The sequence below is a fragment of the Primulina eburnea genome, chromosome 7, assembly GCF_022965805.1.
Source record: "Primulina eburnea isolate SZY01 chromosome 7, ASM2296580v1, whole genome shotgun sequence".
NCBI lineage: Eukaryota > Viridiplantae > Streptophyta > Magnoliopsida > Lamiales > Gesneriaceae > Primulina > Primulina eburnea.
The window spans coordinates 23,083,732-23,155,820 of record NC_133107.1 but is presented as its reverse complement, the minus strand read 5'-3'; the positions used below and the strand labels follow the sequence as shown (position 1 = coordinate 23,155,820).

At 36.7% G+C, this 72,089-nt stretch overlaps 1 protein-coding gene across 7 annotated transcripts; it reads right to left on the bottom strand.

The window, feature by feature from the left end:
- Window positions 1–16,242: 16,242 nt before the first annotated feature.
- Window positions 16,243–42,759, bottom strand: LOC140837313 (protein LIKE COV 2-like). 7 transcript variants are annotated; one of them, XR_012119298.1, is made up of 6 exons: window positions 42,732–42,754; window positions 27,469–27,521; window positions 27,268–27,377; window positions 17,290–17,386; window positions 17,064–17,190; window positions 16,243–16,633 (listed from the first exon to the last, which is right to left on the bottom strand). XR_012119298.1 is itself a non-coding variant. In XM_073203441.1 (4 exons), exons 1-4 carry the CDS (start codon window positions 17,795–17,797, stop codon window positions 16,533–16,535), a joined length of 390 nt encoding a protein of 129 aa, XP_073059542.1. In that variant the 5' UTR covers window positions 17,798–18,494; the 3' UTR covers window positions 16,243–16,532. The 7 variants fall into 7 exon arrangements, 1 of the variants encoding a protein (XP_073059542.1); XR_012119295.1 differs by having other exon boundaries at window positions 27,268–27,521; window positions 42,732–42,759; XR_012119296.1 differs by lacking the exon at window positions 42,732–42,754 and having other exon boundaries at window positions 27,469–27,776.
- Window positions 42,760–72,089: the final 29,330 nt, after the last annotated feature.

The window sequence follows — 72,089 nt, the reverse complement described above, 5'->3', positions numbered from 1 at the left end:
GCCTAATCATATCCACGATCGAAAGCTATGTTCCTCGCTTCGATTGCACTAGAAATCCCAGACGATTTGTGCGTTGAGACTGTAGTCTGCGGATTTCCAAAATCTGGAGACGAAGTGGCATGGCGGTAGAACATAAAAAGTGGCCGAAATTTTCACCAAAATTTCTTTCTTGGCCGAGAGCTCTTTGAGGTGGGAGAAATTAATTGATTCATAATCAGTTATTACACAAGCTAATCAAAATCATTAACCAAAAATAATTTCATGATTTTGATTTTCTTTTCTCAATATGGCCGTGGATTTGCTTCAAAGAAAGGTAAGGAATTTTGTTTTTATGAAAAAAAATCTCTTCTGGAATTATGCCCTCTTATGGTGTATTTATAAAGTGAGACGCCTAACATAATAGGAGTCTCTCTCCAACAAGGACTCTATATTTTCATTATAATTAAATTCTCATATGATTAATATATACTGTATTTATTAACTTTTAATAATACAAGATATAATAATATCGTATACACTTATTTTATATCACTATATAAAATATATACATGTATATGTATATTAAATTAAATAACCATTATTTAATTTATTAACTAACTCCTTGGTAAATTTAATTCTATACTCCTCTAGAATATTTATGGAAATTGGTGCATGTTAGTAGTCACCACTACTAGCACAATCATTTAATTAGTAAATTTTAAATTCACTAAAAAATGATTTCGAACTCATTATAACCCCGATTGACGTTTCGAGAGCGCCGATGTATCAAGGATATAAGTCTTTTTCATATAATGAATCGAAAATTTCGAAGATCAAAATTTTCATTTACCATATTAGACATCTGCCAGTTTTAGTGAACTCTTTCACAAAATAGGCAGCTTCACTCTCCTTCCTTATTTAAAAAGCATGCTAATTTTCATTTTTTTCCATCCTATGGAATCAGCTCATAAAGTCCTTTATAAGTTTCCTGTTTAATCTCCATCAAAACTATAGTCGCCAAATTCCAACACCTCAAAATTTGACTATCTCAACGAGAACACAGAATCCAATGCTTGTGTGACCCTCAATGGTTTAGGGATACAGCTAGCTGTGGGTTCACATCTCCATGTGATTCAGAATAACATTTATTTTTATTCGGGTTTACCCTAGTTAACCTCATTCTTTTCATCAAAACCTTGATCAAGAATGTCAGAACTCATTCCTGATTGCACCCATCGGATCATGGTAAGAGTGTCTAGTAGCATCGCCCCATGATCTCCTAGGTATCACTGATAGTGCCTGCAATAATCACTCGATTATGATTAACGTACAGTACGGTCCCTTCATCTCATATATCCCGATCGAATCTGCAACCATTGGTTCATCGAGGGTTGCATATTAATTCGATAACTATGTGATATATATAATAGTGGCATCGCATGTACGATTGGAGAACTCCTTCTCCAACGTACATCTCATATTCTGGTCAGAGATTCCACGAACTATTATTTCATCAGATCACATAGGATATCCACACCCGTAGGTGAGCGGTGAATCACCGACTACAATGCACTGGCTCCTACATGTGTCGCAATTGTACCCAATCTCGCCACCTGATGACCCTCCTGGGATCGGTAAACAAGTCGAAACACAACCCTAGCATATAGAGCCTCGGTTTTGTCCCGGGTCGTAAGGACTAATGGTATACAATCACAACCACAGACTTATCCTCTCGATGAATGATAACCACTTGGAAAGTTCGAGGGAGGGTAGTTCGGTATAATTATCATATGCCTACTCATCTGCATGTTTTGGAAATCTCTATGCCTTTACCAAGAAACGCGGTACACAATATCACAGATGCTAGTCTCGAGCTCAAGCGACCTTTATCCATGTTTTAGGCGGCTGAATCGACTAGGAACAAATTTAGATTATACAATGTTTACAAATGAGTTTCAACACTGACTCGTACATGAATCGACTATGAATATATCTACGATTACCCATATCCGGTTGAAGGAGGAGTTTAAACAATAGCCGGTGAAGCATCAACACTAGTGGCATGATTACTCACGCTGTTCAATGACCGTAACACGGGTAAAATAAAAAAGGGAATTACCTAGAGCAGCGAAGAGAAAAGAATACAATTAAGACAAGAAACATGTGCTTAGTCGTAATTTAAACAAAAGAAAGTATAAGAGATGAATAGCGAACAAGATGGGGTAACGCTAGCCACACGTACGTAAGTCAAAAAAAAAAAGGTCTAAGTTAGCGTAATATGTGAAAGAGATGGATGAACAGATCGCTGAAGTTGCGGCATTCGAGAATATCGGGTGAAAGGTTGGCTGAGCAAAGGGCAATCCGGCTATAGCAATAGTGAGAATTCATGGGCAAATGGTAGTAGGGTCGATCCTAACAATATTTGGGTCTGAGTCTAACTTTTAAAAAGAGGCCTCCGAATCATAATGTGTGTTCATATTTTTTTTCGTTCCATAGCAATTTTTCAAATTAAATCAACACGTCAAAGACAATATAAAAAATTAAAGGAATAAAAATATCAAACATCTCCAAAAGGATGACTAAAAAACAACCCGTCTAAAAGTTAGAGCTAAAAATATTAATCAAGTCTGTATAATTAAGTTGTTCAGTAATTTATTTCTCAATCGATAACATAGTCAATCCATTCCATCTTTCTCGTGACATGGTTGATCGGAGAAAAGTTTTGATGAGTTTTATCTTTGAGAAACTTCACTTTGCACTTGCTATTATGACCAAGACAGTCGACAAGATTTTATAAGCAATATGAGCATTTGAAAGCCGGATAAGTATTATATCCACCAAAATTTCAGTCAAAAAGCGTAGATTATAGATACCACATAAAGCCCCGAAGAAAGTGAAAAAACTACAATAAAAAATTAGAAGCCCCAACAAAGCAAATACAAGAAAATAGACTTACAGCTCCTCACGGGTCTTTCAATCAAACATAGAGACGACGCAACGACTGGAGTCGATTAAGGCTTGTCTGTAGATGAATATTGAGGAAGATTGAGGAATAAATCGATGACATGCTAAGCAAGTTCCATTTAATAAATACTTGGTTTTGGGCTATCTAATAACTACTAGTATTATATATAATAATTTTTTAGAAAAATTTTTGGGCCTCAAAAAAAATATGGACCTAAATCATTGGACTCATTTGTCTCTTAATAGTCACGGCCCTGAATTGTAGAGATGATACACAACACATATGGGTCAAAAGTAAAAGACACAACAGATATCGGTCAAAAGCACAATTCTCTGCAGAATTTCATCCTTTCAAATTTCCAGAAAACTTATAATTCCAGATTTTTTTCTCTTGTGATTTTCATTTTTTGTTTAGTATTTTTTATATTCTTAGACTCTTCTTGGTTTTATCTTGTGTACAAACTGTGTAAATGATCATTTGCAAAGTTTAAGCTTATTCATTCAATTATTTATTAATATTTCGTTGTTTTTAGTGCATATTAGCTTTGGTGTGTTGGTACATCGTATTCTCGCACCCAAGACGCAGCGGAAGTTTAAAAAATTTTGTTTGGGCGTCGTGTGTTTAAAACATGCATAGGACGTTTAGAATTATACCTTTGCGTTCTTAACGCTTGGACTCCAAACTATTCCGGTGTTTAAGCGGAGATAGCCCTTCTTGTAAATCCCTACGAACGGCTCTTCAAATATTATCGCCTAATTAGGTCCACGATCAGAAACTTTGTTCCTCGCTTGGATTGCACTAGAAATCACAAACGATTTGTGCGTTGAGACTGCAGCTCCGAATTTCCAAAATACGGAGATGAAACGGCGCGGCGGTGGAAGGACAAAGTAGCCAAAACTTTAACAAAATTAATTGCAAAGTGGCCGTGGGTTCCTTGAAGCATAAACATGAATTTTGCTTAATTGATTCACAATCATTCATTAAGAAAATATTATATATTCTTAATCCATAATTAAGCAAATCTAATTTGGTTTTTGTGTTGCAAAATTTCTTCAAATCTTCAAGTTGTTGGCCGAGAGTTGGCTTGGGATTGGAGAGAATTTTCCTTTTGTTTTGTGTGCCAAAATTCATCTCCAACTATGAGCCCTAATTGGTCTATTTATAGAGTGAGACTCCTAATCTAATTAGGAGTCCATCTCCCACAAAGACTCTTATAATTTCATTATATTAAAACTCTCATATAATTATTATATAATGTATTTATTAACTTTTAATAATACATGATATAATAATATCATATACATATATTTTATATCACCATATAAAATATATACATGTATATGTATATTAAATTAAATAACTATTATTTAATTTATAAACTAACTCCTTAGTAAATTTATTTCTAGACTCCTCTAGAATATTTATGAGAATTTATTCATGTTAGTAGTCACCACTACTAGCACAATAATTTAATTAGTAAATTCCAAATTCACTAAAAAAAAATGATTCTGAACTCATAATAACCCCGATCGACGATCCGAGAGCGCCGATGTACCAAGGATACAAATCTTGTTCATATAATGAAAATTGAAAATTTCGAAGATCAAAATTTTCATTTGCCAAATTTAGAACTTACTATATATGGCAGTTACCATATTTGGCAGCTACCAGTTTTAGTGAACTCCTTCACAAAATAGACAGTTCCACTCTCCTTCCTTATTTAGCAATCATGCTAACTTCCACTTCTTCCATCCTACGGAATCAGCTCATAAACTCCTTTATAAGCTTCTTGTTTGATCTCCATCAAACTATAATCGTCAAATTTCAACTCCTTGAAATTTGACTATCTCAACAGGAACACAGAATCCGATACTTGTGTGACCCTCAATGGTTCAGAGATACAGCTAGCCGTGGGTTCACATCTCCATGTGATTCAGAATAACATTTATTCTTATTCGGACTTACCCTAGTTAGCCCCATTCTTTTCATCAACACCTTGATCAAGAATGTCAGAACTCATTTCTGATTGCACCCATCGGATCATGGTAAGAGCGTCTAGTAGCATCGTCCCATGATCCCCTAGGTATAACTGATAGTGCCTGCAAGAACCTTTAGTCATGGTTAGCGTACAGTACGGTCCCTTCAACACATATATCCCGATCGAATCTGCAACCATTGGTACATCGAGAGTTGCATATGAATTCGATAACGATGCGATTTATCTTTGAGTATTAATAGTGGCATGGTATGTGCAACTAGGAAAACACCTTTCCCTAAAGCGCATTTCTTGCTCTGGCCAGAGACTCCTTGCACTATTAACTCATCAGATCACATAGGATATCTTCCCCCGTAGGCGAACGGTGAATCCCCGACTACAATGCATTTGCTCCTACGTATTTCGAAACTACACCCAACCTCGCCACCTGATGACCCTCGATGGAGTCGGTAAACGGATCAAAGTGCATGCTATACGTATAGCCTCTACATTGTCTCGGGTCAAAGGACTAATGGTGTACAACCATAACTTCGGACTATTCCACTCGATAAGTGAGAACCACTTGGACAGTCCGAGGGAGGGTTGTTCAGTGCATCGTCATATGATCACCCATCTGTGTGAATGGACATCTCCATGCCCTTACCAATGAAACATGGTGTTTACTCCACAGATGCTAGTCTCGAGCTCGAGCGACCTTTATCCTTGTTTTAGGCGGCTGAATCGACTAGGAACCTGTTTAGAATATACGGTACACTTCCTAATGAGTTTCATGATCTTACGTTGAGTCGCAGACCTCATGGTACCTATTGTATATTCAAGGACTTTATCTATGCAGCTTGCATGGGTATACAGATAAAGTATAATGCCATAATCGAATAAAATCGTAAAATAATATTAAAATAAAGATTGTTTTACATTAGAGTCAATAAAGCCCAAGCCATAAGTTGGCTTGCCGGGCACCTACTCTAACAATCTCCCACTTGCCCTATAGCCAACTACCCATAGATCTTAGACTCATTGCTTCGCGATGCTACTCAAACAATGGTCCTGGCAGGGGCTTCGTTAGTGGATCAGGAACGTTATTTGCGGAGGATACTCTCTCTACCGATATGTCTCATCTTCCCACAATCTCCCGGATTATGTGGAACTTCCTCAGTATATGTTTTGATCACTGATGAGACCTCGGTTCCTTCGCTTGCGCTACGGAACCAGTGTTGTCACAGTAGACAGGGACTGGATCAACTGTTTGAGGAACGACACCCAACTCTTGGATGAAATTCCTCATCCAAACACCCTCCTTTGCCACATCCGATGTAGCTATGTATTCGGCCTCAGTGGTTGAATCCGCTGTGGTGTCTTGCTTGGAACTCTTCCAAGAGACAGCACCACCATTGAGCTTGAATACAAATCCAGAGGTCAATTTCGAATCATCCACATTTGATTGAAAGCTAGAATCAGTGTAGCCTTCCAATTTTAGTTATCCACTCCCGTATACCAAGAACAAATTCTTAGGTCTTCTCAAGTACTTAAGAATGTCCTTCACTGCTTTCCAATGCAGTGGACCAGGATTCGACTGATATCGGCTTGCAATACTCAGTGCATATGCCACATCAGGTCGAGTAGATATCATACCATACATAATACTGCCTATGGCAGACGCATATGGAATGCGGCTCATGGTTTCTATCTCTTCATTAGTCTTAGGGCACATAGACTTTGATAGATTCACACCATGAGTCATTGGGAGATATCCTCTCATGGACTCCTCCATTGAGAATCTCCTCAGTATGGTATCGATATATGTGGATTGGGTGAGCCCTAGCATTCTCTTTGATCTATCCCTATAGATCTGTATTCCTAATACATATGATGCTTCACCCATATCCTTCATGGAGAACTTAGCAACTAACCATACTTTAGTTGAATGCAACATCCCTACATCATTCCCAATGATTAGTATGTTATCAACATAAAGCACTAGGAATGTCACTGTACTCCCACTAACCTTCTTTCATACACAAGGTTCCTCAGGATTTTTGGAAAAATCAAACTCTTTGATAGTGTTGTCAAATCTGAGGTTCCAACTCTTTGATGTCTGTTTGATTCCATAAATGGATTTCTGAAGTTTGCATACATTATGCTCACTTCCTTCTGATGTGAATCCTTCAGGTTGAGACATGTAAATCTCTTCCTTAATATCCCCATTAAGGAACGCTGTTTTCACATCCATCTGCCATATTTCATAGTCATACTATGCTGTTATGGCTAGCAGTATCCTAATGGACTTGAACATCGAGATTGGAGAAAAGGTTTCCTCATAGTCAACACATTGTCTTTGAGTATATCTTTTTGCTACCAATCTAGCTTTGAAGGTCACCACCTTCTCATCCGTTCCAAGTTTCCTGTTGTAAATCCATTTGCATCCTATGGGAACAATTTCCTCAGGTGGATCTACTAAGGACCATACTTGGTTCGAATACATGGAGTCCATCTCGGACTGCATGGCTTCAAGCCATCTAGATGAATCGGCATCAGACAATGCTTCCTTGAAATTTCTTGGATCACATCTAAGAATGGGCTCACCTTGGCCCTCTTGAAGAAGCAGGCTCAACCTTTTAGGCGGCCTTTGAGATCCTTTCGGATCTTCTAAGAGCTTATGTTTCTTTTTTTGGCTGTTGGGGTGTGGGTTATGCTATTTGTGTCACGGGTGGTTCTCGAATCTGATCGAGTTCTATCATCATGCCTTTTCTATCTAATAGAAACTCCTTCTCTAAGAAGGTGACATTCCTTGAAACAAACCACTTTGTTTCACTAGGATAAATAGAAGTACTATCCAACAGAGTTCTTTGGATATTCCACAAAGTAGCACAAATTGGCTCTACTATCCAATTTATCTCCCACTGCCTGCTTCACGTAAGCAGGGCATCCCCATATTATTAAGAAAGAATATTTCCCATCCATATCTCATATGGAGTTTTATTCACTGCCTTTGTATGGACTTGATTCAACAACCTTGCCGCTGTTTCAAGCGCATATCCCTTAAGGGATGACGGCAACTCACTGAATCCCATCATAGATCGGACCATGTCCATCAATGTCTGGTTACGACTTTTTGACACACCACTCAACTGGGGTGTGGCAGGCGGAGTTCACTGTGAGAGAATCTTATTCTCGTTAAGGTAGTCTTGAAACTCAGTACTCAAGTACTCTCCACCTCGATCTAATCGTAGTGTTTTAATACTCTTTCCTAATTGTTTCTCTACTTCTGATCTGTATTCTTTGAATTTTTCAAAGGTTTCAGACTTGTATTTAATCAAATACACATACCCAAACCTCGAATGGTCATCGGTAAAGGTAACGAAGTAGGAATGGCCAAATCTTGTGCTAACACTTAGCGGGCCACACACATCTGTATGGATCAAATCCAATAGATCATGTGCACGTTCTACTTTCCCTAGGAAATGGGCTTTGGTCATTTTTCCTTTAAGACAGGACTCACATGTCTCTTAGAGAGTTTATGTCTGACGAGTCAAACATGTCCTCTCCCACTAGCTTGTGGATCCTGCTTTGAGAAATATGTCCTAGCCTAACGTGTCACAAATGTGCTTGGTTTAGACTATCTTGTTTTCTTTTGTTTATCGTTGTTGAAAATCGTGTTTACTTGGACATTCACTTATCATTGCCAAAACATTTCTGGCCTAGATAATTTCTTATGTCTTTGCTTCAAGCAGTGAAATATAAATGTTCTAAATTATTAGGCCATGTCAAATTCCAGGCCCACCACCTTCTCAATAGGCCCAATCATACTTACACCATGCTCATGGGCAAGAGCCCCATCTTGCATACGTGTGGTCATGAGCTCTTTGAAAGTAGTGTGCATCATTATGCGAGTTTCATGCACCATGCAACTCTTGCATGTGTTATTCGAATGTCAGCAGCATTCAATATTTCCTCAAACTGTCTCTACAGTTCATTTGACATCGGCGCGAGCATATAACACTTTAGCTTGCATACTATGGTCCTACCATCTTGCATGCTATGTCATATCAACAAGACTGACATTAGTGTGTATGATATTCTCTCCGAATTTAGAACAATTTTCTCAGCCAATCTTGAAAATTAGTGTTCGGTTAGCTTGTTTTAATGATAGAAATGGATTACATGACGAAATCGTAAATATACTGATATGGAAATAGAATAAACGTTACCGACTATTTTAAAATATTTTGTAAGACGTAAAATATGGACTTTTGTTTTTACGAATCGCCTCCCACTATTTTGACATTTTCACCAACCTCTGATGACAAACGGGAAATCCAATTTCCTTAGTGAGTACGCAAGGCCCAATTGCGAAATTATGATCCCGAATAATATCAGCCAATCATAACTTCCAAAAGGTAGAGCCCAATTGCAACTCCTTGCAACCCTTACGTAATTTTGTCTCACGTTTGAGGAGGGTCCAATAATATGATCCCCTTTCTCTTCACGTGTCGAGCTCGGCCCATCAATGTTGAACTTTAGTGGACGGTCGCCATGAGATCCCCAAATAATATGAGCCGAAGTCATGGGAGTTCCACGTAGTTCACATCAAATATGTCAGTGGAAGTCACAGCTTTCCGGCGTCCAGGCCTCCCCAATAATATGAGCCAGACACTGACCGCGGGTAGCGTTCATCAATCAACCACCGTTGATGGAAGGCAAGGAATTATTAAACTTTCTTTTAATTATCCTTTTAATGGGCTTGATTTAAATTTTGGATCTCATTCAAAATGAGGGATTTTAATTTTAAAAATTTGTCTCATCATTAATTTTAAAACATGTGTCATGATTGTTTGTATGATTGTCAGATTCATGCAACTCTTGTCATTATGTAAATAATAACGCACATACTGATTATTTATAATATATCACATACATCACAAATAATAATAAAGGATGATCGATAACCGAGAGCTAATTGATCCGTACGAGCCACATACGGATCCATGTCCATAGCCTAGGGAAATGCAGGGATGCAAATGCAACTATTACATAAGCTTCCAAAATTTACATGTCCTCGTTCTTCAAAACTCTTTTCGAGGATCTCGGGCCCACCATCTTCAAATCTTGATCTCCCACTAAATCTAATATTTACATTAAATTTCAATGGCACATTGGGATACAAATTTCAGGGGTGGGAACGGGCCATAAACCAAGCCCACTTTATAATTATCAAATAATTAAAATTTACAACATGTAAAAACCTAACATACACCTAGAAAATTGGTCATGGCTCTCGATCATCCTTTTAAAATATAATATCATATATTATATAAATCCGATAATATCACATATTATCAATAAATTGTGTATCTCGTAAATTATCACTAACCGCCATAATTATCAAATTAAATAAACACTTTTATTTAATTTCAAATAATTAAATTTCTTGTAAAACTCCTTTTACCATAAATAATTAAAATCATATTTCAATTATTTATTTCGTAAGAAATCGATTTTATAAAAATTATTGTAGGGGTAAAATCGTCCGTATAATCATAAAATATCAAATTAACCTAAAATTTAAAAAAATCAGAAAATCGCCCCGGACCCGAAACTGGGCTGCCCGTGGTACTGTTCACGATGCCCGTGAACAGTACCGCTGCCCGTGAACAGTACTTTTCGGATACTGTTCACGCTGCCCGCGGGCACTGTTCGCGCTGCCCGCGGGTACTGTTCACCGTGAACAGAAATTTTTTTTTTTTTTTCAAAAATAGTTTCAGGGGTGTTTTTCATAAAAATTCTTACGCGGTTAGAAATAATAAACTCAACACAATTTAATTAAAACACACGATTGAAAATAACCTGGCTCTGATACCACTGTTGGTACATCGTATTCTCGCACCCAAGACGTAGCGGAAGTTTAAAAAATTTTGTTTGGGCGTCGTGTGTTTAAAACATGCATAGGGCGTTTAGAATTATACCTTTGCGTTCTTAACGCTTGGACTCCAAACTATTCCGGTGTTTAAGCGGAGATAGCCCTTCTTGTAAATCCCTACGAACGGCTCTTCAAATATTATCGCCTAATTAGGTCCACGATCAGAAACTTTGTTCCTCGCTTGGATTGCACTAGAAATCACAAACGATTTGTGCGTTGAGACTGCAGCTCCGAATTTCCAAAATCCGGAGATGAAACGGCGCGGCGGTGGAAGGACAAAGTAGCCAAAACTTTAACAAAATTAATTGCAAAGTGGCCGTGGGTTCCTTGAAGCATAAACATGAATTTTGCTTAATTGATTCACAATCATTCATTAAGAAAATATTATATATTCTTAATCCATAATTAAGCAAATCTAATTTGCTTTTTGTGTTGCAAAATTTCTTCAAATCTTCAAGTTGTTGGCTGAGAGTTGGCTTGGGATTGGAGAGAATTTTCCTTTTGTTTTGTGTGCCAAAATTCATCTCCAACTATGAGCCCTAATTGGTCTATTTATAGAGTGAGACTCCTAATCTAATTAGGAGTCCCTCTCCTACAAAGACTCTTATAATTTCATTATATTAAAACTCTCATATAATTATTATATAATGTATTTATTAACTTTTAATAATACATGATATAATAATATCATATACATATATTTTATATCACCATATAAAATATATACATGTATATGTATATTAAATTAAATAACTATTATTTAATTTATAAACTAACTCCTTAGTAAATTTATTTCTAGACTCCTCTAGAATATTTATGAGAATTTATTCATGTTAGTAGTCACCACTACTAGCACAATAATTTAATTAGTAAATTCCAAATTCACTAAAAAAAAATGATTCTGAACTCATTATAACCCCGATCGACGATCCGAGAGCGCCGATGTACCAAGGATACAAATCTTGTTCATATAATGAAAATTGAAAATTTCGAAGATCAAAATTTTCATTTGCCAAATTTAGAACTTACTATATATGGCAGTTACCATATTTGGCAGCTGCCAGTTTTAGTGAACTCCTTCACAAAATAGGCAGTTCCACTCTCCTTCCTTATTTAGCAATCATGCTAACTTCCACTTCTTCCATCCTATGGAATCAGCTCATAAACTCCTTTATAAGCTTCTTGTTTGATCTCCATCAAACTATAATCGTCAAATTTCAACTCCTTGAAATTTGACTATCTCAACAGGAACACAGAATCCGATACTTGTGTGACCCTCAATGGTTCAGGGATACAGCTAGCCGTGGGTTCACATCTCCATGTGATTCAGAATAACATTTATTCTTATTCGGACTTACCCTAGTTAGCCCCATTCTTTTCATCAACACCTTGATCAAGAATGTCAGAACTCATTTCTGATTGCACCCATCGGATCATGGTAAGAGCGTCTAGTAGCATCGCCCCATGATCCCCTAGGTATAACTGATAGTGCCTGCAAGAACCTTTAGTCATGGTTAGCGTACAGTACGGTCCCTTCAACACATATATCCCGATCGAATCTGCAACCATTGGTACATCGAGAGTTGCATATGAATTCGATAACAATGCGATTTATCTTTGAGTATTAATAGTGGCATGGTATGTGCAACTAGGAAAACACCTTTCCCTAAAGCACATTTCTTGCTTTGGCCAGAGACTCCTTGCACTATTAACTCATCAGATCACATAGGGTAACTTCCCCCGTAGGCGAACGGTGAATCCCCGACTACAATGCATTTGCTCCTACGTATTTCGAAACTACACCCAACCTCGCCACCTGATGACCCTCGATGGAGTCGGTAAACGGATCAAAGTGCATGCTAGTACGTATAGCCTCTACATTGTCTCGGGTCAAAGGACTAATGGTGTACAACCATAACTTCGGACTATTCCACTCGATAAGTGAGAACCACTTGGACAGTCCGAGGGAGGGTTGTTCAGTGCATCGTCATATGATCACCCATCTGTGTGAATGGACATCTCCATGCCCTAACCAATGAAACATGGTGTTTACTCCACAGATGCTAGTCTCGAGCTCGAGCGACCTTTATCCTTGTTTTAGGCGGCTGAATCGACTAGGAACCTGTTTAGAATATACGGTACACTTCCTAATGAGTTTCATGATCTTACGTTGAGTCGCAGACCTCATGGTACCTATTGTATATTCAAGGACTTTATCTATGCAGCTTGCATGGGTATACAGATAAAGTATAATGCCATAATCGAATAAAATCGTAAAATAATATTAAAATAAAGATTGTTTTACATTAGAGTCAATAAAGCCCAAACCATAAGTTGGCTTGCCGGACACCTACTCTAACATGGTGATCATAACTAGCGATCAAGTTTGGGATTCACAATTATGGTTATTCTAGAAGTCAGGTTTTTTTGCACTTTTTCACAACAGCATTCAAAAAAAATTCTCAGTTCCAGGTGCAAGGACACAAATTTGAGTGAAAAATAATGAAAATAAACTTCTAAAAATTTAAAGGATGTAGGAACCAAATTTGATTATAAATTCTAATCTCTTAAGAAAATAACATGCTAAAAACAAAAGAAATAGTATGAAAATTGAAAAAACAAACTCCCAACATAATTTTGTTTCTAGAACAATTTGTAGGAATTTAAAAAGAGTAACAAATATATTAAAGTTGATGAAAATGCTACAAAGTGAAATAAAATTGAAGAAAATATCTGGAATCTTGAATGAAAAAGCGAAATTTGATTGAGACTAATATTATAGAATTTTTGCGGAGTGTTTGCATGGTTTCGAGTTGTCTCCATCTCTTCTACCGATTCTCTTTTGTTTACTAAGACAATTTCTCCAACGCCCCACTTTCCCTTTTCACGATCTTTTTACTCATTCAAAATACTCTGAATAACTGATGAGCTTCTTTGTCTCACTTTTTCACTCGATTATTTTCTAGAACATTTGCTTTTCAAATATCAGACCTAATTTTATTTTTGATGCAAACAAATTCATACATATCAGACAGTTCATAAATTTTCAAATTACGAGTTTTATAGTTGTTGTAATTGTTTTGTTGTGGTGCAATATTTCCCCCGTCAAGAAAGCGTTCGACGGATGGATCTTGAGTTGTTGTATGATTTAAAATATTGAAATTTTAACTATTACCACTCACTTCATATATATGTGTCTATACATGAGTATATATGTTCTTAGAATAAGTAATAGTAAATTCGCGACAAAGCAACTCATGCGGCATCAATCACTTGTGTTAATGAAGCCATTGATGCAAAAAAAAAAAAAAGGAAGAGACATTGCTTCTCTTTCACAGAATATATACAAGATTTTTATGGAAATGTGTGTGTTGATGAAGCCATTGATGGATAATCAATCATATGACCAAAGCAATACATTGAATTCAAAGGCAGTATGCCTGCAACAAACGCATCCTTTTGTGGGGCTGTGACAAGAAACATGACTGCCCTTCAAGCAATTTACACATAAAGTAAACTTATTACTATAATTATATATATACACTTTAAATTGATTTAAAAATATATTTTCATGAATATGTTATTGGGTAGTAATAATCGATCCTGCTAACAGCAATAAAAATATTACATTGTATGATTTAATAAATGTAGGAACCAATTTGATTCATTTACGTCCATATTCCAAGTGCATATATTCCATTTTCCCATCTCATAGAAAGGCACTCTTTAAGTTTTATATAGTAATTGAGACTTTAAGAATTTTATTTTAATTTATTACAGAAATCATGTTTATGTATTTTATGCGACTCAAATCCAAAATATTTTTTTTCAAATAAATAAAGAAATTGTGACAAGTTGAGCGTACGACATTGTGTCGATTCATATCTACCAATGTGCAATCCCGTGATGGTGTGACGATGAGATATACTAGTCAATATGAATCATAAGGTCATTCACGATACCAAATATATTTCCCCCAAATATTTGTGAGTATCATGATCCACATCATCAATTAAATATATTTTACTATCCAAATATCTCATATTTCACAATCAAATATCACACCAACTAAATATTTATTGATCTCACTATCACTTTAATTAATAGTTTATTTTCATTTAAATAAAATAAATTATATATTTCCCCCAAATATTTGTGAGTATCATGATCCACATCATCAATTAAATATATTTTACTATCCAAATATCTCATATTTCACAATCAAATATCACACCAACTAAATATTTATTGGTCTCACTATCACTTTAATTAATAGTTTATTTTCATTTAAATAAAATAAATTATATATTTCCCCCAAATATTTGTGAGTATCATGATCCACATCATCAATTAAATATATTTTACTATCCAAATATCTCATATTTCACAATCAAATATCACACCAACTAAATATTTATTGGTCTCACTATCACTTTAATTAATAGTTTATTTTCATTTAAATAAAATAAATTACAATTTTATAAAAAATAATTTCACCACTTTAATTAATTACATCGGCTTGTGAACGAAATTAGATTGTGTTTGAACATGTAAATACTAATATTAGTTTTTAATGAATATTAAATAAATTTATTATTTTAAAGATAAAATTAATTTGTATAAAAAATGTGCAGTTTCACTCCAAAAGAAGAAATAGATTGTAGCAAAAAAAATTGAATGATTTGGTTAACATCAAGTATAAAGAGCTTTGACGCGCCGATATGATATGCGTGATGTGATTGATCCTATTTCTTTGGTTGATATTGATGATAGTAATGAATGGTTGATAAGAGATTAAATAATAATAGTGGTGACGAAAATGATCTGTATTTGATGATGATAGTTTGACTTGGGGTGAAGTTGGACGAGCTTCTGAGGTTGATGATGATACCTATAATTTTAGATCTCGAGGCACATCCTCTACAAAAGAAGCAACGGCTAATACGAGTACATTAAATATGTATAAAAGAAGATCTACCATCTATCGTTATAGCAACGAAGAGGATGAAGAAATTGATTTTGGCGAAAACGAGGATACAAATCTGGAGCTTCAGCTTCTGGAGATGATTATATAGTTGGAGAGGATGAAATGAATTTGATGATTTAGATTTTTGAAGTTTTTTGGTTAATATATTATCATGCACTTACGACTTACTAATGCATTTTAGATGATTAGAGTTTGTTTTTTTTTATGATTTATGCTATATTATCTGCTAATGAATTTTTATTTATATTATTTTTTTTATCTTTGTGAAAGTATTTAATTTAAATCGTATAAAATATTTTATATATGTTGAATTTTAAAATTTGTATCAAATGCACTTTACTTCGATAAAGCGTGCGCTTCGCCTCGCGTCTCATGCCCCAAGACACCCTTGCGCCCCAAATAACTATGGTCAAGAGTAGACTTGCACATTTCATGCTGTGACCAGACAACACACATGGTCTGGCTGTAGTAAAACTTATAAGATAAAATAAAATATATTGAAAAGAACTCTAAATCAAATAAAAGCCATAGTTTTAGAGCAAACCGTATAAATGGTAACCCTGACTATCTAACTCATCATCTGCTATTTGGATCACCAAGCAAGTACAAGTTTGAGGACGAGCATGCGCAGAATGAAGCTATATTTGTCCTCGGATTTGAATGTCTTCGCGCATTATGTTCCAACCAACTACATCATCCTGTCGAGGCGAATTTGATCATTTTGTCGAGGGATTCTTTCCATAGGAGAAATCACCTGAGGCATTGACATACCCACGGATACAATAATCTCTGCCAAAAACAAGAAATAAATAGTCTGAAAAAACCCCAAATTTGCACAACTGGAACACAATCATGAATACCTGACACTAAATCAAAACAATAAAACTGGAATTGATGTTATGTTCAGGTTCAGAAAATCATCATCCCACATCCTTCAAACACCAAACCCCTCCCAATTTAGGTCCCAGGATTCTAAATAATATAGTAGATAATATATTGAAGGTAGTAGTTTTTGCACGCAAGGCCGTCCTATCCTAAGTGCCTTTAGCCAAAATTTTTAATTCATAGAACGTTTAAACAACTCAGAAGAACAAAGATGATAAAATCCTAGGAAAATAAGCCTATACTTTCAATGTAAGCTTACTTATGAAAAAGAATTCGGGCCAATCATCACATAAATGAAACTGTTGGTTACTCTCACAAAAACTAAAATACACACCTATCCCTTCTCTGATAGACAGATTGGGCCTAATAATCTCCTCAGAGTTTACTAGAAAGATGTCTCCAATGTATAAATGATTTGTCGGCACATAGACGGAGCATAACTCTTCATCCCCATCATCTCTCTGCAATCAAATGAATTGCTTGTCAATCCAATTGAAGTACCAACGAAACAAATGGAATCCAGTGTGATGGTAACGCTGTAAAATGTATATCGCATGCACCTGAAGAATTACTGATGATGTAATAAAACCCAAAGCATATTCTCCAATCCGAGGTGATGGATTATGGCAACTTCCTTGAATGCAGTTGTGTTCTGGTCTGACATTCAGAAACACATGTTTAATAAACATTCAATACATCATTGCGTGAAGAACCAACTACATGTGAGGAATTTAAAGGTTGCAAACAAGTTGACACGGTATACACTTTAATGCCTGAACTTCGAAGGTCAAGACCATATATAAATTATTTTGTATTTTTTCTGAAAATCTTTAGAATGCGATTATTATATACAATTCATCCAATACAAAGTAATAATGGAAATTATTATGTCATACCGTTATTACAAATCTTAACATATGAATTTTTATCAATGATTATTATTTCACTAAAATTTAATGTTGAAAGTTTTAAAAGGAATGCTTAAAACTGAATCAAGCTCAACTGAGCTAGTAGAGCAACAAGACTTGCACTTTTATGCTGATCTAGAATGCAATGACAGAAAGACATTTTAGAATTTCGTCTATGCACTTACCAAGCTTGATTATGCCACAAAAAGTGAAAAAACCAGAGGTCTATCCCAATAATGTCTAAGAACTAAAAGTGAGAAGCAAAAAGGAAAGACATCAAGCCCCTACAGCTAGGCAAAATGAAAATCTCCCATTTGTAACAGTTCAATTACAGGAAAATAGCAAATCTCAGGAAATAAGCCAGCACCTGACAGACCAATTGATTCAAGGAAGCTATCTCACGAAGCAAATCATGAATTTAAAGAATGAACCTGATAGCTAACCAAGATTAATATGTTCTAGGCAGTGTGCACCTATTTAAGGCGTTTCCTACTTTTAAGGTAACAATTCAAGATTCTCTCCCACGTTGGATTTGGTAAAAATTATTTAAGTCGCTGCAAATACCCCAAATTATCAGTTTTCAAAACTAAGGCGGAATAACTGAAAATAACAGTGTATATTACCAAAGTAAATTGCCAGAAACATGTATATAAAATTTCCAGAGAATGTTTGTCACAAATAATGCCTTGTGTTACTTCATTATATGTTATCTGAAACTAATATTTCACAAAATTTTAAAAAAAGACATATAACGGATACCTGGAGATATAGCAGAACTAATTTGCTTTGAAGCTGAATATATATGTTTTACAAATGGCATTCTCTTTATAAACCATTCTCCAATCAAGAAAATGGTTGTACCCTGTCATGCCCCGGGATGGGGGTTAGTTGACACCGGCGTTGCTCTCAAATATTCATTCGAAAACAACAAGCCTCAGAAGTACAGAATTTCAGAAACCCGTCTTTTATTCATAATAATCATTGTCTGTTACAACTCAATGACAAATGTTTTACAGCGGAAATGTAAAACCATAAAATTACATTGTCTGAACAGATGCAGCGGAAAATAAAACATAAATCAGAACTAAGAACAACGATCTTCATCACCAGCCCCAAAACTGACGTTGCTCATCTTCTTCTATCAACTCTTCCTCGTTCTTATCTGAGATGGGTTTGGTGGGTGAGTGATATGATTGTCACTCAGTAAGCAGGGGCGGGAATAACTCCCAGTTTTCGAAATCGTTTTCAACAGAAACACAAATACAATAATATACAGAGAACTCTTGTTTTCAGAACAGTAATCAGAATTCAAGAATTACAGAACAAAATTCAGAATTAGTATGCACTGAGCACGTTAGTGAATTTCATGGCTAAACTGATATCAGTCCCCTATATGTTCTCTCCTCTAAGGGGTGAGGCCAGAATCAGAATCAGAATCAGAATTCAGAAATGTTCAGAATATATATTCCTACCATTAGTTCACTAGGGAGTTTCAGTGCTTCAAAATCATATATCAGAAATCATACAGAAACTGAACTTTAAAACAGAATTATCAAACGGATTTCAAGATATTTACATATAAGCCCACTTACAGTAATTTGCTTAAAGTTTCGGTTGAAGTCTACTGGAATTTGGCTGTTCTCGCTACTGGATTTTGCTGCTTGACAAAGGCACTCTTTCTTAACTCGAAATTTAAGTGATAATCTCAAAGCTTGTGTAACTCATTTCAGAGACTTGAGGGTGTTATTTATAGGCCACAATCTGACTGTTACGTTTCCAATTAATGGCCATAATCTGACATTAACAGCCTTTATTCCATGTTAATGCTTCAGTTACAAGTCTGAGCTGAATCAGTAACTGACTGCTGCTTCTTTCTCGCTCTTCTGCTGCTGCTGATTTTTCGTTCTTCTTCTACTGCTGCTGCTGGAAAATACATGTCTGCTGGAAAAGTACCAGCTTCTGAATATTATCTTCTGCTGGAAATTTTGCATTGCTTACTGAAATGCTTTTGCTGGAAATTCGGGTTCTCACATCCCTCCCTCCTTATGAAAAGTTTCGTCCTCGAAACTTGGCTGTACTTGATCTTCAAAGAGATAGGGATATTGTGTTCGCATCTTTTCTTCCAACTCCCAAGTAGCTTCTCTTTCGGTGTGGTTGGACCATTGTACCTTGACATATGGAATAGTTCGTCGCCTCAGTACTTGGTCTTTGCTATCCACAATTCGAATCGGAATTTCTTCATACTTCAGCTCTTCATTTAGATTGCTCTCAAACAGAAGTGGTCCAGCTTCCAGTATGTGACTTGGATCAGGAATATATCTCCTCAGCTGCGATACATGGAATACATTGTGAATTCTTGACATGTCGGGTGGAAGTGCTAATCTATAAGCAAGTGTTCCCACTTTCTCAAGAATTTCAAATGGTCCGACGTATCTGGGATTTAGTTTCCCAGCCTTGTTGAATCGGATTACACCCTTAATGGGTGACACTTTCACATATGCCTTCTCTCCAGCTTCAAATTCCACGGGCCTTCTTTTCATGTCCGCCCAGCTTTTCTGTCGATCTTGTGCAGATTTTAGTCTCTCCTTGATCACAGCAACTTTATCCACTGTTTCTTGGATCAGTTCGGGTCCGACGATGGATTTTTCCCCTACTTCATCCCAATACAGTGGTGATCGACATTTTCGTCCATACAAAGCTTCGTATGGTGCCATTTCAATGCTGCTGTGATAACTATTGTTGTATGCGAACTCAATTAAGGGCAGATGTTCGCTCCAATTACCACTGAAGTCCAAGGCACATGCTCTCAGCATATCTTCTAGAGTTTGAATTGTCCGCTCTGTTTGGCCATCGGTCTGAGGATGATAGGCCGTGCTAAGAGTAATTTTGGTCCCCATAGCTTGTTGAAAGCTCTTCCAAAAGCGGGATATAAACCTCGGATCTCTGTCCGACAGTATGCTAGCTGGAACTCCATGCAATCGTACGATCTCATTCATGTACAATGTGGCTAGCTTGTCCAAACTATAATTCATGCGGACAGGTAAGAAATGTGCAGATTTTGTGAGTCTATCCACGATTACCCATATTTCGTCATGACTTTGTCTCGACTTTGGTAAACCAACTACAAAATCCATGGAAATATGTTCCCATTTCCATTCCGGGATTTCTAATGGTTGAAGAAGTCCACCAGGTCTTTGGTGCTCTGCCTTGACTTGCTGGCACACGTGACACTTGGAAACAAATAGTGCCACGTCTTTCTTCATTCCACTCCACCAAAAATTTTTCTTCAAATCTCTGTACATCTTGGTACTGCCCGGATGGACTGAAAATTTCGACTTATGTGCCTCAGACATTACTTCTTGTCGAAGATTATCGATGTCTGGTACGCACAATCGTCCTTTCATCCACAAGGTTCCTTTGTTATCCGTCTCGAAATCTGGTGATTTCCCTTCTTTAATTTGCTCTTTTAGTTTCAACAAAGCGGGGTCTCTATCTTGACTCATCTTGATTGTCTCTCGAAGACATGGTTGTGCTGAAAGTGATGCCAGGATCACCTTACTCATATTCTTTCGACTTAAAGCATCTGCTACTTTGTTGGCTTTGCCTGGATGGTAGCTTATTGTCAAGTCGTAATCCTTCATGAGTTCGATCCATCGTCTTTGTCTCATATTTAGTTCCTTTTGAGTGAACAAATATTTGAGACTTTGGTGATCGGTGAAAATCTCACACTTGGCTCCATAAAGATAGTGTCTCCAAATCTTTAGTGCGAACACCACTGCAGCTAATTCAAGGTCATGTGTTGGGTAATTCTGTTCATACGGCTTCAACTGTCTTGACGCGTATGCAATCACCCTTCCCTCTTGCATGAGTACACATCCTAAACCTTCTTTGGATGCATCACTATAGACGGTGTAGTCCTTACCTTCCATAGGTAATACTAGCACTGGTGTGGATGTAAGCTTCTTCTTCAAAGTCTCGAAGCTTTGCTCACATTTTTCACTCCATTGAAACTTAGAGTTCTTCTGTGTGAGCTTGGTGAGAGGTATGGCTATTGAGGAAAATCCTTCAACAAATTTTCGGTAATAGCCTGCTAGTCCCAAGAAGCTTCGTACCTCTGTCACATTCTTTGGTCTAGGCCAATCCGAAATTGCCTCCACTTTCTTAGGGTCCACAGATACTCCTGCTGCTGATATTATGTGTCCCAAGAATGCGACACTCTCTAGCCAGAATTCGCATTTCTTGAACTTGGCGTATAGTTCCTTTTCTCTCAACTTCTGTAGGGTGAGATGAAGATGTTCTTTGTGGTCTTCTTCACTTGACGAATATACTAGAATATCGTCGATGAATACCACAACAAACTTGTCTAGAAATGGTTTAAACACTCTGTTCATGAGATCCATGAATACTGCCGGAGCGTTTGTTAATCCAAACGGCATCACTGTGAACTCATAGTGTCCATACCTTGTTCTGAAGGCTGTCTTCAGAATGTCGTCTGTCTTGACCTTGAGTTGGTGATAGCCTGACCTTAAGTCGAGCTTGGAAAAGACTGAAGCTCCTTTGAGTTGGTCAAACAAGTCATCTATCCTTGGAAGCGGATACTTGTTTTTGATTGTGATCTTGTTCAGCTCTCGGTAGTCGATACACATTCTCATGCTTCCGTCCTTCTTCTTTACAAATAGGACAGGAGCTCCCCACGAAGACGCGCTTGGTCGAATCTGCTTCTTATCCAACAACTCTTGAAGTTGCTCTTTGAGTTCTTTCAACTCTGCTGGGGCCATTCGGTATGGTGCTTTTGAGATTGGTGTAGCATTGGGCATTAAGTTAATCTCAAATTCCACTTCGCGATCGGGAAGTTCGCCCGAGAGTTCTTCAGGAAAGACATCCGGGAATTCTTGTACAACTGGAATCTCTTCTAGCGTAAGTGCGGTTTCTTTCTTTACCTCGCTTAACATAGCTAGGTAAACTTCTTCTCCACTTTTCATGGCTTTCCAAGTTTGAGAAGCAGAAAGAAGAGTCTTTCGTTCTTTGGTCTTGCCATGGAATAAAATTTTCTCTTGGTGTGGAGCTTGGATGGTTACCGTCTTTCCATGACAGTCTACTAAGGCATGATTCTTGGCTAACCAATCCATTCCAAGAATTACGTCGAAATCCACCATGTTTAGTTGAATCAGGTTTGCCTTGAATTTCTGATCTTCTATGAGAACATTAATATCCCGATATAGAGTGCGAGTTTCTAAAATTCGATTTGCAGGAGTGGCTACTCTATATGGTTCTTCTAAGTTATCAGGTTTAGCTCCTAACCTTTTGGCAAATCTTTTAGTGAATGAATGCGTAGCACCACAATCAAATAACACATAGGCAGGTATATTATTGATCATAATGGTACCGGCTACGACATCATTTGAGTTGTTCGCCTCTTCTTGAGTGATAGCATAGACTCGAGCATTTGGCTTGTTCTCCCTAGTCTTGTTTGGAGGTGTTCCTCCTGCTGGTCCGTTCCTTGGATCTGGAAGAGGACATTGAGCAATGCGATGGTCCATCTTTCCACAACGGAAACAAGCTCCAGAATTCCTACGACATTCACCAGTGTGTGTGAATCCGCAAGTTTGGCATTTGACTCCTTCTTTGTTTGATTGAGAAGAAGTGGTTCCTTTCGATGGAGTACTGGTAAATTGGTTGCTCGAAAACTTAGGCCTCTTGAATTGCTGGCCCGATTGGTACTGGCTTGGCTGAGGACGTTTGAGTTTGTTCTCGCCTTCACGCCTCTTGATGTCATTCTCAGCCCTGATGGCGGCTCCCATCAATTCATCAAAACTATTGGGCTCGATAACGGCAAGGGCAGATTGAATACGGCTGTTCAATCCCTTCTTGAAGCGATGCATCTTCAAGGCCTCGTCTCCCATTATGGTTGGGGAGTAAGTTCCCAATGAGTGGAACTTGGATGAATACTCCACCACTGTCATGTTTGGTTCTTGAACCAAGCTTTCAAATTCTGACAGCTTTTGCACTCGAACTGCTGTCGGAAAGTACTGCCTCAGGAATGCCTCTCGGAACCTTTGCCAAGTGATAGGTTCCGTCTCTATCATAGCTGGTGAGACTCCTTCCCACCATTTGGCAGCTTTATCCACAAGGAAATGTGTAATCACCTCTACTCTGACCCTTTGGGGAACCTCAAGTAGTCGAAGATGGTTTTCTACCTCTTTCATCCAATTCTGTCCCACTTCTGGATCGGTGCTTCCATCGAAGTTAGGGACTCTTGCTCTTTGGAGAGCCTCATAGTGCTGCTTCGTTCCATTCTGAGCTGGAGGTGGTGGCGGTGGTTGATTAGCATTTGGGTTGACAAACCCTTGCAGCGTAGTTGCCACGATCGTGGCTATGGCAATCAAATCGGCCTGACTGAGGCCAACTGCTGGTGGTGGTTGAGGTGGTTGTTGTTGTTGTGCTTCCTCATCGTTGCTGTTATTGTTGCGGTTGCCGTAACGAGGATTGCGATTGTTTCTAACTAGTCTTCCGTCCATTTCCTACAGTTATGAAAGTTCTAAGATTGATGGCAGAATAGAGACTAAACAAAAGAAACACAATGTTTATGTAATTGCCCGAGAATTAAATATGAAACCAATTGATCGAAAGAGATTTTATTGATTTCCCAAGAAATTGCAATTACAACGAAATATCGAAATTGTTAACAAGAAGATAAATGGAACAAGTGTTATTATAAAGAAAACAACTACTGATAAACTAATCTGCTACTTCTCCTAATCCCAAATCCATAAGATCCTCTCCAACTTCTTCTACCTCTTCTGGTTCTTCTTCAGGTTCATCTTGGTTGGCTATTACTGTTTGTAGATGTTCAATATGACCATGCAGAACTGCATTCTGGTCGCTAAGAACTTCAACAGTACTCTGCAACTCATGAATTTGAGCATCGGTCTGCTCACTATACTGATTATGCTGGTGCACAAGTTGGTGATTCTGATCCTTGAGTATTTGGATCTTGTCAACAAGTGTATCACGTAGCTCGATGAACTCTGCCACAGTCTCTTGGGATATTTCAAACTCCTCTTGAATCTTCCTATTCCTCTCTTCTGCTTCATGCACATAGTGAGCATAACGTTGAACATCACCCTCTAAGTGCTCTGCTCGACGCTCTAACTCATCTTTGTCCAACTTTAAACAGTAGTTATTCCCCTTGAGCTTTTCTAGTTTCCTTTCTAAGCTCTTAATGTAGCTACTTTGGTCCGCCATATCCTACATCCAAAAGCATAAGGGTAAAGGTTCAGAAATGATCTCAAGAATATAGGTCGAGTTATAGACAAATACTGGAATGAATAGAGTCAGTAAGCCTATAACATTCAATAGCAGAAAAATAGCTCAAAAATTTTCGGTCTCAGAATGGCGTGAAAAATTTACTAAAAATCGTTCACATCAAGAATATGAATGGTACCAAGTTTGGTGCAAAAATACTAAGCCATTTGGAAATGAAAATTCCTCAAAGTTTCGAAAAGTTGGAAAATTTTACGGAAATGATGATATTACTATCTAAACGATGGATTTTGGGCTTCGTCGGTGGTGCTAGAACGAAGAATGGTTCTAGGTTAGGTTCTCCTCGTCGAGAGCTTTCCAACGCCTACTTTTAATGGTAAAAATTCCTCCTGGATCAAAAGTTATGGCCGTTTGAAGTTTGCGCGAAAAACACCTCAACTTCTATGCCATTTGCAAGGTCTACTGCATTCCCTTGCTGTAATACACTTGCTACTGCAATTCTGATGCTACTGCATTCAGTCTGCTGCTTTTCCAGCATTGTCTGCTGCTTTCCGAGTCTACTGACCCAGTCTTCTGCATTCAGATCTACTGGTTTCCTTCTACTGGTTCTGGTTTCAGACTACTGGTCTTATCCTACTGTTTTTTGTCTACTGGTTTTGGCCTACTGATTATTTTTTTTTTTTTTAAAACTCGTTTCAGTAGTCTATTACAGTAGCTTATTTTCAGTTGTCTATTTTAGTAACCTTCAGAACTTATTCTCAGAAGTCTATAAGAACTTATTATTTCTAGTTCCTTCTCCCCAGATTATGAAACCCGGTTCTGCTCTGATACCACTTCAATGTCATGCCCCGGGACGGGGGTTAGTTGACACCGGCGTTGCTCTCAAATATTCATTCGAAAACAACAAGCCTCAGAAGTACAGAATTTCAGAAACCCGTCTTTTATTCATAATAATCATTGTCTGTTACAACTCAATGACAAATGTTTTACAGCGGAAATGTAAAACCATAAAATTACATTGTCTGAACAGATGCAGCGGAAAATAAAACATAAATCAGAACTAAGAACAACGATCTTCATCACCAGCCCCAAAACTGACGTTGCTCATCTTCTTCTATCAACTCTTCCTCGTTCTTATCTAAGATGGGTTTGGTGGGTGAGTGATATGATTGTCACTCAGTAAGCAGGGGCGAGAATAACTCCCAGTTTTCGAAATCGTTTTCAACAGAAACACAAATACAATAATATACAGAGAACTCTTGTTTTCAGAACAGTAATCAGAATTCAAGAATTACAGAACAAAATTCAGAATTAGTATGCACTGAGCACGTTAGTGAATTTCATGGCTAAACTGATATCAGTCCCCTATATGTTCTCTCCTCTAAGGGGTGAGGCCAGAATCAGAATCAGAATCAGAATTCAGAAATGTTCAGAATATATATTCCTACCATTAGTTCACTAGGGAGTTTCAGTGCTTCAAAATCATATATCAGAAATCATACAGAAACTGAACTTTAAAACAGAATTATCAAACGGATTTCAAGATATTTACATATAAGCCCACTTACAGTAATTTGCTTAAAGTTTCGGTTGAAGTCTACTGGAATTTGGCTGTTCTCGCTACTGGATTTTGCTGCTTGACAAAGGCACTCTTTCTTAACTCGAAATTTAAGTGATAATCTCAAAGCTTGTGTAACTCATTTCAGAGACTTGAGGGTGTTATTTATAGGCCACAATCTGACTGTTACGTTTCCAATTAATGGCCATAATCTGACATTAACAGCCTTTATTCCATGTTAATGCTTCAGTTACAAGTCTGAGCTGAATCAGTAACTGACTGCTGCTTCTTTCTCGCTCTTCTGCTGCTGCTGATTTTTCGTTCTTCTTCTACTGCTGCTGCTGGAAAATACATGTCTGCTGGAAAAGTACCAGCTTCTGAATATTATCTTCTGCTGGAAATTTTGCATTGCTTACTGAAATGCTTTTGCTGGAAATTCGGGTTCTCACATACCCAACCACGACGAAGCAAATATACCAACAAAAAAATAAAGATTGTTGATGTAATGAAACCGAATCCTGCAACAGATAAATTTTAAACAAAAATAATTAGACCAAAACAAATCATATTCTTACAAACAAAATTGCCTGTATATTAAAATGTGATTCCTGATTAAAAATACAGCCCAGGGTCCGATATGTATAAGATGCCATCTAATGGAATTGCTACTGAAAGGAACTGAGTTGATCCTATTTCAGTTATTTAAAATAAAAGAAAACTTATGCATTACTTTATCCATAATTTTGAATCTATGAAGCAAAAATCAAAAGGAGAAATTTAGATTGTAAGATCAGGATTTGATGGCTTACAAAATATGTCAATGCCAAGTCTTTCATAAATAGGACTGAAGTAACCATCAACAAACTGAATAAACCACAATGTGACAAGAACTGAAACAGCGACTGGAAAGAGAACGACACTACAAGTTAAAATCATCAGAAAAACCAAGTACATGAAAACATGAGTAAGGGCTGAAAAAAGAGTTCTTAAAAATCAAATAATCCAAATACCATCCAGTCATAAACTTCTTCGAAACCCAACTCTGAAGAACAGCACAGCAAGCCTGACCAAACACTTAGGTAAGAGCCACATAATCTGGGGATAAAATTATTGGTTGCAGACAAATAAAGAGGGTTAAATCGCCCAAAAAAAGGATTTCCTAATAAAGGATCACTACTAGCATGAATCTGTGTTTGCAATCACTAAATGACCCTTGAAGTGCTATCAAACAAATCATGCGGGATCCAAGCATAATTAATTAACAGAGAAGCCTAGAACTATCAACCATAATGGAAGCTAGTTTCCCCTCATCTCCAAGGTTTAATGAAACGAACCGTACTTCTCATACTTAAAATTTGCGGAAAAATTAAAAATTTTCTTGAATGTAAAAAAATACTTTCAATGTCTGCCATAAAATATCTCAACCAAGTCCCCCATAAGACATGGTTGTTCAAAATAACTAAAATAAAAATTTGCTCACAAAAGGTTTGCTCAAAGTATTTCCATCAAAATATGAAATCAGAGTAATTTAACTTTTTCATAAAACTTAAACATGGCGGTCCTCGGGTTTAGCCTCCCGCTCAGTCCAAGCCTGCCCCTTGGTCACCACCTCATGTCTCCTCATCAACATACTCACCTGCATCGATCAAGTCTAGTGAGTCTAAAGACTCAACACGTATAAACTGGAATAACGAGTACTACATAATAAAATCACATCCAACTTTAAAATAGGACATACATAACTTGAACTTGAACTTGCGTATTAAAACTTGAACATACGTACATACATACTTCGACGTGCCATAACTTAAACTTTTCATAAACATGCTGCATACTTGAACATACTTGAACATACATAACTTCATCGTTTTGCGTAGAGGATGTTTCAAAACAAGTGACCCATACATAATAAACGTCTGATCAGACACACCACAGTACTGGGCTGACAGGGACGTATCCACTGTCGCATACATGAGATCCCCGTTCATAATTTAACGGGCTGGTTGGTCCCCGTTCATAATTTAACGCTTTCCAACCACGATCTAACCCGTTCATAATTTAACGGGGCGGAGAGGTCCTCGGCCACGTTCACCGACTTCCAAACCCATTCATAATTTGGTCACAAGTCAATTAGCATACCTCAAAAACTTAAACATATTTTCTTTGCACGTCAAACATATTTACTTGGCGTTGAGGGATTCGTTGGGCTTCGATCGGGGCCGTTGCTGCACATACTGATCATGGATTGACATGCTTAACTTGCATACTTAGACGTAGGTAAATCATGCTCACTTACGAGTTCATTAAATTCTTAGGACGTTCTACAATTCCCCATGACTCGACTTTGTAAATCATTGTACTATCCCATGACTTCTAACCTCAAAGCATAATAAATTATCCTTCCCCAAAAATGAAGGACACGGATCCCGTACCTACATCCGTGTAGGCTCTGGACATTGACACCGAAGGAAAACAAAGGCACGGACCCCGTGTCAGGGTCCGTGTAGGTACTGTAAAAGGACTACTCGGGAAGGGAAGGGGCACGGACCCCGTGTATGGGTCCGGAACCAGGTCCGTGTACCTACTGTAAAGACGCACCAAGGGAAAACAAAGACACGGACCCCGTGCTCGGGTCCGTGTGGGGGTCCGTCTGCACACTGAACGAAGAAACCTGCGAGAAAACTTATGCACATGCCTACACACCCAAATTGACAATTGAACACTATGATCCAACACCTTAAGGACACCATAACATTGCATAAAACTTATATAAACACTTCAAAATACGACGTCCACCATACTACCCAATACAACGCTAATTAGCAATTGACATCAATCGAGTTCCTACGACTTAAACTAATTCAAACGCCTAACGACGTCTAACAAAACCTTGAAAGATACAAAAAACCTCAATACTAACATACTCATACGCAGCAACGATCGCCCGTCGGTTTCCAACGAAGCCTGCAACACTGAAACTTCAAAAATCCAATGATACCAAACTTTTCTTAAAATTTCAGTTTGAGCAGTCACACGAAAAATATCATAACTCTCTCATTTTTCGTCCAAAAATCTCGTACTTTATATCAAATCGAAGGTATCGAAAAGTTCTACGTTTTTGCCGTTTAAAGTTTTCTCAAAATATGAACAGAAAAATCGCAGTATTTGAAAAGACAGCAAAAACGAGTTTTAGATCTAAAATTTTACCCTCGAAATTGATCCGATCTATAATCCGCTCAAACTACTAACATGATACATAACTTTTACGCATAAAAATCAACGCAACGCATAATATGACTTGATCGACACAGCAAGAACAGAATATACGTGCCTTTTGATGATAAACTTTACCGAAACGGCGATACCGATGCGGGAACGGAGCGAGGCTTGATCCGGGACGAACGTGGCTCGATTTTCTTGAAATAAACTCCACAAAATATTGCTGGAAATTATAAAAGGGGTAGGCGGCTGCTGTAGGGAGGGAGGCCCTAGGTTTTCTATTCTCAAAAATATAAAACTAGAATGAATTTTGATAGTGTGTGTGTGTTACGGCTTTGTGTGTGTGAAAAAGGTGTAAGTGTGTGTGGGTGTGAGGTTAACGTGAGTTAGTGGTGAAGTTAGGGAAAATAATTTGCTTAATCATGAATTAACCACTAATTTAAATTAAATCAAACACTAACTCACTCAATTTCCTTAATTGAAATAAAACACACACTAATTTTAAAAGTTCTAAACTCCTAAATTACTAAATACATAAATAAGACTTTTAAAATATTAAAAACTTAATACTTATTTAAAATGCCCCATTCTTAACTTAAAATAAAATACCACACTTCAAATTACTGAAAATCGTCACCGGTCTTATCCTCGATCCCGCCTCGAATAATCGCCTGAACATAAAGCTCAAGAAAAACGTTTAAACATGAATCAACTAAATATATTATAATTTGAAATAATGCAAATTCATAAATCATGAATTAAAACTCAATTTAATGAAATAAACATGCATTAAAACCATTTAGAAAAACGCATAAGGAATTTAATAACTTGCACGCACGTGGTTAATGTAGATCTCAAATTTCGGTACGTTACAATCTATCCCCCTTAATTTGAATTTCGTCCCCGAAATTCGCTTATCCTTGATAATCCAAAATTTTAAGATTCTTAATTCTAGTATCCCAACGATCCACGCTACCGCTGCGCTACTCTGATATAAACTTAAGTCATAGTCTGTCCCTACGTCTCTTCAATCCCCCTTTAAATCACCTATCAAAACCTCGTTTGCGAGTCACAACTTAAAGAGCGACTTATGGTAACTTAGTTTACTTTACTACGACCTTGAATTCTGACTTTTCTCGTTGTTCCCAATATTAGAAATGGAGGTTCAAACTTATCGTATCTTACCTTCTTTATACTATACCTGTAATGTCAACGACCTATTACATTAGCATTTATGCAGTTCAACTTAAGAACTCTTAGCACCAAAGGTTACTGATCAACTTCTATCCTCGACAATACACTTAAAAGTTAAACCTTATCTTAACCCCATAATAATATTGGCCTACAATCCTTGAATTGAATTTTTACCTTACGATGCAAACTTACATAACTTAGCTATTTACGAGTACATCTCAAATATAAAATTGTTGCCAACCTTTAATTTCGAGTAACATAAATCCGTAAAACCCCAAAATATATAATATCGATCCTCTTCTTAAATAATAAAAACTTTCTAGCATCAATCATAAGCTTAAACTATTTTCTTCACGATTACAATATAGTTAAAGCCTAAGACACTTGAGCCTTCCTCATTGGAACGAATGTTCCACTTAGACGTATCCCCAATACTCAATTAATTCTAGCGTATAAAACTTAATAAATTTCCTTTATTAATAATGGACTAACTCTAATGAATCAACTCCACTTATAACCCATAGAATTTTAGAATCCCCATATCAAGCTTGTAGATTTCTTACTCAATAAAAATCTTAATATTCATTTATTGATAACTTATGTTGAACACCAATAATTCCCTTTGTTTATTTCACCCAAAAATTCCGTATGAGCAAATATCCCATAAATTTGAAATTCAACCTTACGTAGTCCAAATAGTTTTGGATAACATAATTCCAACACACATATTCACTTACTCCCAAGTTTCTTCATAATTTACAAAAATTTCCCAAGACAAGGTGTCTACCTCAATGCTTACATGCGTCGTCTATCAAATAACCTAATCATCAACCATACCCAACCTTCTAGAAAAAATCAAATTCCAACAAAGGTACAAGCTTAACTGTTACAATCATGACTAAAACTTATGACACATCAACTTAAGTTCCCAAAAAAAAAAATTCGCTAACTCAATGTCTATTCTTATAACTTAGCTAACCGATCGAATTTACCTCAAATTGTTATCACCCTGAATTTTAAATTGCCGCAACATTAATTCACTAGCGCTTAACTTTTCGAGCCCAATGTCGATTCATCTTACAATCCCTTTGATTACCATTTCTTATAATATTATAACCCCGATACTTTAAGGTTCTAATGATCCCTTCGAGCTTAAATCATCGAAAATACCTATCATTTAAACCATTCAACTCTCACTTACTACTAAACTAGTCCCCCAAATTCCTTAAAATTGTAGCATTAATTCATTATTTCCTCAAAATTATCCAGTTTGTCCTAAATTTCGGAAATTCCACATTTACCCATAAGTTGTTGGCGTTCCTAATTCCATCTTATAGATTTCTCGTAACACAAAGTTCAATAATTTTAGGCTTATTAAACCCAAAATCAATTCCATAACCTCGAAAAGCTACTGATCTTACTCCAGTGTTCCTTAAAAGTTCGAACTAAATCCTCAAAAATTTCGAAATTTGCAATTTGGTCCTTAAAGTTCCCACAATTTATATTTTTGACCCTACAACTCTTTGAAATTTGCATCTTCGTACCCATAAATTTTTCGACTTAACCTCATTAACCTTAAAATTCTTTGCACTCAAAATTAAATCCCCAAAATTTGGTAAATTTGAAAATAATCCCTTAGAGTATTGCTTTACACTTAGGTCCTTAAAATTCTCAATTCATGAAATTCAATCCTTAAATATATCTAGATAGAACATACACTTTAAATAAATTCTTCGTCTTATACTTACAAAGATCGTCGTAGTCTTCGAATCATTAATCCTTACATAAAATCTTCAAAAATTAATTAAGCTAGCAACCACGAACCATTTGTAATTTCTTAGAAAATCTACAAGTCCCAAAAGCATTCGTAATTGTCAAATTTAACTTATGACTCACTAGTCTAACATCAGTACTACTATCCAAAAATTAATATAGAAAAAATCATTTACAACTTTTTCTAACGCCCAAAAGCAAAATTCTTACTCATGTCCAATTCCACCACACCAGCGTGCAAGAAAATTAAATAGTTTTTCATTTCATGTCGTAACATGCATAAAAATTTTAAAGATCCATTCTCAACTCATAACGACATGCAAACCCGTACTCCAAAACGTATGTCATATAAACATACAGGTGATAGAATTAAAACATGCACATACCGAAATCATGACTTCATGCTTACTACTTAAAAGACTTTAAAACTGTAAAACTTACAGACTTGAGGTGTGAATTCGAGAGCTTCTTGCGACTGGCAGTAGGCATAACCCTTTACAAGAACACCGCTCTGATACCAACTGAAACGAACCGTACTTCTCATACTTAAAATTTGCGAAAAAATTAAAAATTTTCTTGAATGTAAAAAAATACTTTCAATGTCTGCCATAAAATATCTCAACCAAGTCCCCCATAAGACATGGTTGTTCAAAATAACTAAAATAAAAATTTGCTCACAAAAGGTTTGCTCAAAGTATTTCCATCAAAATATGAAATCAGAGTAATTTAACTTTTTCATAAAACTTAAACATGGCGGTCCTCGGGTTTAGCCTCCCGCTCAGTCCAAGCCTGCCCCTTGGTCACCACCTCATGTCTCCTCATCAACATACTCACCTGCATCGATCAAGTCTAGTGAGTCTAAAGACTCAACACGTATAAACTGGAATAACGAGTACTACATAATAAAATCACATTCAACTTTAAAATAGGACATACATAACTTGAACTTGAACTTGCGTATTAAAACTTGAACATACGTACATACATACTTCGACGTGCCATAACTTAAACTTTTCATAAACATGCTGCATACTTGAACATACTTGAACATACATAACTTCATCGTTTTGCGTAGAGGATGTTTCAAAACAAGTGACCCATACATAATAAACGCCTGATCAGACACACCACAGTACTGGGCTGACAGGGACGTATCCACTGTCGCATACATGAGATCCCCGTTCATAATTTAACGGGCTGGTTGGTCCCCGTTCATAATTTAACGCTTTCCAACCACGATCTAACCCGTTCATAATTTAACGGGGCGGAGAGGTCCTCGGCCACGTTCACCGACTTCCAAACCCATTCATAATTTGGTCACAAGTCAATTAGCATACCTCAAAAACTTAAACATATTTTCTTTGCACGTCAAACATATTTACTTGGCGTTGAGGGATTCGTTGGGCTTCGATCGGGGCCGTTGCTGCACATACTGATCATGGATTGACATGCTTAACTTGCATACTTAGACGTAGGTAAATCATGCTCACTTACGAGTTCATTAAATTCTTAGGACGTTCTACAATTCCCCATGACTCGACTTTGTAAATCATTGTACTATCCCATGACGTCTAACCTCAAAGCATAATAAATTATCCTTCCCCAAAAATGAAGGACACGGATCCCGTACCTACATCCGTGTAGGGGTCCGTGTAGGCTCTGGACATTGACACCGAAGGAAAACAAAGGCACGGACCCCGTGTCAGGGTCCGTGTAGGTACTGTAAAAGGACTACTCGGGAAGGGAAGGGGCACGGACCCCGTGTATGGGTCCGGAACCAGGTCCGTGTACCTACTGTAAAGACGCACCAAGGGAAAACAAAGACACGGACCCCGTGCTCGGGTCCGTGTGGGGGTCCGTCTGCACACTGAACGAAGAAACCTGCGAGAAAACTTATGCACATGCCTACACACCCAAATTGACAATTGAACACTATGATCCAACACCTTAAGGACACCATAACATTGCATAAAACTTATATAAACACTTCAAGATACGACGTCCACCATACTACCCAATATAACGCTAATTAGCAATTGACATCAATCGAGTTCCTACGACTTAAACTAATTCAAACGCCTAACGACGTCTAACAAAACCTTGAAAGATACAACAAACCTCAATACTAACATACTCATACGCAGCAACGATCGCCCGTCGGTTTCCAACGAAGCCTGCAACACTGAAACTTCAAAAATCCAATGATACCAAACTTTTCTTAAAATTTCAGTTTGAGCAGTCACACGAAAAATATCATAACTCTCTCATTTTTCGTCCAAAAATCTCGTACTTTATATCAAATCGAAGGTATCGAAAAGTTCTACGTTTTTGCCGTTTAAAGTTTTCTCAAAATATGAACAGAAAAATCGCAGTATTTGAAAAGACAGCAAAAACGAGTTTTAGATCTAAAATTTTACCCTCGAAATTGATCCGATCTATAATCCGCTCAAACTACTAACATGATACATAACTTTTACGCATAAAAATCAACGCAACGCATAATATGACTTGATCGACACAGCAAGAACAGAATATACGTGCCTTTTGATGATAAACTTTACCGAAACGGCGATACCGATGCGGGAACGGAGCGAGGCTTGATCCGGGACGAACGTGGCTCGATTTTCTTGAAATAAACTCCACAAAATATTGCTGGAAATTATAAAGGGGGTAGGCGGCTGCTGTAGGGAGGGAGGCCCTAGGTTTTCTATTCTCAAAAATATAAAACTAGAATGAATTTTGATAGTGTGTGTGTGTTACGGCTTTGTGTGTGTGAAAAAGGTGTAAGTGTGTGTGGGTGTGAGGTTAACGTGAGTTAGTGGTGAAGTTAGGGAAAATAATTTGCTTAATCATGAATTAACCACTAATTTAAATTAAATCAAACACTAACTCACTCAATTTCCTTAATTGAAATAAAACACACACTAATTTTAAAAGTTCTAAACTCCTAAATTACTAAATACATAAATAAGACTTTTAAAATATTAAAAACTTAATACTTATTTAAAATGCCCCATTCTTAACTTAAAATAAAATACCACACTTCAAATTACTGAAAATCGTCACCGGTCTTATCCTCGATCCCGCCTCGAATAATCGCCTGAACATAAAGCTCAAGAAAAACGTTTAAACATGAATCAACTAAATATATTATAATTTGAAATAATGCAAATTCATAAATCATGAATTAAAACTCAATTTAATGAAATAAACATGCATTAAAACCATTTAGAAAAACGCATAAGGAATTTAATAACTTGCACGCACGTGGTTAATGTAGATCTCAAATTTCGGTACGTTACAATCTATCCCCCTTAATTTGAATTTTTTCCCCGAAATTCGCTTATCCTTGATAATCCAAAATTTTAAGATTCTTAATTCTAGTATCCCAACGTTCCACGCTACCGCTGCGCTACTCTGATATAAACTTAAGTCATAGTCTGTCCCTACGTCTCTTCAATCCCCCTTTAAATCACCTATCAAAACCTCGTTTGCGAGTCACAACTTAAAGAGCGACTTATGGTAACTTAGTTTACTTTACTACGACCTTGAATTCTGACTTTTCTCGTTGTTCCCAATATTAGAAATGGAGGTTCAAACTTATCGTATCTTACCTTCTTTATACTATACCTGTAATGTCAACGACCTATTACATTAGCATTTATGCAGTTCAACTTAAGAACTCTTAGCACCAAAGGTTACTGATCAACTTCTATCCTCGACAATACACTTAAAAGTTAAACCTTATCTTAACCCCATAATAATATTGGCCTACAATCCTTGAATTGAATTTTTACCTTACGATGCAAACTTACATAACTTAGCTATTTACGAGTACATCTCAAATATAAAATTGTTGCCAACCTTTAATTTCGAGTAACATAAATCCGTAAAACCCCAAAATATATAATATCGATCCTCTTCTTAAATAATAAAAACTTTCTAGCATCAATCATAAGCTTAAACTATTTTCTTCACGATTACAATATAGTTAAAGCCTAAGACACTTGAGCCTTCCTCATTGGAACGAATGTTCCACTTAGACGTATCCCCAATACTCAATTAATTCTAGCGTATAAAACTTAATAAATTTCCTTTATTAATAATGGACTAACTCTAATGAATCAACTCCACTTATAACCCATAGAATTTTAGAATCCCCATATCAAGCTTGTAGATTTCTTACTCAATAAAAATCTTAATATTCATTTATTGATAACTTATGTTGAACACCAATAATTCCCTTTGTTTATTTCACCCAAAAATTCCGTATGAGCAAATATCCCATAAATTTGAAATTCAACCTTACGTAGTCCAAATAGTTTTGGATAACATAATTCCAACACACATATTCACTTACTCCCAAGTTTCTTCATAATTTACAAAAATTTCCCAAGACAAGGTGTCTACCTCAATGCTTACATGCGTCGTCTATCAAATAACCTAATCATCAACCATACCCAACCTTCTAGAAAAAATCAAATTCCAACAAAGGTACAAGCTTAACTGTTACAATCATGACTAAAACTTATGACACATCAACTTAAGTTCCCAAAAAAAAAAATTCGCTAACTCAATGTCTATTCTTATAACTTAGCTAACCGATCGAATTTACCTCAAATTGTTATCACCCTGAATTTTAAATTGCCGCAACATTAATTCACTAGCGCTTAACTTTTCGAGCCCAATGTCGATTCATCTTACAATCCCTTTGATTACCATTTCTTATAATATTATAACCCCGATACTTTAAGGTTCTAATGATCCCTTCGAGCTTAAATCATCGAAAATACCTATCATTTAAACCATTCAACTCTCACTTACTACTAAACTAGTCCCCCAAATTCCTTAAAATTGTAGCATTAATTCATTATTTCCTCAAAATTATCCAGTTTGTCCTAAATTTCGGAAATTCCACATTTACCCATAAGTTGTTGGCGTTCCTAATTCCATCTTATAGATTTCTCGTAACACAAAGTTCAATAATTTTAGGCTTATTAAACCCAAAATCAATTCCATAACCTCGAAAAGCTACTGATCTTACTCCAGTGTTCCTTAAAAGTTCGAACTAAATCCTCAAAAATTTCGAAATTTGCAATTTGGTCCGTAAAGTTCCCACAATTTATATTTTTGACCCTACAACTCTTTGAAATTTGCATCTTCGTACCCATAAATTTTTCGACTTAACCTCATTAACCTTAAAATTCTTTGCACTCAAAATTAAATCCCCAAAATTTGGTAAATTTGAAAATAATCCCTTAGAGTATTGCTTTACACTTAGGTCCTTAAAATTCTCAATTCATGAAATTCAATCCTTAAATATATCTAGATAGAACATACACTTTAAATAAATTCTTCGTCTTATACTTACAAAGATCGTCGTAGTCTTCGAATCATTAATCCTTACATGAAATCTTCAAAAATTAATTAAGCTAGCAACCACGAACCATTTGTAATTTCTTAGAAAATCTACAAGTCCCAAAAGCATTCGTAATTGTCAAATTTAACTTATGACTCACTAGTCTAACATCAGTACTACTATCCAAAAATTAATATAGAAAAAATCATTTACAACTTTTTCTAACGCCCAAAAGCAAAATTCTTACTCATGTCCAATTCCACCACACCAGCGTGCAAGAAAATTAAATAGTTTTTCATTTCATGTCGTAACATGCATAAAAATTTTAAAGATCCATTCTCAACTCATAACGACATGCAAACCCGTACTCCAAAACGTATGTCATATAAACATACAGGTGATAGAATTAAAACATGCACATACCGAAATCATGACTTCATGCTTACTACTTAAAAGACTTTAAAACTGTAAAACTTACAGACTTGAGGTGTGAATTCGAGAGCTTCTTGCGACTGGCAGTAGGCATAACCCTTTACAAGAACACCGCTCTGATACCAACTGAAACGAACCGTACTTCTCATACTTAAAATTTGCGAAAAAATTAAAAATTTTCTTGAATGTAAAAAAATACTTTCAATGTCTGCCATAAAATATCTCAACCAAGTCCCCCATAAGACATGGTTGTTCAAAATAACTAAAATAAAAATTTGCTCACAAAAGGTTTGCTCAAAGTATTTCCATCAAAATATGAAATCAGAGTAATTTAACTTTTTCATAAAACTTAAACATGGCGGTCCTCGGGTTTAGCCTCCCGCTCAGTCCAAGCCTGCCCCTTGGTCACCACCTCATGTCTCCTCATCAACATACTCACCTGCATCGATCAAGTCTAGTGAGTCTAAAGACTCAACACGTATAAACTGGAATAACGAGTACTACATAATAAAATCACATTCAACTTTAAAATAGGACATACATAACTTGAACTTGAACTTGCGTATTAAAACTTGAACATACGTACATACATACTTCGACGTGCCATAACTTAAACTTTTCATAAACATGCTGCATACTTGAACATACTTGAACATACATAACTTCATCGTTTTGCGTAGAGGATGTTTCAAAACAAGTGACCCATACATAATAAACGCCTGATCAGACACACCACAGTACTGGGCTGACAGGGACGTATCCACTGTCGCATACATGAGATCCCCGTTCATAATTTAACGGGCTGGTTGGTCCCCGTTCATAATTTAACGCTTTCCAACCACGATCTAACCCGTTCATAATTTAACGGGGCGGAGAGGTCCTCGGCCACGTTCACCGACTTCCAAACCCATTCATAATTTGGTCACAAGTCAATTAGCATACCTCAAAAACTTAAACATATTTTCTTTGCACGTCAAACATATTTACTTGGCGTTGAGGGATTCGTTGGGCTTCGATCGGGGCCGTTGCTGCACATACTGATCATGGATTGACATGCTTAACTTGCATACTTAGACGTAGGTAAATCATGCTCACTTACGAGTTCATTAAATTCTTAGGACGTTCTACAATTCCCCATGACTCGACTTTGTAAATCATTGTACTATCCCATGACGTCTAACCTCAAAGCATAATAAATTATCCTTCCCCAAAAATGAAGGACACGGATCCCGTACCTACATCCGTGTAGGGGTCCGTGTAGGCTCTGGACATTGACACCGAAGGAAAACAAAGGCACGGACCCCGTGTCAGGGTCCGTGTAGGTACTGTAAAAGGACTACTCGGGAAGGGAAGGGGCACGGACCCCGTGTATGGGTCCGGAACCAGGTCCGTGTACCTACTGTAAAGACGCACCAAGGGAAAACAAAGACACGGACCCCGTGCTCGGGTCCGTGTGGGGGTCCGTCTGCACACTGAACGAAGAAACCTGCGAGAAAACTTATGCACATGCCTACACACCCAAATTGACAATTGAACACTATGATCCAACACCTTAAGGAAACCATAACATTGCATAAAACTTATATAAACACTTCAAGATACGACGTCCACCATACTACCCAATACAACGCTAATTAGCAATTGACATCAATCGAGTTCCTACGACTTAAACTAATTCAAACGCCTAACGACGTCTAACAAAACCTTGAAAGATACAACAAACCTCAATACTAACATACTCATACGCAGCAACGATCGCCCGTCGGTTTCCAACGAAGCCTGCAACACTGAAACTTCAAAAATCCAATGATACCAAACTTTTCTTAAAATTTCAGTTTGAGCAGTCACACGAAAAATATCATAACTCTCTCATTTTTCGTCCAAAAATCTCGTACTTTATATCAAATCGAAGGTATCGAAAAGTTCTACGTTTTTGCCGTTTAAAGTTTTCTCAAAATATGAACAGAAAAATCGCAGTATTTGAAAAGACAGCAAAAACGAGTTTTAGATCTAAAATTTTACCCTCGAAATTGATCCGATCTATAATCCGCTCAAACTACTAACATGATACATAACTTTTACGCATAAAAATCAACGCAACGCATAATATGACTTGATCGACACAGCAAGAACAGAATATACGTGCCTTTTGATGATAAACTTTACCGAAACGGCGATACCGATGCGGGAACGGAGCGAGGCTTGATCCGGGACGAACGTGGCTCGATTTTCTTGAAATAAACTCCACAAAATATTGCTGGAAATTATAAAGGGGGTAGGCGGCTGCTGTAGGGAGGGAGGCCCTAGGTTTTCTATTCTCAAAAATATAAAACTAGAATGAATTTTGATAGTGTGTGTGTGTTACGGCTTTGTGTGTGTGAAAAAGGTGTAAGTGTGTGTGGGTGTGAGGTTAACGTGAGTTAGTGGTGAAGTTAGGGAAAATAATTTGCTTAATCATGAATTAACCACTAATTTAAATTAAATCAAACACTAACTCACTCAATTTCCTTAATTGAAATTAAACACACACTAATTTTAAAAGTTCTAAACTCCTAAATTACTAAATACATAAATAAGACTTTTAAAATATTAAAAACTTAATACTTATTTAAAATGCCCCATTCTTAACTTAAAATAAAATACCACACTTCAAATTACTGAAAATCGTCACCGGTCTTATCCTCGATCCCGCCTCGAATAATCGCCTGAACATAAATCTCAAGAAAAACGTTTAAACATGAATCAACTAAACATATTATAATTTGAAATAATGCAAATTCATAAATCATGAATTAAAACTCAATTTAATGAAATAAACATGCATTAAAACCATTTAGAAAAACGCATAAGAAATTTAATAACTTGCACGCACGTGGTTAATGTGGATCTCAAATTTCGGGACGTTACATTTAAGGTCCACCATTGAGTTAGAAACTGAAGCCTTGCACTCTTGCTGTCATCGTCAGGCTCACAAAAAAAATATTTCCCTAATATTTCAGATATAATCGTACTTTATCTTCGTGAATTAACGCATGTTCCGTGGGAAACAATGTATTTTTCTCAGAATATTTTTATAGATTGAGAGGGTTTATGAGATTTTTATGCGTAAGCAGGGTTCGCCAGAACGGCCGAATAACGGCCGGAACGGGTGGAACGGAACGGGAACGGTGGCCACCGTTCCAAAGTTTCAGGCCAAATCGTTTGTTGTATTGTAGCGGCGTTATGTGGCGTTTTATCGGCCGCATAACGGGAAAGTGGAACGGAATCGGCGGAACAGAACGCAAGTTGCGACGGATTTGTTTAAAATCGTCGCTCCTAGCGACAGTTTTACCAAAACCGTCGCCGATCATCGGCGACGGTTTTACAAAAACCGTCGCTAAAATTCGTTCGAAGCCCCCCAATCTCGCGCCTTTGCGCGTGTTGGACAGGAAGTAGGGCGCATACTATAATCGTCGTAACGAAACACTATTACAAAATCAATCATCCCATTCTAATGATATTTCGTCATCTCAATCTAATCAATATCCCTATGGAGAATCACGTCAATATCCAAATGTTCGAAATCAATTTAATCTACGAGATAGTGATGAAGAATATAACAATGAGCTCGCTCCTCCGCGTCACTCTTCATGGTATTAGCTTTGGTATGTTATAATTTTTAGTGTGTATTTTCTTATTGTGCTATTATTGTAAAATAGTTTTGTATTGATCTATTAATTTGTAATAACTTGATATATTTTATTTTTTAGTATGATGTCATTTATATTTACATTTTTTTATCAATTTTTTGAATTTATTAATTTTTTATACACACGTTCCGCAACATAACATTGGAACTGGAACGGTCGTTGCCGTTCCAAGCACCGCAACCGTTCCGGCGAACCATGTGCGTAAGAAGTATCAAAGCGCACATCTTTGATCAGAAACTTAAGGCAATTCATTTCATTCAAAGACAGGCTACAAGCAAACACAACTAGCCGTATCCTGAATTACTCTATGTTAACCGTTACCATATCAGCATTTGTCATCAGTTAAACCAATACCTAAGCATATGGTGAAAACAAAGGAGATCCGCCGTCTATACAACACGTGTTAATTCCCTTAATCATTACTCAACTCAGCTAATACAGCCAATAATTCAGTTGACAATTTAAAAATGGTATGCCAAGAATCTGAGCGTAAACCCATCATCATATATTCTCAAAATTCCCCAAAATCTATAAATCTAATTACTCAGAGACAGAAAATCACAAAACAAGTTGACAGAAATAAGAATAAGGCATGAAAAGCGCACACCTTTCGAGTGGAGGAATTGTTAGTGTGGGGACCCGGACGCTAATCATCTTCTTAATCATCTTTGGGATTTAATTATCAATTAAGATAAAACAGGGTCTAAAAATTTTTCTTTTAAATTATAAGTGCGGAAGGTAATGGCATCTAATAATATACATATCTGTATAAAACTACATTTCAGTATAAAGGTACAACACTGTACAACCTAAATCTAAGATTCCAATACTAATTTCAAGTATTAAAATCAAATCTACAGTAAGTCCGGAATCACCACTCTAAACTCGTCTTCTCTCATCATCTTCTGACCTCGATCTTGTCCCACCTGTTGTCATGCACACATACAAAACAAGACAACAGCCGGATAACTCCGGTGAGAGTAAATCCCAGTATAAAACATGGTAAGCATGTATATAAACAATCTAAATCATAAAACATACTCTCATGAACATATTCAAAGCAATAGATTTCATAAAATATGAAATCAAATCAAAATAAGCATGCAACTCAAATCAGATAAATATGCAATTTAAATCAAATAATATAAACATTCTATCATAACTGAAAGCAATAAACATGGGTTTCATAGTCTATGAAACCACATCTATAAACACATGTAGTTCTAGTCCAATCATGTCTAGACTCGACTCAACTATAACTCTAGGGATCCCGGTGTGAATAAGACGTCAATGGCTGTCACCTACCCTCCCACTCGGGGTGACTGTACGTCTTATTCCTAGACTTCGGTCTGAGCTGTATCGAATAATCTACAATAGGACGGTGTCTGCTCCTATGTAACGATACACCGAACGTCTAGAAGTTTGACTGTTTCTGTCAAACTTTCCTATCTCAAATGCAATGAATAACAATCTGTAAACAAAGCATAATCATATCATAAAATAAACAACAATAATTCTAGTACGTGATTTTATTGGGAAACTCAAATGGGATCTATTTGAGTTGTGTCTTCCCGAATATCACATGAATTATACCTTTGTCGTCCCGGTCTGACGAAGACGAAGTCTCGAAGTCGAATCTGTCCATAACAAATCTGAAATGACAATATCGAATACGCTGTATCAGTGAATAACTCAATACACAATCTGTTCTGATCAATACTCAAATCAGTACATAATCTGATCAATATCTGAACAAAATACAATCTGATTCATATCATTGACATCACAATATAATCAAAATCATATCTGAATCTGATCAATCTAAATCAACTGATGTTTCGACAGCATAATAATACAATCTGAATAACCCCGTCAATCTGAACATCACAAATATAATATTGGAACTCATAATCTGTGTCAATACAATTAATATTCTGAATACTAACACAATCTGATATAAACTCTCAGTCAATATCTTTCAGAAATCATAACAATTATAGAAACAGTCTGTTCTTTAATCTGGCTTCAATTCTACAAAGTCTACGGTAGCAGAAACACCATATCTGAATCATATTCAATTCTGACAATATCATAAATTCAAATCGTGTCTAAACTTAACAAAACTTACGTCCAGTTGTAGCCTGTGTTGATAGGAACACAGTACTGAAGTCGGATTTAAAATCGAACGGACGGATTTAGCACGATCAAGATTGAAAAATATACAGAAGCTAAGATTTTCCCGGAAGCTTTTCTCGATTCCCCTTTCTTCATTCTGAGGAGAAATCGTTTGTCTCTTATATATATATATATATATATATATATATATATATATATATATATATATATATATATATATATACTTTGCATGCATGTGAAGCAACGTGGCCTCCTCTCAAATTTTTGCCCAATTCTCTCAAAATTACGAAAATGCCATTGCCATCCAATAATTACGAAAATGCCATTGCCATCCAATAATTTAAATCAAGTATTTTATTTTCAGGGTCTCACAAAATGATAACATCTCGGCCTTACAATTTACGGTGCACATGCGCGAGGACTTCTCCTTACATCTCATATCAAATCTTCTTGCGGCTTTCCCGGTCCAATCTGGTCCGTCTATAATCATATCAATTATCACCAATAGATTATAATAATCATCGTCAAATCATTTCGGATTACCTGATAAATTTCTCGGGCCTTACATTTCTCCCCGTCTTAGAGCTGAGTTCGTCCTCGAACTCATAACAATCAATTCAGAGATAGCAGAAGAAATGCATAACAGAGTTTAAACCAAAACTCAAATATCTGATTCCAGTCTGGAATAAGAATTCACTAAGTATCATGTCATAATACTTCTTCAATCCTTCTGACAGAATCAATCTCGCATTACTGGCTATACAACATCCGTATAAACCAATCTACAGCTCATCACATATCAGTACCATCAGCTGTTATCAAATCTGTTTATCTCAAACAAAGGCATATACAATCTTTAGCTTCAAATACTAATCGTCATCATCCGACATTGGTTTCTTAAATCTGTCCATTCTGAACTGTCTTAATGGCTATTGTCATACAGTAATTTATACAGTGACAATAGGTCATAACAACTAGTGCTAACATCCAGCACTAAAGCTGTATAGTGCTAACATCCAGCACTAAAGATGTACCGAAATCTTCTAATATCTCGCTAATACATTCTGACGGTCTGTCAATCTGTAAAACCATTTAAGAGAGAGCTCGTGATATACTCTGTCACCCATACAAAATCAATCAAATCACAATCTGATATAATCTACTGTGGCATTCTGATCTTTCTGACCACTTCTCTGACACCGATCTGTGTCATTTGGTCATGTTTGTACATGATCTTGTACAAACTAATATAATATAGATTGACTAATCTATCAATCACAATCATATTCTATCATGATTTGGAGAAATTGGCGGTAATTTCATTACGAAAGCCATAGAAATGTACTCCCACCTCTATTTAGAACTATACAATTCTGTAATAAATCTTCTGATTTCTATCTTTCTGTCTTTTCTGTTAGCGATTCAGTCATATCAGTACAATTTCTGCCAACATTTCAACATAAATTCTGCTAATATTTCAATACAATTCCTGTCATAACTGATCTCATCTGTCTATATCACAACTATCTGTTCGAATATCATACATTCTTAATCATCAAACTGAAAACTGAATCCACTACGGTGCATTTCTGACCCTATCTGTGATTTCAGACTTGGACTATTCGGTATAACAAATCAGTTAATAACATAAATGAAAGAAAATATACCTATCTAGTATTCGGCTCTGACTATCGATATCAAATTCTGTTGTACAATTCTGACACATTCTGATATCACAAGATAATCAATCTCATACAAAACACATAATCACATATCCGTTATTCGGCTCTGATTATAAAAATCTAGTTCTGAACATTATGCTCACATTCCTGAATTACTGTAACTCTTGAATTCAACTTTGATTCGGTGGAAACTGTATATACTCCCTCTAGTTCACACTAATCTGTAGCATATACGGATTCAAAACAACAGTAATATCAAATCAGAAATGAAATAGCAATATCCTATACAGATCTAGTGAGTTCAGTGAACTCATAACACAAGGATTTCTGATAAATATCTTCATGTCATTCTGATCAACTGATATATCTTATCTGCAAATAAAATATGCTCCCCAAAACAATATAAGATGTCTCCAATACTGATTTAGAACAATAACAATATTCAGCAGATATAAAGCAATAATCGAATAAGATAATCTGCCCAATCCGACACAATAAATTTCTGACATTTCTGATATTTCTGAAATTTCTTATCTTCTGACATCGGTATCATTCTCAATCATTGATCCCAATTTCATCTGTGTGAAGGTCAATCTGTATACTAATTTCAGATATCACTTACTCTGAATACAATCTTTTTCAAGCGGAATTCTTATCTGAATAGTTTCTGTATACAATAATTCTAATTCTCATAATATTCACTACAATCTTCAAATATTCAATTCAATCAATCAGATGCTGCAAATATATCAAAATCTCATAGATACTATGAGCATAACATCATCATAACATTTCTGAATATACTGAAACATACCAAAGGGGAACACTAAATCAGATGTAACTCCTGGTCAGTATTTTGCTACTGATCTTTCTTCATTCTGTATCATTCTGTACATTCAATGTCATTCTATGCTGAATTCTAAAATAACGATCAATATCTGATCTGAATTCACTTCTGAAATCTATCTTTCTGATATAAATTAAATCTAACATCTTATCTAGGAAAACATTCGCCAACTCATATATCACTGGCAAATCTGCCAATGCTAGGCTCGATTTCAGTAGGTCTACTGAATACATAGGGATGCAATCTGCTCCTTTCTGTATTAATCGAGTCATATACAATACATATATCAAAGGAATTCTAAATCTAGAATCCTTATCGTGGTATCTCCACTGATCAGTCATCTCTGGTCTGACTCTTACCATTTCTGGAAAAATTCTACAATATGTCTGTACTTGTTCAGCATATACATATCAATAAAGCGTTCAAATCAGAAAACACAAGTACATCATAATCTATCTCTATTTCATTCTCATCTTACTGTAGTATACAATATATGCAGAAATCTCTGATATCAATATTTCCTCCACAAGTAAGGACATCAATACTACAGTACATACAAACCCAACAGATACAACATATCTCCATGCAACTCAGTCAAAGATATTCTTAACAAATGCATTAGTATATATCAATACATATGCAATAGAATCATAAAGAATAGTACCTGTTGTGAATTCTGGATCTGTGTTTTCAATTGAACTCTGTTCCCTACAATCTTCGGGAACGCTTCTGGGGACAGACTTTAGCAAAGTGTCCCGGCTGTCCACAAATATTGAATCTACCAGTCACTCCCTGGCTGTGGGGACCCGGACGCTAATCATATTCTTAATCATCATTGGGACTAATTAATCAATTATAAAACAGGGTCTAAAAATTTTTCTTTTAAAATTGCGGAACGTAGTGAAATAAAACATATATACATCTCAGTATATAAAATACAAATCCTGTATTACATGACATTTATTCAAACTATAGTTCAACAACTAATGTCAAGTATTCAAACCCTATCTCAGATCAAAGTCCGTAGTCTCCACTCTAACTCGATCTCTCCTCATCTCCTCGACCCTGAACCTGTCCCACCTGTTGTCAAGTACACATACAGACAAGACAACAGCCGGATAAACCGGTGAGAATAACTCCCAGTATAAATCAATGAAACATGCAATCATATAACAAATATAAAGCATGTAATCAGGTATCAACAATATGTAACAATCTGAAACATAATCACTAACACACTGTCAACAATACTCGTAGCTACAAAATTCAGACTAGACTCAATCCTAGTCTAGGGATCCCGGTTCCAAACGTCGGTCTGCATATATCGACTAACAATAATAAAAAAGACTCCAGTTCAATCCACGCCGATATAGTATCGATTAACAGTAATAGAAAAGACTCCAGTTCTATCCACACCGATACAGTATCGATTAACAGTAATAGACGAAACCCTGATTCTATTCACATTGATATATTATCGATTACCAGTAATAGAGCAAGCCCTGATTCTATTCACATTGATATGATATCGATTACCAGTAATAGAACAAAGTCCGATTCTATCCACATCGATATAACATCGATTAACAGTAATAGAAGGAACGATGAATCTATCCACATCGATATAATATCAATCAACAGTAATAGAAAAAGCTATACATCTATCCACATCGATATAATATCAACCAACAGTAATAGAAGAAGCTATCAGTCTACCCACATCGATAATCAATCATCCAGTGACAGTCTTTGGCACCATCGCCAATACACCATCTTATGACATCGTGCAATGTGCCCGTGGCGATCCCACCACTAACGGCACTTCTGTCATAAGATTACTCTTCTAATACCTGTAATCTATAACTCAAGAAAACAAGTATAACAATCAATCAATGCAAATATCAATGCAATAAAGTAAAGTATGTGATTTAGGGAAACCCAAGTCTAAACCGACTCAAGTCCATCTCCCAATACCACATTGACTTATACCTTTGTCTTCATGATCTGACGAAGACGAAGACTCCATTTCACGTCTGTCCATGCCAACCTGAATTCACAATATCGAATAGACTGTGTCAATATACAGCTCAGTTCAAAGCCTGTTCTGATTAATATCGAATCAAGACACAATCCAATTCATATCGACAATATCACGATATAATCACAATCAATACTGAGTCTGATCAATATCAATTCATTGATGTTTCGACGGTATGACAATACAATTTCAGTAACCCCGTCAATCCCAACATCACAGATATAATACCAGAGCTCATAATCAATATCGATACTAGTCGTAATCTCAATAACAATACATATCTGATATGAATTCTCAGTCACATCGACTCCGAAAATCATAACAATTACATAAACGGTCCGTTTCTCAATCTGACTTCACTTTTATGATGTCTAGCATGACAAGAACATCATATATGAATCCTATTCAATTCTGACAATAGTCTAATTTCAAAACATGTCAAAACGTAGCAAAACTTACGTCCAGTTGTAGTCTACGTTGATAGGAACTCGGTACTGAAGTCGGATTTAAAATCTAACAGGCGGATCGCTCGAAAATCACGATTATAATCCTCGAAGAAAACTTGAAACTCTCTGCCCTCGATTCTTCCTTTTTACTTCTAAATTCGGTTGTTTGTATATATATATATATATATATATATATATATATATATATACACGTTGCACTATATAAGGCAAGTGGCATCCTTTTGTTTTGCATGCCTCGCGCTCGGGCGGTTAATTTTTACCGCTCGGGCGCGGCATCTTCTGTCTGAATGCTCGGCGTATCACACTTTGGCCATCGAGCGGTTAAAAACTACCGCCCGGGCGCAACACATTCTGCCCGAACATTTTCCTTGCTATCCACTGGCGCTCGAGCGGTCATAAACTACCGCTCGGGCGCCACTCTTTCTGCCCAAGTTTTCCGAATTTCACATGTAGTCTCCTTTTCGTGTCACTATTAATCCTCTCATAATCATATCACATTATATATCAATAATTATAGATTACTAGGATTAAATTTCCGGGCATTACATTTCTCCCCCTCTAAGATATGATTTCGTCCCCGAAATCACAAACACTCAACTCGTGTTATACAGATAATCAGATCATATATCAAATCAGATACTGGAAGGAGATGTACAGAACTGCAATAAGCTCATATCAACAACATCATTCGTGATAATTCAATCTCAAAACAATGGCTACACAACATCCGTGTATACCAATCAATCAACTCATAACAATCAATATCCTTATCTGTTAATCCCAGTCAAAGACATACTCAATCTTCGGCCTCAAATACCAACAGTCATCGTCCGACGTTAGTATATTTAGTTTATTAATTCTGAGCTATCCTCGATTTCTTCTAAATCAGTTTCTTCTTCTTTTTTTTTATCAGATTTCTGTTCCCATTAATTCCAATCTCAGGCATCACTGCACTATCATTCCTATAAGAAGGAAAATAGCAGTTTTCACTGTACAATACTTCAACTCAAGCTATTTCGATACTCGTTTAGTAGCTATTATCGTACAATAATTCAAAAATGACAATGAATCATGTCAACTAGGGCTATAATCCAGCACTACATTTCCTGGATATCCTCCAGTATCAGGATAGTTCACTCCGACTATCCGTCAATCTATACATCATAGATAAAAATCATGCCATAGACTCAGCCACAAGTATAAAATCAAACGAAAATCACAGTCTGATAAAATCAACTCTGGCATTCAATACAATCTGACTCCCGTTTCTGACATACCTCTCAGTCGTCTGGTCATATTTGTACGTCATCCTGTACAATATAACTTATGCAGATTTGAACAATCGTTCAATCATAACCACTATCTTGGAAAGATTGTAGTAGTGTCATCACACAATCCATAGAAATGTATTCCCATTTCTATTTAAAAAAATTGACAATCAAGATAATCAATCTCTTGGTTTCCCTCTTTCTGTCTTCAATTGTTGGCAATTCCCATATTTCAATACATATTCTGCCACCACTGATCGCATTTGTTTATATCAAAACCATACTTTCAAATTTCATACCTGTTCTGTTACGGAAAAGAATACTGAATCGATCACTGTGCACTTCTGACCCTTTCTGTCATTCCAGATTCGGAATATTCGGCACAAACAAGATATATATATATAACAGTAATACCTACCTGATGCTCTGATCGACGCTCAGATTCGGTTGCACTGTATATAATCACAATAATATATCACAATCGGTATCATATACGGATTCCTAATAATATTAATATCGGCTCCGATTTGAGTATAAATCAATATCTGATAATGCTGACTAACTGATCACATATTCAAATCGTTTAGATCAACTGCTATATCTTCTTCGAATGTAATGTCCCGCAAACAATATCATCTGTCTCAATACTGTTCAGAACAATAACAATTCGCAAGCAATTTCAAAACAACACTCGGATATAATAACCTACCAAACTCCAGCAAATATAACTATCTGATATTGCTGTTGTTTCAGTCAGTAATCACTGTCCTCAACTATCTTTATATCCAAACCATTTTGTATACAATAATCTGAACTCCCAGATTATTCCATACAAGATATTCAATTCAATCAATCTTATATCACGAGTATATCAACGCATCATAGATACACGGTATAAAATCATCAGAATACCTCTGAATACAGGATTCATCAACCCATAACAGAACTAAGATATCTCATAGAGAAATACATATTCAGATATAACTCTAACTCTCAAGTCATAAATCATCAAACTGCTATCTCAATTCTTTTAATTCATTCAGTATTATTCTATACATAATTCTAAAATAACACCAGTACCTGGTATAGAATCAAGGCTGTAATCCATTTCCCTGATACAAAGCAAATCTAAAATCTAAATCTGCGAGACTATAGCAAATCTCCTGCTATCGACAAATCAGCTCCTGATATGCTCAATTTCAGTAATCAACTGAATATATAAGGAATTACTCCATTCCTTTCGATAATCATCAATGTTGGAACATTTCATGTTCGTAATCTTGATTTTGATGTTAACAAAACTTGTTATTGTGTTTCTAACATATTTACTCAAGTGTGAAGTTGCAAACACAAGAAGCAAGCTGAAACTGAATTCTGCACAAACTGAATTTCTGGCAAGCTTCTGTATTTTGATGATATCTCTCAGCTGGATGATCCAAACGACAATCCGCTAACTGGACTGATCAGAAAACTCAATTTGGAACAAGTCGTATTTCACGTCAGTTGGGCAAAATCGAATGTTATCAAGGGCTAACGGATCGCTGAATTGACGAACTGACTGCACGAAAACAGCAATCAGTTGGGTTTGAGCAGCTGCGGTATTTTGGTCATATCTCTCAGCTCGGTTATCGAAACGAAGCGATTCAGTATGCGTTGGAAAGATAAGACAAAGATCTACAAATCATTCTTATAAGTCAAAGTCTGAATCGAAGCTTACGATGCTGATAAATGACAATGAAGCTACTGGTTCTGCACAAACTGAAATCAGCTAGACTGATTTCAGCACACCAGCTGAAACTGAACCAGCTGCTGACCAGTTGACCAACCAACTGAACCAGACCAGCTGAAATGAACCAGTTGAACTGAACCAGACCAGTTGAACCAGTCCAACTGAACCAGTTGAACTGAACCAGACCAACTGAACCAGTTGAACTGATTGACCAGTTGAGTTGACCAGAGTTGACCAGTCGGGAAATTTTCCAGCAAGACGAATTTGACCGTTGCACTTCCTGAAACAGTACAGAAACATTCCCAACGGTCATATTCTTGTGTCTAACGTATATATCAGTGTTGGAGCTTATAAATACAACATCTTGAAGATCAAACAATAGCTTTGGAAGTGGATTCAAAGCATGGGCACTTAGTATGAATATATCAGCTAGTTGAGAGCACAAGCCCTTGTGTGAGGAAACATTTGAGATGTACACTGTAACTGATAAATTCCTCACACACAATCACTCACACATATACAGAGAGTTTGAGCTGAAAAGTTTAGTTGAGTGAGTCTTTACACAAAGACGTAAAACATTGTGTTTGTAGTCTTTGCATATGAGACATTAAACAATATGCTGATTGTGAGGTGCTGCCTACAATCTTGAGTGCTAGGAGTTCAGTTTTAGGCAGTGGGTAAGTCCTAGCTGAATGGGTTTGTACAATGAGTTGTATAAATCAAAGTCTTCTAGTGGATCCTTCCCAAGGGGAAGAAGGGGTGACGTAGGAGTGTTTGAAATCTCCGAACATCCATAAACAAATTCGTGTCTATTTATTTATTGCATTTTACTTATGATTTCCATAGTTTTAAAGATGCATTGTTGAAGCATTTTATGTGTTCTTCAAATACCAAAATATTGTACACCAAGTGTTTGATAAAATGCTTCAACTGAATATTTTAACTCATTCAACGTGCATATATTTTAAATGGTTTACAAAATATTTATTCGGTTTCTACGAAGGATTATTTCGAGTATTTTCCGCTTGGTTTGAACACCAAACTCGATTTAATTCATCGGTGTTCAATATTTCAAGAACCGAGCTATTGTAGCTCAACGATTACCCCCCCTAATCAATCCTATCAATCAAGTTATATAGTACGGATATCAAGGAATTCAAAATCGAGAATTCTTACCGTACATTATTTATTCTTTGGCCATTTAAGGTCAAAATCTTACCATCTCCTGGCAAGAATCTATACTCACTCTGTACTTGTTATTATATATCAATAATATAGTTAAAATCAAGCAACACAAGTACAACATCATCTAATTCCATCTCATTCTCATTTTACTGCAGTATATGATATTTACAGAATTCACTGATAACAATCTTTTCCTCCAAAAGATTAAAGCAAAACTCAATACTGCAGTATACACAGACCCAACAGGTACCACATATATCAATGTTGTTCATACAAAATCATGTATATAATGTATGAATACTTCACAATACCTTTTCAACATAATCATAAAAGAACAGTTACCTGTTACAATCTTATCAAGTCTGTCCTGGGTCTGTCTCCTGGTCTTTACAACCAGATGGTTCTGCTCCATAAGATCTCCGGAAGCTTTTCTGTGGACACACTCTAGCAAAATGTCCTTGCTGTTTACAAATGCGGCAGTTGCCAAACACTCCTCGGCACTGTTCTGTGGAATGTCTTCCCCCGCAATTTCTGCAATAGATGCCAGTATAACTCGGACTAGAACCGCTAGAGCTAGATGAACCGCTCCCAAATTTTTTTTTAATTGCTTCTTTTGAACTTTCAACATCTCTTTCTTTCCTCCACTACCGCTGCCCATCTTGATTCTGGAAGGCAGTTGTTGTGGTATCGGTGTTGGAAGAACATATGAAGCTTCTTTTTGTCTCATTAGAACGGTTTCTGCTCTTCTGGCTCGATTCAGAGTATCAGCAAAATTACTCGTTTGTTTCACAGTTACCAAGGTACGTATTTCCGGATTCAAGCCTTTGATAAATTGATCAGCTACAGCTGTATCATTTCTAGCCACTTGCGGACCAAACTGTAACAAGGTGAAGAAATGGGCCAAATATTCATCGATCTTCAATGGACCCTGCCTCAAATTTGCAAATTCTGCTCTTTTATCCTCTCGATATGATAAAGGTACAAACCTTTGATAAAATTCAACCTTGAAAAGTTTCCACGTAATCATGAAACCACGCTGTACTATGGCTTCCCGGTTTACCAGCCACCAACTTCTAACGACTTCCCGTAGTTGATTCCCAACCAGTTTAATTCTGCACTCGTCTGTGAATCCCAGAAATTCAAACAACATTTCGATCTCCTCCAGCCAAGTCTCACAATCAGCTGGTGTCTCAACATCCCTCAAAATCGGTGGTTGAAATGACTGAAATCTTATCATCTGTGTTTCCATCAGAGTTTCCGACACATCCATCTGATCATACGATGTACTACCCTGTTCTGAAATTCTTCTAGGAGGAATATCTGATAATCACAGGTATTAGTAATAACAGGAGACAAGTCCGTCTCAATCCCAATCCTGATCAGCTTACCTCTGATCAAGAATTGGTTCTGACCCCGTTTCATATAATACATATTACCAAATCATCTCCGATATCCAGGTAACATGTAGTTTAATACACAGTAACAACATACTGAAATCTTAGCAGATACAATGTTATTTCAACATTATATGCATTTCTATGCCATATAAATCCAGGCAACAAAACATAATATCATGCTAGCATACATATGCCATATAAATCCAGGCAACAAAACATAATATCATGCTAGCATACATATAAATCATCAGTATATGAAATCACATGCTAGCAATCACATGCAGGGAAAGAAAACTCAATCTACCCCGCTCACTAAGTTTTATCTCAGTGCTAAGGAACCAACAATTCAAGGACCTACAGCTCTGATACCACCTGTTGTGGGGACCCGGACGCTAATCATATTCTTAATCATCATTGGGACTAATTAATCAATTATAAAACAGGGTCTAAAAATTTTTCTTTTAAAATTGCGGAACGCAGTGAAATAAAACATATATACATCTCAGTATATAAAATACAAATCCTGTATTACAAGACATTTATTCAAACTATAGTTCAACAACTAATGTCAAGTATTCAAACCCTATCTCAGATCAAAGTCCGTAGTCTCCACTCTAACTCGATCTCTCCTCATCTCCTCGACCCTGAACCTGTCCCACCTGTTGTCAAGTACACATACAGACAAGACAACAGCCGGATAAACCGGTGAGAATAACTCCCAGTATAAATCAATGAAACATGCAATCATATAACAAATATAAAGCATGTAATCAGGTATCAACAATATGTAACAATCTGAAACATAATCACTAACACACTGTCAACAATACTCGTAGCTACAAAATTCAGACTAGACTCAATCCTAGTCTAGGGATCCCGGTTCCAGACGTCGGTCTGCATATATCGACTAACAGTAATAGAAAAGACTCCAGTTCTATCCACGCCGATATAGTATCGATTAACAGTAATAGAAAAGACTCCAGTTCTATCCACACCGATACAGTATCGATTAACAGTAATAGACGAAACCCTGATTCTATTCACATTGATATAATATCGATTACCAGTAATAGAGCAAGCCCTGATTCTATTCACATTGATATGATATCGATTACCAGTAATAGAACAAAGTCCGATTCTATCCACATCGATATAACATCGATTAACAGTAATAGAAGGAACGATGAATCTATCCACATCGATATAATATCAATCAACAGTAATAGAAAAAGCTATACATCTATCCACATCGATATAATATCAACCAACAGTAATAGAAGAAGCTATTAGTCTACCCACATCGATAATCAATCATCCAGTGACAGTCTTTGGCACCATCGCCAATACACCATCTTATGACATCGTGCAATGTGCCCGTGGCGATCCCACCACTAACGACACTTATGTCATAAGATTACTCTTCTAATACCTGTAATCTATAACTCAAGAAAACAAGTATAACAATCTATCAATGCAAATATCAATGCAATAAAGTAAAGTATGTGATTTAGGGAAACCCAAGTCTAAACCGACTCAAGTCCATCTCCCAATACCACATTGACTTATACCTTTGTCTTCATGATCTGACGAAGACGAAGACTCCATTTCACGTCTGTCCATGTCAATCTGAATTCACAATATCGAATAGACTGTGTCAATATACAGCTCAGTTCAAAGCCTGTTCTGATTAATATCGAATCAAGACACAATCCAATTCATATCGACAATATCACGATATAATCACAATCAATACTGAGTCTGATCAATATCAATTCATTGATGTTTCGACGGTATGACAATACAATTTCAGTAACCCCGTCAATCCCAACATCACAGATATAATACCAGAGCTCATAATCAATATCGATACTAGTCGTAATCTCAATAACAATACATATCTGATATGAATTCTCAGTCACATCGACTCCGAAAATCATAACAATTACATAAACGGTCCGTTTCTCAATCTGACTTCACTTCTATGATGTCTAGCATGACAAGAACATCATATATGAATCCTATTCAATTCTGACAATAGTCTAATTTCAAAACATGTCAAAACGTAGCAAAACTTACGTCCAGTTGTAGTCTACGTTGTTAGGAACTCGGTACTGAAGTCGGATTTAAAATCTAACAGGCGGATCGCTCGAAAATCACGATTATAATCCTCGAAGAAAACTTGAAACTCTCTGCCCTCGATTCTTCCTTTTTACTTCTAAATTCGGTTGTTTGTATATATATATATATATATACACATTGCACTAAATAAGGCAAGTGGCATCCTTTTGTTTTGCATGCCTCGCGCTCGGGCGGTTAATTTTTACCGCTCGGGCGCGACATCTTCTGTCTGAATGCTCGGCGTATCACACTTTGGCGCTCGGGCGGTTAAAAACTACCGCCCGGACGCCACACATTCTGCCCGAACATTTTCCTTGCTATCCATTGGCGCTCGAGCTGTCATAAACTACCGCTCGAGCGCCACTCTTTCTGCCCAAGATTTCCGAATTTCACATGTAGTCTCCTTTTCGTGTCCCGATTAATCCTCTCATAATCATATCACATTATATATCAATAATTATAGATTACTAGGATTAAATTTCCGGGCATTACACTGGCATTGCTCGGTGGGATGTCTTCCTCCGCAACTCCTGCAATACATTCAAGTATGGCTTGGACCAGAAACGCTGGAGCTAGATGAACCACTTCCTAGTTTCTTGAATGGCTTCTTCCGAGCTTTCAGCAAATCTTGCTTTCCACTCGTACTGCCTCGATCAAATCGGAGAGGGGATTGCTGTGTCTGGGGTTGTTTCACACACAACCTCCCTAGCTGTCTAATCAGACTCGCCTCAGCTCTCTTCGCTCTACTCAGGATGTCAGCAAAATGGTAAGGTCGCTGCAGATTCATAAATGCAACTACCTCCGAATTCAACCCTCTGATGAACTGATTTACTATAGCTTCATCATTCCCAGCTATCTGAGGAGCAAAATGCAGTAGAGTAGAGAATTTGGCGATATATTCATCAATATTCAACTGACCTTGGCTCAAATTCTCAAACTCTGCTTTCTTGTCCTCTCTGTACGAAGCTGAGAAAAATCTTCGATAAAATTCAGTTCTGAATATTTCCCAAGTGATCACAGCACCGCGTTGTGCTAATACTCCTTTGATTGTAATCCACCAATTTCTTGCAGTCTCTCGTAACTGGTGAAATACCAATTTAACTTTCTGTTCCTCTGTACAATCCAATAAATCAAATAGTATTTCTATGTCATCAACCCAGTTCTGACAATCTTCAGATGTCTCCGTCCCACTCAGAATCGGCGGCTGTAATAACTGAAGTTCTGCCAACTTTACTTCCATCTGAGTTTCTGATACATCTATCTGTTCAGACGAAGTACTGCCCTTTTCTGAAATTCTCCGAGGCGGCATATCTGAATATCAAACAAATTAATATACAATCTATATATTCTGTCTCAGCCCTCCTCTGATCATATACCTCTGATTCAGACTCGGTTCTGATCCAGGCTCAGTACTTACATGTTGTAATCAACTCAGATGACAAACAACATGTAATAGGGAAAACACTAAATCATGCTAGCACACACAATGTAAGTCAACATTGAAATAATCCTCATGCTAGCAATCACATGCAAGGAAAAAAATTCAATCTACCCCGCTCATTCTCTTCTATCTCAATCTAAAGGATCTATCAACTCTGACTATCTCAGCCTAAAGGATCTATCGCTCTGATACCACCTGTTGTGGGGACCCGGACGCTAATCATCTTCTTAATCATCTTTGGGATTTAATTATCAATTAAGATAAAACAGGGTCTAAAAATTTTTCTTTTAAATTATAAGTGCGGAAGGTAATGACATCTAATAATATACATATCTGTATAAAACTACATTTCAGTATAATGGTACAACACTGTACAACCTAAATCTAAGATTCAAATACTAATTTCAAGTATTAAAATCAAATCTACAGTAAGTCCGGAATCACCACTCTAAACTCGTCTTCTCTCATCATCTTCTGACCCCGATCTTGTCCCACCTGTTGTCATGCACACATACAAAACAAGACAACAGCCGGATAACTCCGGTGAGAGTAAATCCCAGTATAAAACATGGTAAGCATGTATATAAACAATCTAAATCATAAAACATGCTCTCATGAACATATTCAAAGCAATAGATTTCATAAAATATGAAATCAAATCAAAATAAGCATGCAACTCAAATCAGATAAATATGCAATTTAAATCAAATCATATAAACATGCTATCATAACTGAAAGCAATAAACATGGGTTTCATAGTCTATGAAACCACATCTATAAACACATGTAGTTCTAGTCAAATCATGTCTAGACTCGACTCAACTATAACTCTAGGGATCCCGGTGTGAATAAGACGTCAATGGCTGTCACCTACCCTCCCACTCGGGGTGACTGTACGTCTTATTCCTAGACTTCGGTCTGAGCTGTATCGAATAATCTACAATAGGACGGTGTCTGCTCCTATGTAACGATACACCGAACGTCTAGAAGTTTGACTGTTTCTGTCAAACTTTCCTATCTCAAATGCAATGAATAACAATCTGTAAACAAAGCATAATCATATCATAAAATAAACAACAATAATTCTAGTATGTGATTTTATTGGGAAACTCAAATGGGATCTATTTGAGTTGTGTCTTCCCGAATATCACATGAATTATACCTTTGTCGTCCCGGTCTGACGAAGACGAAGTCTCGAAGTCGAATCTGTCCATAACAAATCTGAAATGACAATATCGAATACGCTGTATCAGTGAATAACTCAATACACAATCTGTTCTGATCAATACTCAAATCAGTACATAATTTGATCAATATCTGAACAAAATCGATCTGATTCATATCATTGACATCACAATATAATCAAAATCATATCTGAATCTGATCAATCTAAATCAACTGATGTTTCGACGGCATAATAATACTATCTGAATAACCCCGTCAATCTGAACATCACAAATATAATACTGAAACTCATAATCTGTGTCAATACAATTCATATTCTGAATACTAACACAATCTGATATAAACTCTCAGTCAATATCTTTTAGAAATCATAACAATTACAGAAACAGTCTGTTTTTTAATCTGGCTTCAATTCTACAATGTCTACGGTAGCAGAAACACCATATCTGAATCATATTCAATTCTGACAATATCATAAATTCAAATCGTGTCTAAACTTAACAAAACTTACGTCCAGTTGTAGCCTGTGTTGATAGGAACACAGTACTGAAGTCGGATTTAAAATCGAATGGACGGATTTGGCACGATCAAGATTGAAAAATATACAGAAGCTAAGCTTTTCCCGGAAGCTTTTCTCGATTCCCCTTTCTTCATTCTGAGGAGAAATCGTTTGTCTATTATATATATATATATATATATATATATATATATATATATATATATATATATATACTTTGCATGCATGTGAAGCAACGTGGCCTCCTCTCAAATTTTTGCCCAATTCTCTCAAAATTACGAAAATGCCATTGCCATCCAATAATTACGAAAATGCCATTGCCATCCAATAATTTAAATCAAGTATTTTATTTTCAGGGTCTCACAAAAGGATAACATCTCGGCCTTACAATTTACGGTGCACATGCGCGAGGACTTCTCCTTACATCTCATATCAAATCTTCTTGCGGCTTTCCCGGTCCAATCTGTTCCGTCTATAATCATATCGATTATCACCAATAGATTATAATAATCATCGTCAAATCATTTCGGATTACCTGATAAATTTCTCGGGCCTTACAGTTAGGGTGGAGGGGATTTGACGAGATCGTCCTCGTCCTCGTTTTGACGCGTCGAATTCGTGAAGCTCGTCAATACTACAGTAGAATCCTTCTTCCGACTACTGCTACTCTCTTCCGCCATAAATTTTCTCCACTCCCGCACCCAAAAAAAACTCTGAGAATTTCAAAATTTCGGGAGGAGATTATCGTGGCGGCGATTGATTTTCGTTCATGTGGAAGATCGACACTGCGTCCTAGGTAAGTTACGGTCTATGCTAAACAATTCTCATTTAGCCACTCAACATTTATTTTAATAGCTTAGTAATAAATCATATTTATTGTGAATTAAATTAAAGTGATGTGGTTTAAATTATTTAATTACTACTCGGATCGAATTTTGGAAAATTAAATTAAAACAATTGAATTATTATTATGGAGAAGAATCTTCCCCACCAAATATAGTTGGGCTTGGTTATTTTGATTTATTTGGCCATAAAATAAAATTGCTCATGGAGTTTTATGATTTGTGTTTGTAAAATTATAATTTCATAAATATAAACATGAAAAAAATTTACAATATAATATATGACATCGTTTGACTCGAGAGATATGATTATAAAATGATATGAAACAGACCGGACATCGCGTACTAACTAGTGGAAGAGATTTCGAGATATGATATTATCTAGATTGTGCGAGCTTGAGGGTGATTGAAGGTGGAGTATTAATCAAATGCAAGTAATTGAAAGAGTTCAAGCAAGCACTTCTTGAATTAAGCTTGTAATACCCAAGATTTTATTTTGTTAATCTGAAATTATTGATTTATGAATTGTTGCGATTAGAAAGGCCGCGCTGAGACAAGAGTTGAGAAAGCATGTGTATTATGTGCGAGGACAAAGCACCTCGCGCATATGCGCGAGCAAGGCAGAAGACCTCGCGCATATGTGCGAGACAAGGCGCGCATATACGCGAGCATATAAAAAATCCAAGTGCCGAGACAGTTGGTCTCGTGCATATGCGCGGCGACAGGGCGTGCATATGCACGAGTAGTTGTAATGTAAAATGCCGAGACAGAGACTATCGCGCATATGCGTTGGTGATGGTCGCGCGTATGCGCTAGACGTGCTTCATAAGAGATGAGCCACATGTCTTTAGATATGCATGGTATATATAACAAATCTCTTCTTTCCTTCAGAATTCAGCGGCAAGGAAGAACGAAGAAACCTTAGAAATCTTCAAGCTTTGCATAATAGAAATTTGATTTTTGCAAAGATCCGTCCGTCCGATTTTCAATCCGACTTTAGTTCCGTGCTCCTCTCGTCAAGAGTTTCGAAAGGACGTAAGTTTTACTATTTTCTTATATGGTTTGAAAATCTGATATTGGAGAAATTATGATATGATTTATATTATGTGTTCCTGAGATTTTGGTAATCGTATAATCGAAACCGGATCAAAGAACGGATACCGTGTGTAATTGTTATCATTTTTCAGATTTGATTTGATTGAGATTATACAGATTTGGTATCAGACTGTGTTGTTGTTGATTATGAGTTATGACTGTATCTATTGATATTGAGTTGCCGGGATATATCGAGATTGTGATGTTATGCCGTCGAAATAGAACTAGATTGAGATTCTGGTATTGAATTGACTTGTATATTGATGTTGTACTTCTCGAATGTCATTCCGGATTGGTATTGAAGATTCAAAGATAGAACAAAGCCAAACCCCGAGAAAAGAAAGGTATAAATCAATGTTAACCGGGAGATACAACTCGAGTAAGAGATAACTTGAGTTTTCCAAAACCACATACTTATTTGTTATTGTTTTAATACATTTGTATTCCTTGAATGTATATGTTTATTCTATTATTTTATAGAAAAACAGAGAATAGAAGATAGATATCGAGAAAGAGTCTTTGGCAGAGGTGCCAAGGCACTTGACATTTGGTTTATATCGATGTGCGTAGGAGTATATCGAATCCTATTGTAGAGATTCGATATAATGTACCAACGTCCGAGAACCGGGATCCCTAGATAGGAGTCGAGTCAGAGATTAAGAGTTACCGAGTTTGATTTACAGTTTTATATCAATTTATGTTTCACAGATTGTGATACATGTTATTTGATAACTGTTTATGCTTTTTTATATGCTTTTATATGACATGCATGTATACATTGTTTATATTGGGAATTATATTCTCACCGGAGTTATCCGGCTGTTGTTGTGTTTGTATGTGTGCATGACAATAGGTGGGACATAATCAGGGTCGAAAAGAGGATGAGAGATCAAGATTAGAGTGGAGATCCGGACTTAGAAGTAGAATTTCTTTTCGACACTTGATATATAGTAGTTGAACCTTAGTTGCTATGATTTTATTTAAAACAAGTTTTGTACTTTTGATCAGGTTGTAGATATCGCACTTGATCTTGTAAATGAAATAAGATTGATTATCACATGTTGTAGTATATTGTACATTTGTGTATTTTTAAAAAAAAATTGAGCTATTTTATTTAATTGATTCATTTAATCCCAGAGATGATTAAGAAATGAGTTAGCATCCGGGTCCCCACAGCAGGTGGTATCAGAGCAGTAGGTTCCTTAGACTGACCTAGAAGAGAGTGAGCGGGGTAGATTGAGTTTTATTTCGTTGCTTTGGTGGTGCTAGCATGTTTTACTGCTTTAATACATGTTTACCTGATTATCTGATTGGATTGGAAACATGTATTATTTGAGAATGAATCAGAACCGATTCTTGATCAGAGGTAAGATGATCAGAGGAGGACTGAGACAGATTTGTCAGATTTAATTACTAATCATTTTGATAATCAGATATGTCTCCTCGAAGAATCCCAGAACAGTGTAGTACCTCAACTAATCCGATGGATGTTACAGTGACACCGATGGAAACACTGCTGAAGAGATTTCATTCTTTTAAATCGCCGACTCTGAAAGGAACTGAGACGTCTGTTGACTGTGAGAGTTGTCTTGATGACATTGAGATGTTTTTTGACTCCCTTGATTATACAGATGAGCGCAGAGTTAGATTGATTGGGCACTAATTGCATGATGTTGCTAAGAATTGGTGGCTTACAACCAAGAGAGCATTGGAGCATCGAGGTACGGTTATTACTTGGAGGATTTTTAAGACTGAATTTTATCAACGATTCTTCCCAGTATCGTACCAAAAAGAAAAAGGTGCAAAGTTTACCAACCTGAAACAGGTTAATCTGAACATTGAAGAATATGTGGCCAAATTCTCTACCTTGCTACGATTTGCTCCACACGTTTCCGAGAATGATGAAGTAGTGGCTGATCAGTTTATCAATGGGCTGAATCCTGAGATTTTTACACTAGTAAATACAGGGAGACAGAATAATTTTTCTGATGCTTTGAATAGAGCAAAAGGAGCGGAAGCGGGCATGATTAGGCAGAAAGGAGTTTCGTATATCGCTCTAGCACCAAAACAACAACCACTTTCTACTCAGTTCCATAAACCTCCTCCCAGATTTGATAGTGGGAGTAGTAGCAGTGGGAAGAAAGATCATTTGAAAGCCAGAGGGAGACAATTTAAGAAGTCTGGAAGCAGTTCATCTAGCTCCAGTGGTTCACGACAGAGCCAGAGTTATATCGGGGTCTATTGTAGAACATGTGGAGGAAGGCATCCCACAGAGCAATGCCAAGGAGTGTTTGGTAGTTGCAACATCTGCAGACAGCAGGGACACTTGGCCAGAGTTCGTCCACAGCGAGGTTCTCAACGATCCCAAGGAGCAGAATCATCTGGATCAGTGGCTCAGCATGATAGATGATCATCTGCTGTTCACTCGTTCCAGCCAGTACCTACTCAATCACAGCCGAGGCCAGGAGGAAGCCAGACTGTTAGCCAACCTTCGAGACAGCAGGCCAGAGTATTTGCATTGACTGAGGAACAGGTCCAGGAAGCACCTGATGATGTAGTTGTAGGTAACTGTTCTCTTTGCGGTTACCCTTCTTATGTATTGATTGATACGGGTGCATCCCATATTTTTATCTCTGAAAGATTTGCATTGCATGCTTTTCCTGTTGAGTCTTTATCTGTTGTAGTATCTGTCTTTTCACCTTTGGGGATAGGTCTTATATCAGTAGACATTGTATGCTATAATATTATGGCAATGAGATTGAGTTAGATTGTATTGTACTTGGATTGTCTGATTTTGACTGCATAATTGGTATCGATATGCTTACCAAGTACAGAGCTGCCATAGATTGTTTCCAAAAAATTGTAAGAAAAAGACCTGAAATGGCTGAAGAGTGGAAATTTTATGGTAAGGTTTTTAGATCGCGAAGCAGAGAGATTCCTTGTGTATTCAGTAATTGTACTTAAATCGAGCCCTTCGTTGGAAGATTTTCCAGTGGTATGCGAGTTTGCTACCGTCTTTCCAAATGAGATTCTGGGTTTGCCTCCAGTTCGAGAGATAGATTTCAGTATTGAGTTGTTACCAGTACTGTACCTATATCTAAAACTCCATACAGAATGGCACCGATTGAATTAAAAGAGTTGAAAGATCAGTTAGAAGATTTACTGACCAAGGGTTACATCAGACCGAGTGTTTCTCCTTGGGTTGCTCCAGTATTGTTTGTTAGAAAGAAAGACGGTTCAATGAGACTCTGCATTGACTATCGACAACTGAATAAGGCGACGATAAAGAATAAATATCCTTTGCCTAGAATTGATGATTTATTTGATCAGTTGCAGGGTTCTTCTGTTCATTCCAAGATTGATTTGAGATCTGGATATCATTAGCTGAGAGCCAGAGATTCTGATATATCCAAGACAGCTTTCAGAACCAGGTATAGCCACTATGAGTTTATAGTCATGCCGTTTGGTTTAACGAATGCTCCAGGTGTATTTATGGGTTTGATGAACCGTATATTTCAGAGTATCTTGATGACTTTGTGATTATTTTTTTTGATGATATTCTGATTTATTCAAAGAATTTGAATGATCATGCTGAACATTTGAGAATTGTATTGAATATTCTGAGGACTGAGAAACTGTATGCCAGATTATCGAAATGTGAGTTCTGGCTGAGACATGTTATATGTTTGGGGCACATTATATCTGGAGATGGTATTTCTGTCGATCCTAGAAAAGTTGAGGTCGTGATCAACTGGCCTAGACCGACATCAGTGCCAGAGATACGCAGTTTTATGGGTTTAGCAGGCTATTATCGACGATTCATTAAAGATTTTTTGAGTATTGCTAAGTCGATTACTCAGCTGACTCAGAAAATTACTCCTTTTGTTTGGTCAGAAGCATGTGAATCTATTTTTCTAGAATTGAAAAAGAGATTAACCAGTGCTCCGGTGTTGACTATTCCGTCAGGTATTGGTGATTTTGTTGTTTATTGTGATGTTTCTCACAGAGGATTAGGTTGTGTTCTAATGCAGCGAGGACATGTTATTGCTTATGCCTCGAGACAATTGAAGCCGCATGAGACTCGCTACCCGATTCATGATCTTGAATTGGCGGCCATTGTATTCGAATTGAAGATTTGCGACACTACATTTATGGTTAGAAATTTGAAATCTATTCTGATCACAAAAGCTTGAAATATTTATTTTCACAGTCAGAACTGAATATGAGGCAACGTAGATGGCTTGATTTATTGAAAGATTTTGATTGTGAAATCAAATATTATCCGGGGAAGTCAAATACAGCAGCTGATGTACTGAGTCGAAAGGTATGTTCTTTATCCTTATCGACGATTGGTGTTTCGAATTTGATTAAAGATTGTTGTCTTTCTGGATTAGTATTTGAAACAGATTGTAAACCTCTAAGACTCTATGCCATTCAAGTTGAACCAGAGCTGATTTTGAGAATTAAAGAAGCTCGAAAGTTTATCAGAATATCCAGAATTCGATTGCGATAGTCATATCAGGGCATCGATCAGAATATCAGGTTTGTGATTATGTGTTATATGTGAATAACCGGCTTGTTGTGCCAGATGTTCCAGATTTGAAACAACAGATTTTATCAGAAGCACACAATAGTTGATTCAGTATTCATCCTGGTGGCAAAAAGATGTATAATGATTTAAAGAAATAGTTTGGGTGGAAACAGATGAAATCAGATGTTGCAAAGTTTGTATCCAGATGTTTGAATTGCCAACAGGTGAAAGCAGAAATGAAGAAACCAGGATGTTTGTTGCATAGCTTATCTATTCCTGAATGGAAATGAGATAACATTTACATGGATTTTGTTATGAAGCTACCACATTCCTCCAGAGGTTGTGATGCGATTTGGGTCATTATTGACTGATTGACCAAATCAGCATGTTTTATTCCTTACAAGATGACTTACAGACATGACCGGATGGCAGAGATTTATGTCAGAGAAGTGGTCAGATTGCATGGAGTGCCAAAGTCTATTGTATCAGATTGTGATCGATTTACTTTGCATTTTTGGCACTGTTTGCAACAAGCTCTAGGTACGAAGTTACATCTGAGTACCGCATATCATCCTCAGACAGACGGACAGTCAGAACGGACTATCCAAAAATTGGAAGATATGCTGAGATTTGTAGTGCTAGATTTTGGCACTAGTTGGCAAGACTCTTTTCTACTTTGTGAATTTTCCTACAACAGCAGCTATGAGACGAGTATAGAGATGGCTCCGTTTGAAGCATTGTATGGCAAGAAGTGCAGATCCCCTCTTTATTGGGACGATGTATCTGAGGTACCTGAGATTGGACATGATATGATTCGAGATATGACAGAGAAATTGAAACTGATTCGTCAAATAATGAAGTCAGCTCAAGACAAACAAGCCAAATATGCCAATATTTGATGACAATCGTTGGTATTTGAGGCAGGAGACAGAGTATTTCTAAAATTTCTCCTTTCATAGGTTTTGTCAGATTTGGCAAGAAAGGAAAGTTGTCTCTGCGATATATTGGTCCGTATGAGATTCTGGAGAAGATATGTGATCGTGCCTATCGACTCGCTATTCCTCCGTCTCTTTCTGGAATACACGACGTCTTTCATGTGTCTATGCTGCGGAAATATCTTCTTGATGCTTCTCATATTCTTCAGCCAGATGAGGCAGAACTTGATGAACTCTGAGTTATTTTGAGACGCCGATTCAGATTCTCAATCATAAAGAAAAGCATCTCAGAACTAAGACTATTTCAGTGGAGTCGTCGTGGCATTGAAGAAGCTACTTGGGAGAATGAATCAGACATGAGACAGAAATTCCCAGAGTTGTTTCATTGATATGAGTTTCCTGTTTAGCTTCTGTTATACATTTCTTAATGTATTTGATTTGATTGCCTGTGATTTCGAGGACGAAATCGTATCTTAGAGGGCATAATTGTAATGCCCGAGATTTTATTTTGTTAATCTGAGATTAATGATTTATTAATTGTTGCGATTAGAAGGACCGCGCTGAGACAAGAGTTGAGAAAGCATGTGTATTATGTGCGAGGACAGAACACCTCGTGCATATGCGCGAGAAGAGGCGGGCATATGCGCGAGCAAGGCAGAAGACCTCGCGCATATGCGCGAGACAAAGCGCGCATATGCGCGAGCATATGAAAAATCCAAGTGCTGAGACAGTAGGTCTCGCGCATATGCGCAGGGACAGGGTGTGCATATGCGCGAGTAGTTATAATGTTAAATGCTGAGACAGAGAGTCTCGCGCATATGCGCTGGTGATGGTCGTGCATATGCGCGAGACGTGCTGCATAAGAGATGAGCCACATGTCTTTAGGCATGCATGGTATATATAACAAATCTCTTCGTTCCTTTAGAATTCAGCGGCAATGAAGAACGAAGAAACCTTAGAAATCTTCAAGCTTTGCATAATAGAAATTTGATTTTTGCAAAGATCCGTCCGTCCGATTTTCAATCCGAATTTAGTTTTGTGCTCCTCTTGTCAAGAGCTTCAAAAGGACGTAAGTTTTACTGCTTTCTTATATGGTTTGAAAATCTGATATTGGAGAATTCCTTATATGATTTATATTATGTGTTCCTGAGATTTTGGTAATCGTATAATCGAAACCGGATCGAAGAACGGATACCGTATGAAATTGTTATCATTTTTCAGATTTTATTTGATTGAGATTATAAAGATTTGGTATAATATTGTGGTGTTGTTGATTATGAGTTATGATTGTATCTGTTGATATTGAGTTGCCGGGATATATCGAGATTGCGATGTTATGCCGTCCAAATAGAACTAGATTGAGATTGTGGTATTGAATTGAGTTGTATATTGATGTTGTACTTCTCGAATGTCATTTCAGATTGGTATTGAAGATTTCAAAGACAGAACAAAGCCAAACCCCGAGAAAAGAAAGGTATAAATAAATGTTAACCGAGAGATACAACTCTAGTAAGAGATAACTTGAGTTTCCCAAAACCACATACTTATTTGTTATTGTTTTAATACCTTTGTATTCCTTGAATGTATATGCTTATTTTATTGATTTATAGAAAAACAGAGAATAGAAGATAGATATCGAGAAAGAGTCTTTGGCAGAGGTGCCAAGCCAGTGGCAGAGGTGCCAAGGCACTGGACATTTGGTTTATATCGATGTGCGTATGAGTATATCGACTTCTATTGTAGAGATTCGATATAATGTACCAACGTCCGGGAACCGAGATCCCTAGATAGGAGTCGAGTCAGAGATTAAGAGTTATCAAGTTTGATTTATAGTTTTATATCGATTTATGTTTCACAGATTGTGATACATGTTATTTGATAACTGTTTATGTTTTTTTATATGCTTTTTTATCAAATGCATCTATACATTGTTTATACCGGGAATTATATTCTCACCGGAGTTGTCCGACTGTTGTTGTGTTTGTATGTGTGCATAAGAACAGGTGGGACTGGATCAGGGTCGAGAAGAGGATGAGAGATCAAGATTAGAGTGGAGATCCGGACTTAGAAGTAGAATTGCCTTTCGACACTTGATATATAGTAGTTGAACCGTAGTTTCTATGATTGTATTTAAAACAAGTTTTGTACTTTTTATCAGGTTGTAGATATCGCACTTGATCTTGTAAATGAAATAAGATTGATTATCACATGTTGTAGTATATTGTACATTTGTGTATTTTTTAAAAAAAATTCGACCTAGTTTATTTAATTGATTCATTTAATCCCAAAGATGATTCAGAAATGAGTTAGCGTCCGGGTCCCTACAAAGCTCGAGCAACCAAGCATGGAAGACAGCCCCGACCGCACACCATGCATTCCCAGAGCGCAACATCAACTAGCTGTCGAGGAAGCCAGGTCTGCGGGACCATTCCGCGTAGCCACACGCCCCCTCCTGGTCGAAGTGAAGACGACTCCAGTAACATGCACGCAGCAGCGCTATTTCAATGCAACGCCACGTGTCGCAACGCGAATTCAATTCTGAAAAGCTAGTTTCAAGATTTTCTTGATTTGTTGTATTTTATTTACATAAAAACATGATTTTCAAGGATCATGATTCAGTTTTACACATTGAAGAATATTTTTGGGCTTTGGTTTTTGTCTTGTATGCTTAAGGGTAATTGAGCCTCCTTAAATTAATTAAATTGGTTTTTTATTTGTGTTATTTATTACTAAACAATGTTGTTTAGGGGTGAATATTGAGCTACTTGTTTCAAAGATAAAGATCGGGGTATACAAAATATTTTTGCTCGTTTAATTGAGGGCACGACTGAGTCTAGATCGTGTTTTCCGTTCATTCGTAATCAAATTCATAACATTTTAGTATCATAGATTAGGTTCCTTGTATTCAAGTAAGTTATTTTATTTTATTTTATTTATCGAGTTTGCTCTTTGTTATGTTGTTTGCGTTTTTCTTTCTTGTCACAATATTTTTATTAAGAATCTTATATTCTAGTCTTCTGGTGTTCGTGCATTTGCGATTCACGAATTTTCTTGTGTCTTTTTTCGTTTTTTATTGTCACAATATTTTCTTCACGTCTTGTCGTTCAAGTAAAAAAATAGAATTTTTTTTTAAAAAATAAAACAAAAAACGGAGAAAAGTTCAAATTTGCACTATCATAAAGAGATCTTAGATCGACTGTTTCCTTGTTGAATCAAGTTTCCTTATGAGATTGAAAGTTTTTCTTCTTTTTTTTATTTTAATTTTTTGGGATTTTTTTAATCTCGAGATTCGTTGTTTTTGGCATCGTAAAAAATAGTTTTCCATAAAAAAAGAGAAAAGATCAAAATTCACAAAAAAGAAAGAATAGATATAATAATTCCTTTTGAGTTTGCATATTAGGATGAAAGCCCATCTTGCAGCCCAAGACAATGACATGTGGTTTGTCATCACAGATGGTCCCTTGAACATTCTAATGCCTAATACAGCCATTGCTGTTACTGATGGTGCACCACAAATGCTTGAAAACCAAATAAGAGCATGGACAAGCGAGGACAAGAAGAAAGCAAATCTAAACAATGTTGCGAAAGATATTCTCTACAAAACTGAAATCTCTGCTATTCGTTGCTTAAAACGTACTAGAATTTTTTTGTCCTCCTTAATCCCCATAATTCAAAATATAGATATATATCCTTTAAAATACATTGACACCATTTTTAAAATAAAACGACCAACTAATATTTGCAACTCAAAGGAAATTAATATAAATCGTAAAATCGCCAAACATTTACCAAACTTAAAAATATTATTTGAAAAGTGCAGCTCATACTATAACATCTCAAAAATATCTCATACCATAAATAAAAGTCATAAAATGTCTTTAACATAACTTAAAATCATAATTCATAACTAGTACGGAAAACTAGCGTCGGTCCTCGGGTTATGTACACCTTCAGTCTAGCAAAGTCAACCATCAAGACCTCTGTTGGAATATTTCATGTTCACAATCTTGATTTTGATGTTAACAAAACTTGTTATTGTGTTTCTAACATATTTACTCAAGTGTGAAGTTGCAAACACAAGAAGCAAGCTAAAACTGAATTCTGCACAAACTGAATTTCTGGCGAGCTGTGGTGTTTTGATGATATCTCTCAGCTGGATGATCCAAATGACAATCCGCCGACTACACTGATCAGAAAACACAATTTGGAAGAAGTCGTATTTCACGTCAGTTGGGCAAAATCGGATGTTATAATGGTCTAAATGATCGCTCAATTACCGAACTGATCATACGAAAACAGCAATCAGTGTTGTTTGAGCAGCTGCCGTATTTTGGTCATATCTCTCAGCTCGGTTATTGAAACGAAGAGATTAAGTATGCGTTGGAAAGATAAGACAAAGATCTACAAATCATTTTGAGAAGTCAAAGTCTGAATCGAAGCTTACGATGCTGATAAATGACGATGAAGCTACTGGTTCTGCACAAACTGAAATCAGCTAGACTGATTTCACACATCAGCTGAAACTGAACCAACTGAACCAGCTGAACTGAAC

Bases quoted from the DNA above. Each gene is read 5' to 3' on its own strand.
- LOC140837313 (XM_073203441.1), bottom strand. From the start codon at position 17,797: ATGTCTTTCTGTCATTGCATTCTAGATCAGCATAAAAGTGCAAGTCTT. The intron at 17,191-17,289 runs GTGCATGCGATA...ATTTGATTGCAG, and splicing joins CATCATCAGTAATTCTTCAG to AGAGATGATGGGGATGAAGA. The intron at 16,634-17,063 runs GTGTGTATTTTA...TGTTTTTGGCAG, and splicing joins GTCTATCAGAGAAGGGATAG to AGATTATTGTATCCGTGGGT.